The sequence below is a fragment of the Scleropages formosus genome, chromosome 23 (assembly GCF_900964775.1).
Source record: "Scleropages formosus chromosome 23, fSclFor1.1, whole genome shotgun sequence".
Classification (NCBI taxonomy): domain Eukaryota; kingdom Metazoa; phylum Chordata; class Actinopteri; order Osteoglossiformes; family Osteoglossidae; genus Scleropages; species Scleropages formosus.
The window spans coordinates 22,021,398-22,093,267 of record NC_041828.1 but is presented as its reverse complement, the minus strand read 5'-3'; the positions used below and the strand labels follow the sequence as shown (position 1 = coordinate 22,093,267).

General features: G+C 45.8%; 2 protein-coding genes across 5 annotated transcripts; one reads left to right on the top strand and one right to left on the bottom strand.

Annotated features, from left to right (window-relative positions):
- The first annotated feature begins 22,626 nt into the window (after nucleotides 1-22,626).
- Nucleotides 22,627-49,275, top strand: LOC108927866 (trafficking kinesin-binding protein 1-like). Of its 4 annotated transcripts, XM_018741469.1 has the most exons (18): nucleotides 22,627-22,968; nucleotides 28,249-28,454; nucleotides 29,620-29,814; nucleotides 34,798-34,940; nucleotides 36,696-36,812; nucleotides 36,936-37,036; nucleotides 37,568-37,676; nucleotides 37,790-37,868; nucleotides 38,911-39,041; nucleotides 39,242-39,316; nucleotides 39,466-39,603; nucleotides 39,903-39,979; nucleotides 40,265-40,426; nucleotides 40,649-40,917; nucleotides 45,742-46,014; nucleotides 47,247-47,349; nucleotides 47,959-48,173; nucleotides 48,255-49,275. In XM_018741469.1, exons 2-18 carry the CDS (start codon nucleotides 28,394-28,396, stop codon nucleotides 48,653-48,655), a joined length of 2,649 nt encoding a protein of 882 aa, XP_018596985.1. In that variant the 5' UTR covers nucleotides 22,627-22,968; nucleotides 28,249-28,393; the 3' UTR covers nucleotides 48,656-49,275. The 4 variants fall into 4 exon arrangements, with proteins under 4 accessions (XP_018596985.1, XP_018596984.1, XP_018596983.1 ...); XM_018741468.1 differs by having other exon boundaries at nucleotides 34,864-34,940; nucleotides 47,959-49,275; XM_018741467.1 differs by having other exon boundaries at nucleotides 47,959-49,275.
- A 10,661-nt stretch (nucleotides 49,276-59,936) lies between these two features.
- On the bottom strand, nucleotides 59,937-65,666 carry LOC108927860 (cholecystokinin-like). The gene is made up of 3 exons (XM_018741456.1): nucleotides 65,594-65,666; nucleotides 63,751-64,011; nucleotides 59,937-60,069 (listed from the first exon to the last, which is right to left on the bottom strand). Exons 2-3 carry the CDS (start codon nucleotides 64,004-64,006, stop codon nucleotides 59,948-59,950), a joined length of 378 nt encoding a protein of 125 aa, XP_018596972.1. The 5' UTR covers nucleotides 64,007-64,011; nucleotides 65,594-65,666; the 3' UTR covers nucleotides 59,937-59,947.
- Nucleotides 65,667-71,870: the final 6,204 nt, after the last annotated feature.

The window sequence follows — 71,870 nt, the reverse complement described above, 5'->3', positions numbered from 1 at the left end:
GGTGGTGAGCCCACCGAAGAGCGGCTCCATGTCTTGGATTCGGGCTGAGCCCAGCCAGGCCCCGTGGGCACAGACCTGGCCACCAGGCGCTATGTACAATGTACAACACCATTTTATCAGTGCAGTAAAACTATGTAAACAGAGCGTGAGAAAAAAATGGAGTTGACAAGTGACCACTGAGAGTCCCATAATGCACTGGGCTATGTGTGTTGGTGCTGCAGAGTTTTCACACTAATTATAGGTGGGGGAATACACCCAGGAGGCCAGGGATGCAGGGATGTGTGTGTAACCAAGCCCCAGAGAAGTTTCCTGTCCTCTCACCCATGGTTGTGCATCGGTGTAAAGTGCAATGGGGTAGCTTAACACAGTACTCCTACATACCATGGTACTAATATTGCTTCAAATACTGTATGGTTAGACTGTAAAATTGAGCGTTACTCATATATATTTTCCCAGACACGCCTTCTAAACGTCATGTAACATGGAGGTTAATTGAATGACACTGTTCCCTCTCTCTGGGTTCCACCTCTTCTCACATCAGCGCAGTCACTGTCCTGTTTCTGTGGTGGACAAACGGGCTGATGCTTCCATGTCTTTTCATCAGTTCAGTAGCTGCAACGTAACAATAACAATAATGCTACATGCTGCGGTTATAGCAACAATCCAGTAATAATAACAGGAACAGTAATTGTAATGGCAGCAGTAGCAGTGACAGTAATGGCAACTGTAAAAACAGCAGTAATTGTAACTACAACAGTAGCAGCAAAGTAACAGTAACAAAAATGGTTACAGTAATGATAACAGAAACAGTAATGATTGTGGTGATGGAAACAGTTATAGTAATGGTAATGACAGTAGTAGGAAAGTAACAGTAGTAATAATAGTTACAGTGATAACAGAAACAGCAATGTAAACAGCAATGGCAAATAGTAACAGTTACAGTAACAGCAATGGTTACAATAAATCTGACAGTAACAGTTCCAATAGTTGTTACAATGTTAGTAGCAGTGGTGGTCACAGCAACAGTGACAATAAAACTGACAGTAATGGTTATGATCACAGTAACACGATCAGTAATGTCACAATAACAGTAAGAGCTATGACAGGTTATAATAACAATAATCATGACAGTTACAGTAAACAGTAACAGTGATGGTTACTGTAACCGAAGGCTGCTCAAGAGTGGTGGTGCTTTGGCTTCACAGTGTTTGTGAGCGCTTTTTTGAAAACAGCTTGCAGGGTCGTTCATGGAACGTAAGATACCACCTTATATTTAGCTTTAAAAAGAACATGCGCTACAGTTTTTTGTTTGCTAAATAGATTTTCCTGCAACAGAATGATTTGGAACTGGCTTTTGTGAGCTGGAGGTCGTGTGAGGTCACGTGTGTGTGTGTGTGTGTGTGTGTGTGTGTGTGTGTGTGTGTGTGTGATTTCACATGACTGTGAGACTGGAAAACATGAAACCAAGGTGAGTGCGTAGCGCAGTGGAGTTTTTGGAAATTAATTTTGCCCGAGAGTTGCCTCCTGCACAGACTCAGTGGACTCAGCTGTACGAGCGCTGCGACTCCTTCTTGCCCAATTAGCCGGCTGCTTACCGGTTCGTTTAAATTGTAATTCTATGCAAGACAATGCATGAATAAACACACAGCTTGCAGGCCTGCTATTTGTCAAGGGAATTAAAAACAAACATGTTTAGCATTTTACTCCCCAGTACCATGGTGTAATTGGAACTGCCGTGATGGAGACAATTCTCCTTTTCCCAGGCAGAATTGTTTTCCATATCTAAACAAGAAATATAGATGGAAATTAATTCAGGTCAAGTAAATGAGTGAACTCAGCGTGAAGTAATCATACAGTGCCTTATGTACCACTCCATACCTTTTTAAATTAATTTTACAGGCACATATTCCATTGTATTTCAGCTGAGTACAAGGCATGACATTAAGCAACATTAAGAGCAATAGGACACACTACCTGACAAATCAGTTATTGTTTTTGCTTCTTCTCACACAGTTTACATTATTGTGATATGAAAGTGATAAAAATTAAATGGCACTGTAAAGAGCAGTCAGGGAGTTCAGCAAATGCAACATATTTTTGGAAAAGAATAACCTACATAGTTACAATAACTATAAACACAAGGCAAAAGAAACATTTGACAAATGGGGCATACTGAATCTTGCACTAAATGAACAGAACAATATAAACATGTAAAGTGTCTCTCATTCCACTGAATCCTATTTGCAGATGGCTGTGTGTTTTAATTAACAGGATTTAAAATGAGCCGAAATGTTCTGTTTCTGAGTGATTGGTTTCCATACCAGAGGTTCTCATGGTTGCCTTGTATGCGAAAGGTCCTTGGTTTAAAACCAAGTGGAAAGTAAGCCAACCTGATCACTTGCTCACACTGCACTACAGCTATGCTCCTTGGCCTGCTTGGTGGTCCCATGCAAAAGAGGTTCTAAATCAAAAGCACAAAGGTTCTCATTTTTGGCTCCAGTGTGGATGAATGACTTCCCTCTGTCACTCAGAACTGCTGAATCTCTATATTTAAGAAGACTCTTAAAACCTCTTTCACACTCCGTTATCCCCTCATCTCATAAGTGCTCTGTGAACATGTTTATTATCTTTAATAATTGTTAATCACAATTTGTTTATTAATGGAAAAGCCTATATGCAGCTATTCAAATAATTTATAATGGCTGATATGGTGGTATGTAACAAATTGACTGTACTCAAGACTGAATTGACTGTACTAAAGACTCTCTTTCTGTGGCTGTGATGCACTTTTGTATCATTCTCTGAGATGTAAGTCATCTTGAAGAAAAGTGTCTGTATAACGAATGTTAAACGGTATTGCATTAGCATAGTTAGCAAGGATGTACTGTATGCATGAATGTATCCGAGAGTCAAACAGGGCATCAGTGACTGCTGCTCCCACTGCTAAAACCATTTCACTGATCTCCGAGCACCTCTCAGCAGGTTCCCTTTGACCCTGAGGAGTTATACCCATGTAACACATGGGGGTCTAGTGAGTTTTGGATTTTTATAAACCATTTTAAAATGGCATTGAAGTATATTACAGTTATTAATTTCACCAACGCTTTTCTCCAAAGTGATATACAGTTAGCTGACATACAGTTCAGAGTAAATAAAAGTGCAATGAAATGAGACAAAAAGCTTTAGACACATAACTTGTCTGTCTGATACCACCATGCTGCCAATTGAAGTGACATTCAAATAGCAAATACATAGATAATCATAGCAGATGGTATTGGACTCATTCATGGAGCTGTCAGAAGATGAGGAGAGAAGTGGTTCTCAAAGAGATGAGTTTGAGATCCTTCTTTAATACTGGGAGAGATTCAACAGCTCCGAGGGACAGAGAGAGCTTACTCCGTTATATTGGATCCAAAACTGAGAACTTGCAGACTTTTATTTTGGACCACTATGAGTGGGACCACCAAGTGGCCAGAGGCGGAGGACCTCTGTGCTGTCGCTAGGCTGAAGGGAGTCATCAGGTATGAGGGAGCATATCCACTGATGGCCCTGTAAGCCATAACCACAGCATAGAACTTGACACAGGCAGCTGCTAGAAGCCAATGGAGAGAGATAAGGAAGGGAGATAGATGGGAATTCTTTAGGAGGTCAAGTACAACATGTGCCGCTGTACTCTCTTTCAGCTGGAAGGGTTTAATAGTGGAGACCAGAGACCTATTGGGCAAGGCAGAGCAAAACAAAGACTACTTGTCAACAGTGAAGAAGAACACATTGTGAAGGTCTGGAAGAAACATGAAGGATGTGAAATGGAGATCAATCGCACTTGAGTGTGACTGAACCATTGAGCTCACAGCCATATGCAACTGGAACACAGTGGGAGGACCACCACAGGCTTCAGCTGCTACCTGCTGTTGAATGATTTTATATTTACATCTGCATACAAATCCGCTCAAACATTTCTAGCTATTAAAGCTCATGTAATTTAATTAGATATAATTTAATCAATAAAGTATAGTCTCAAACACTTGTCTGGTATCCCTTACCTAGTTTAGCATCCTGTGCTTTCACGTGAGGCTCTGGACTGCCACCACCAAACCGCTGCATTGAATGAGCAGTGATTGAAAATGAGTGAGTGTATTTACATTTACATTTATTTATTAGCAAACGCTTTTCTCCAAAGCGACGTACATCTTACAGAAATACAATTTGTGCATTACATTAGGAGAAAGAGAAACATGGTTGCAGACATGTGATTCTTAAGTAAACTTAGTTTGTTTCTTTCCACTTTATTCACCGATGTTCATCGCACGAGTGGGTGCATAAAACTCAGAATAGATGATTCCTGATCACCTTCCTACAATTTTTATTTTTTTTTAAAGGTACACAAACATTTACATACAATACAGGAGTAGCTGTGTAAAGGCTTATCTGGGCATGAACATAAAGTATTGGTGCATGAATATTTACGCCATACATGAGCTTGAGAGATCATGGGCGAAGTGAGGCCAGAAGAGGTGAGTGTTCAGACCCTTCTTAAATGTAGACAGAGTTTCAGCAGTTCTGAGTGAGAGGGGGAGGTCATTCCACCACAACGGAACCAGAACTGAGAACCTCCGTGCTTTACCTTTCATGTGTGGGACCACCAAGCGGGCAGAAGTAGATAGGCGAAGCGGTCTGGTTGGGGTGTAGCAGTTGATCAAGTCTTGTAAATAGCTAGGAGCAGTTCTATTGATTCATTTGTAGGCAATAACCAGGGTCTTAAATTTGATCCGGGCAGCTATAGGAAGCCAGTGCAGAGAAACAAGTAGAGAAGATACATGGGAATGCTTTAGCAAGTCAAACACAACTCGTGCAGCAGCATTCTGTATCAGCTGTACAGGTTTGATGGCAGCAGTGGGAAGGCCACATGAGAGAGTTGCAGTAGTCCAGACGGGATGTCACCATGGCCTGGACAAGTAGTTGCGCAGAGTCGGTTGTGAGGTAAGGACGGATCCTGCTTATACTATGCAGGATGTACCTGCAGGTACGGGTTGTGGCTTCGATGTGCTGAGAGAAAGATAGACTTGAGTCAATCATCACTCCCAGACTCTTAGCCGAGGAGGTAGGCAAAATGAGTGAGTTGTCCAGTTTGATAGATAGATCGTGACAGGAGGACAGGCCAGCTGGGAGGTGAAGAATCTCTGGTTTGGAGAGGTTGAGTTGGAGGTGGTGATCAGACATCCATGCAGAGATGTCTGACAGGCAGGCAGCAATGTGTAAAGAAATGTCTGATGCTCCAGATGGAAAGGAGAGGAAGAGCTGGTATCATCAGCATAGCAGTGGTATTTGAACTCATGGAATGCTATGACTGGGCCGTGGGAGGAGGTATACATCGAGAAGAGAGGACCCAGTACCGAGTCTTGCAGGACACCGGTTGAGAGAGGCAGAGGAGAAGAATGGGAGCTCTGTCAGACCACTTGATCTGTTAGGTAGGTAGGACTCAAACCATCATAGTGCTGTTCCTTTGATCCCAAGCTTAATAAGAGAGGAGAGCAGAATCTGGTGGTTGATAGTATCAAATTCTGCAGGCAGATCGAGGAGGATGAAGACCGAGGAGGATGAGGACCGAGGAGAGGGAGGCCGCTGTATTCAACTGGAGAGCATCAGACACTGCCAAAAGCGCCATCTCCGTGGAGTGACCAACTTTGAAAGGAGACTGATATCCATTGAGGAGATGGTTCCGGGTGAGGAATTCAGATCGTTGATCACAGGCTGCCCGCTCTAGAGTTTTAGATGGGAAGGAGAAGATGGAGACTGGTCTGTAGCTTTGGACTGAATTGGGATCCAGAGAGGGTTTCTTTAACAGAGGTGAAATGAGACCAGTTTTAAAGGCAGGTGGGAAGCAGCCAGAGGAAAGTGAGGAGTTGATCATCTTAGAGATGAAAGTGGAGAGTTGCAGGGAGATGTTCTGTAGGAGTGACGATGGAATTGGATCAAGTGAGCAGGTGGTGGCTCTGGGTAATATCAGGAGGTCGGAGATTTCAGATTCGGCTTGAATTTGGAGAGCATGACTTTGCAGGGAGGTCTAGCATGAACCGGGCAGGGTGATGCTGAGAACTTGTCCATGACTGCATTGATTTTGTCTCTGAAAAACAAAGTAAAGTCATCAGCAGTGAGAGAAGAAGGAGGAGGGGGCGGCAGAGGACACAGAAGGGATGAGAAGGTGGCGAAGAGTCTATGTGGTTTTTTAGTTGCAGACTGTATTTTGTTTTGGTAGAAGGAGGTTTTAGCTGAAGAGACAGAAGAGTGAAAAGTAGCTAAGAACAGTTTATAGGCATCCAGGTCCATACGAGTTTTGGATTTTTGCCATCATCAGTCTGCAGCCTGGAGTTTGGTCCTGTTTACATGTAATGTATCAGTCAGCCATGGGGTGGCACTGGGGCGTGCTGGTCTGGAAGATAGTGGACAGACAGAGTCAAGAGAGGAAGACAGGGCAGAGAGGAAAATGTTAGTGACATCATCTGTTGATAGATCCGAGAACTGTGCAGCAGAAGGGAGTGGACAGCGTGGCAGAGGCAAAGCAGGAAGGTGAAAGAGATTTTAAGTTGCGACAGAAGGTTACAATGGGTGCAGAAAAAGGCGAGGAATTAGTGGTGAGGCAGGGTTGAAAGGAAATGAAGAAGTGATCAGAGACGTGCAGCAGAGTAACAGAGAGGACAGGACAGCCACATTTACTGGAAAATACAAGGTCAAGGTGATTGCCTGTTTTGTGAGTAGCAGAGTATTGGGACAGGGAGAGATCGAAGAACTGTAGGAGCAGCAGAAGGTTGCTTGCATGAATGTCGTTGACATACAGGTTGAAGTCATCCAGGAGAATCAACGGAGCATTGTCCCCTGGCAGAGAGCTCAACAAGATGTCAGGGTCATCCAAGAAGCAGCCGAGAGGGCAAGGCGAGCGATAAAGAACAACCACAACAAGAGTGATTGGGGCAGTGATAGATACAACATGCCATTGAAAGGAGGACAGATCACGCAGGTGGAGATGGAGAACAGAATATTTCCACAGGGGAGGGATGAACAGGCCTGTGCCTCCACCTCTGCCAGAGGGACAGGGGGTGTGGGAGAAAGAATAGTTAGTGGAGAGGGTTGCAGGTGTGGCTGAGTTGTCGGGGGTGATCTTTTCAGTTTCAGTTTCAGTTTCAGTTATGGACAGGAGGTCCAGTAAGAGATGGGAGGCGTAGGCTGGTATAAAGTCAGCCTTTCTCACTGCAGACTGGCAGTTCCAGAGTCCCATGAAGAAATGAAAGCAGGACAGAGTGTGTGACAGATGAGGATAAACCAGAGAGAAGCCTGTGACACGTACTGTGCAGCGCTGGACACCAGAAGCGGAGGACACCTACACCAAACGCTGCCTCAGGAAGACAGTGAAGATCATGAAAGATCACAGTCACCCCGCATGGGCACTTTTCTCTTTTCTGCCGTCTGCAAAGCGGCTCAGGTCTATTCGAACCCACACTGCTAAGTACCGGAACAGCTTTTACCCCACTGCTGTAAGAGTAACACTCACCAATGTGCCACCTTTTGTAACTAGAGTTGGACTGCTCCTTCCAAGCACATTGGTAGATTGCACTGTAACTTTAAACATTCTCATGTTCTGAGTTCTCTGGCTGTCTACTGTTATTTATTGTTATTATTGTTACCGTTATTTATTGTTATTGTTATGAACATTACTCATTGTCATTGCTATTGTTTTGTGCAGTATTCCCATTGTTTTTCTTCATAGTTTGTGGAGAAGCACTCAAGAAGAATTTTATGATACTTGTACACAGTACTTGTACCTATGACAATGAACTTGAAACTTGTCTTTGCACCCTGAGTCTTCATACCAAGAGGCTGCCGCAACCACTGTCGTTACGGGTTGCCAGCTGCTATTTAAACCAGGCTAATTCCTGTCAGCTGAGATTCCTAATCAAAATCAAAACCACTCCAACAATGGCAACCAAAACAAACAAACAGATGCGATTAATCGATTGACAGTCACGCCCACTTTACAGTACGGTACCCAGAATTGTTTCGCTTTACCTGCACCCTAACAAACTGCAAATATAATTAAACAGAAAATTAATAAAAAATACCACTGACAACCACACAAACACAGAACCAATTGCTTCTATCCACACAACTGCATAAGAAGAAAAAGCGGTTACAACAATAAACTTACCCGAAACACGACAAACTGCAACGACGGACCTCCAATGCAAAATATAATGCACAATAAGTATCATTTGCTCTGCATCACAGAATATTTGTCTGTGTGTGTATCATGATGACAGGAGGCCCTGTCCGGTTATTGCACTGTTCTGCAGCTACGGCCCATTAAACCATTAAAGGGCCGGCAAGCACTCAGAAGGTGTCAAACGGTGTCACTGTGGGAAGCCCTCTCATTGGGCCACACTGCTCATTGGACTAATTAATTATTCATGAGGCAAGTTGCGCAACAGGCCATGATGCCACAGTGATTAAAAAGGTGAAAAAGAGACTTGTGAAAAAAGGTCTGTTGCCAACCGTCTGCTTCAGGGAGACTGCCAGTGGAATCAGAGGCTGGAGCTTCACAGGGATGCACAATGCAGCGCAATCCTCTCCGTGCTCTCTCTCTCTTTTTTTTTTTTTGCTTCTTTAACTTGGTTTTGTAAACAGCACAGGGTCACAATGCTGAGAAAATGCAGATACAGTATGTCCACAGACATAGAGCAAGGGCCCAGGGTCAAAAAGTTATGATATATCACAGTTATGATCATGCAGCACTTTCTGATAACTTCCAGAAAGGTGTCCAGATATTCCAAATATTGCCATGCAAGTGAAATGTCAGTTTTTCAAGTGGGAGAAATTTAAACACTTCAGTCATCCACATGTTTACATTTCTTTGCCATCCATGTAAGAGCAGTTAGTCTACGTACCATGACATGGTCAGGAAAGGAGTTTGGGCTGTGATTTAATAAAAGGACAACTGGAAAGGAATCACATTTTTTTTGTGAATGGTTACTTATGGGGGGGGGGGTGCAGTGGGTTAGACTGGGTCCTGCTCTCCGGTGGGTCTGGGGTTCGAGTCCTGCTTGGGGTGCCTTACGGCAGGCTGGTGTCCCATCCTGGGTGTATCGCCTCCCTCTCAAGCCTTATGCCCTGTGGTGGCAGGTTAGGCTCTGGCTCCCTGCGACCCTGTATGGGACAAGCAGTTCAGACACTGTGTGTCTGGGTTACTTACATAGTTGCATGTAAGTTGGTATCTTGTTACATTAAAAGATTGAAGCTCCGAAGTGATTGATTTGAAAATAAACATGATAATATCCAACACCCTTTTAGAGAGCCATTTCTGGAGTGTTGCATCCCCACATGACTTGAGTTGCTGTGACATCTAAACACGGACGTAAAGTGTAATGAGCCCACGTGCAGAGTGTACTTATAAGGGCACGGTGCAAAAGGTAAAATACACTGTAGAGGTGAAACGATGAACATGGGATGAAGAGATACACAGGTATTCTCACAAAGGTGAAAAATGAACCACAAATCTGTGAAGGGGACCTGAACACGGAGGTGTGATGAAATACTGGACTGGAACCCTGGACCTGAATTGGAGCATAAAAGGCAGGTATACATGGGACTAGAGCATAAACACCTATGGGACAAGACTTGTAAATAACTAAGGTTCGCTAGGGAAATAACAACAGAATACTGATCAAGACTCCACAATCTTGCCTCTGTGTTTATTGCTTTCATGCAGTATGTGACTGATTATCAACTTGTGAACAGGTGCACGGATCTAGATTCGTGGAGCGGAGTGGTCCCTCCTTTGGTCACTAGGGGTATTGTCCCGGTGGGTTGTGACATGGAGCACAATTTGGCAAATGATTGCGTGGAGATCTGGATTGAGAGCAACAGGAGGCCATAATGATGAACTATTCAGGTGTGGAATACGGAAAATTTTTGATAAAGACGGGATCCTATGAAATATCTGAATGAAAGGTAAAGAACTTTACAGCCTTGAGTGGCATGAATCGAACTCCATACCAACCGACAGCGAATCTGATCTAGTCTGAAAGCAGTTAGTAATTTGTTTAATTTGGGCAGCACAACAGTAAAATCTCATGTTTGGTACAGAAACCCCACCTTTACCTTTTGGTTGATAAAGTTTGGGCCTAACTCTTGGCCTTTTATTGTTTCAGACAAACCAAGAAATTGAGATGTCTAGTTAAAAAAAATGTTTGGTAAGTAACAGGGAAGATTTTGGATTAGGTGTAACAACTGAGGTAAAGCATTCATTCAGTCAACAATAATTGTATGAAATACTGAAACAGGTAAAGCAGCTCATGAAGATAGGTCCATAAGTATTTTCTCCTAGCCCCATGAAAATTCTTCCTTTAATTGCTTTACAGGCGGCTCATATTCCCACGTGCCCAGTGATTCACATGCTACACCATCTCAAAACAGACCACTCGCTTTTCCTGAAAGTCCTGTAACCAGAGCCAAAGACAACAACCGAGAAGACCTTTCAGACCTAAACATTTCTGCCTCACACATGTTACACGCTGTTGCCTGTGAGTGTGAACACTGATGTTTGGGGTTTTACATCAGCTGGATGCTTGAACTCTGAATAATTTCCATTGATATTACTTTACGTAGTCACCACTATGGAGCGATATTACATATTTATGATGCATTTTTTTTTTTTTCTGAACCGCTTGTCCCATACGGGGTTGCGGGGAACCGGAGCCTACCCGGCAACACAGGGTGTAAGGCCAGAGGGGGAGGGGACACACCGAGGACGGGACATATTTATGATGCAGTAATATTTTATTCAACATAAAGTCGCAGCCTCCAGGTTCCATAAGTACACTTTGCCTCCTGGCACTCTGCCCCAGAAGATGGCAGTTCCAGTACCGAGGACCCCATCCTGGATTCAGCTCTTTAAATGGAAAACACCAGGTGAGGTGAGGTGATGTGAGGGGACGCGACTCACTGACTGCATGAAACCTTCAGAGGCATCCCTGAGAGCTGACGCTGAATGAAAACCAACCTGTCCTGAAAGTGGAGACCTGCTCAGTCAGAGCACAAGGCAAAGAGAGACATCTTTGTGGGCTACGTATCTTCCTTTCTTCAGATAACATGCAGTGCCTTTTTTTCCTTCTTCTCTGATAATATAAAGTAAAGTAAATTCTACATGACACCATCGTGTTGTATCCACATGGAAGATTTGAGAATGACCTAAAAATACAGATTATCCACGTGTGACCAAATACTGGAATGATCTCACAGTCCAGGGCATCACAATATCCTCCTTTTTAAAATTTACAGCGTATAAAATAAAAAATAAATCAGGGAAACTGCTTGTCAAAATCACTTTTAAGTATTTCATGTGATTTTCAGGCATATACCTCTCAGTAGATGATGTAAAATGGGCCAGCATGGTGGCATAGCAAGGGGCATTGCTGTCTCAGGGTTCAGTTCCCGCTCATTCTGTGTGGAGTTTGCATGTTCTCCCTATGCCTGTGTGGGTTTCCTCTGGGTGCTCTGGTTTCCTCCCACAGTCTAAAGACATACTGTTCAGGTTCACCCATAGTGTGTGAGTGACAGAGAGAGTGTGTCTGCTCCACTGATGTCTGGATGAGTGACCCATTGTAAGGAGTGTATCTAGGGGTGTAAATCACCTTGGTGAATAATGTGTGTGGGCTGATAACACTACACAGAGGTCATCGGAAGTTGCTTTGAAGAAAAGCGTCTGCTAAATAAAGTAACATAAAAATATTTTTATTATTATTAGAAGGAATTGTATGGAGTGCTCTTTCTCTTTCAGATCATAGGTAAAAAAATCACAACTGAGATACCTTGGAATGACCAGACCTCCCTAGCTCAACCTCACATGATAGGCGGAGTCAGGGCGAGGACTGTGAGCGCCACAACTCCTCTGCTTCTTAGCTGATCAAGGACCACTAAAGCTCCTATTGCTGCACTACCTGCTCCCCTCCATGTATGGCGCATCACACTAGTGAACACACAGGGTAGTCACAGACCCCACCCAGGTTGGAATCTGCATCCATAGAAGGATGTCAGCTGAGCATCCATGTGTTTATCAGAGCCATCATCTGTGCCCCATCCCCCCAGTTAACTCTACTAACCACTATCTAGGTGTTCACACTCAGCCCTGCAGGCCTCGCAGTTCCAAAAACATATACACACAACGCTGAATTTCTGGAAATATTTCTATATTGTTTGGTAAGAGGGGGGCACGGTGGCGCAGTGGATTGGACCGGGTCCTGCTCTCTGGTGGGTCTGGGGTTCGAGTCCCGCTTGGGGTGCCTTGCGGCGGACTGGCGTCCCGTCCTGGGTGTGTCCCCTCCCCCTCCGGCCTTACGCCCTGAGTTGCCGTGTGGGCTCCGGCTCCCCGCGACCCCGTATGGGACAAGTGGTTCAGAAAATGTGTGTGTGTCTGTGCGTGTGTGTGTGTGTGTGTGTGTGTGTGTGTGTGTGTGTGTGTTTGGTAAGATGAGGGTATGATTTCACAAGAACAAATTTAGTTGTGAAAATCAGAATTACTGCAAAGACCAAAATAATATCTGGAGAAGAAAGGAATGCATGAATAAGTGGCATGGCTGGCAGTTTGTCTGTGCAGAGACCCTGAAACTGGACAGGTTTTCCCTCATACCCGGCACCCTTACCCTCGTCTCTGAGTTTCTGTGCAAAACTACTTTAATGCCAAGTATAAATCCATCAATAACTGGAAACTCCGAAAAGTTGCAAGACTGCAGCCACTGAAGATCATTGCAGTAGTAACAGCTGAACTCCTTGCGGCTAGGATTATGATTATTATTACTGTTGCAGTCGCATACCAGGAGGATGCCGTTGGGCAGTGTGACACCCTGCAGCTGCACTACACCCAGCACTATTAATGTTTAATGTTGTGCTCAGTGATATCTGAGAGATGGAGGTTCATGGCTCACAGGTAGTCACTGGGCAGCACTTTTCATCATTGCAGCACTGTGAACAGCTCCTTTAGCACCCATGGCACTTCCCCACTCACTCACTCCCAGCCACCCACCCTACCCCACAGGCTTGATCAGAAACAGCTCACTATCAGACCACAGAGCTGATCAAACCCAGACTTCAAAGGGCAGCAGAGGAGCATTACACTCTACTCACTTCTTCCACACACTCACAGCTGTGTTCTGGAGCTCTCAGTACCCTAAGTAGGAAAGCTCTGCAGGGTCCAGATTGTCTCCCTTTCAAATTCTACACTGTATTTACATTTGTTCATTCAGCAGACACTTTTCTCCAAAGCAACTTACACTGTTATTCTACTTTACAGTTATCTACCATTTATACAGCAGGGTAATTTCACTGGAGTAATTTAGGGTAAGTACCTTGCTCAAGGGTACTATAGCTGGAGGTGAGATTCAAACCTGCAAGCTTTGGGTTTAAGGCAACCGCTCTGACCACTACGCTACCAACTGCCCTAGAGTAGCTAAGCTGTTACTCAACTGCTGTGATTATATGCAGTCATACAGATGATACTTGCTAACATCATCATATTTACATATACAATAATACATGTATCAGAGGCACAAGGCTGATTGAGATTTTCCCAGCTTATCTCCTGTGCACTGTTTTTAACTTATGGGAGCACTTCCCTCCTCCCTGTCGTTGCCATATGTTTTTATTTTATTGTTTTTATTTAATGATTCAGGAACATTAAAATTATGAATTTTCACTTTTGAAAATCTATTCAATTTATACATGTATAAAAGCTGTAAATATAGTACGGATACACACAGACAAATCAGGTACTATACGTAAGTACAGTACTGTATTTTACTACAGTATTTCTAACTGTTTAATAGCAGTTGCTGAGGATTTTTATAATTGTATTTTATGGTGAGATAGCTATATTATTTAATATATTTGTATTCTGGGGGCATTTTCAGGTGCATTTGGGTCCTGCTTGGAAGAAGTAAGAGATTAAGAGAGCAAATTTTCTCCCTGCAAAATAACGGTATTTGTCATTTCAGTTTCTGAATTTGTGCTCTCTGATCAAATTTCCAGGAATGAATAAGGTTCACAAAGTGAGGAATGGATGTACACGGTTTTGGATTCTATTTCCTCTAGCTGGTCCACTGTCCAGTCACATGGTGCAATCAGCTCTATTCTCCCAGCCAATGGAAACAGACCAGGCACCGACAACCACACGATCGATAACGCTCCACTCCCCATCAACCCATAAGGCCGGGGCCCCAGCATGTACTTGGCCAGCGAGGATCATTACCGTCCACCCCCCCCCCGCCATTCCAGAAGCACCTCATTAGCTGTGCCCACCCCTGTCAGCAGCAGCCACAGGTCTCTAGAGCTGGGGGTTCAGGAGCCTGGGAGGCAGAGGCTGCTGTCGCTGGGGGGCAATTAAAGAAATACAAACTGCTGTTATAACTGCAGGTAAATTACAGCGTCCTCCAGGGCTGTCATACGCAACACAAAATGAACAAGAAGAACACGATGTCACCAGAATTGGGTTGAGACAATGGGGTGGACTCAACCATGAACGTGAGCAGAAAGCATGAATTAGTAATGTGTGTGTGTAGTGGCGATGAAGCCACTGCAGTGATGTATGGCATACACACTCATACATTCATTGTAAACAGTAATGGTGCTTGGAAACAAGAGTCAAAATCATTACAATTCCTTTTTTTTTTTTCTTTTTTTTACATTTGCTACACTGAACACTTTGAAAGAAGACCGAACAAGTTAAGTTATTCATTTCTGCTCTTTGCCACTGAATATTTATAAAAGGTTTGAAAAACACATAAATGTACAGCATAAAGCATGTCTGGATGGACTGCTGTGTGGTCTCGCAGCATGTGAGCTAGAGCTACAACTTGGGGATGAACGCACCTATACACTCACACAGACACACACAGACACAGACACACACACACAAGTGCTACAAAGAAAGGCCAAGGTGTGTGAGAGCTCACCTGGAGAACCTCACTGTGCTCACCATCCTCCTGCAAGCCTCTCCTGCCATTCCTTTGCCTGCTGTTCTGAGCCACATCTTCAACTATGCTGATGAGTAGTCACAGCTATTGATGATGCTCAGGCTCTTTGTGTGAGCCTGCTGCCTCTGTACTCACCTTTATCAGCTGAGCTGAGAATTACAGGAAGCTGAGAGGGAGGAACAAACTTCCAGTGTAAGTGTATGTTGGACCCTTCTTTAGTCAAGGAGAGCATGCAAGATCTTAAGGAGGAGGGTATTGAGGAAGGTACAGAGTAGGATAAAAAGGAGGGTGAAAATTAGTATAGAAGAGGGTAAGGAGTACGATATGGAAGAAGGTAAAGAAAAGGATATAAAGGAGGTTATGAAGGTATGCGGAAATGTATGGAGGAGTGTAGGGAAGAGGGCATAGAGCAGGGTATGGAGGGGTGTATGGAGGACTATATAGAATATAGTTGTTGTAATTTAAGAAGAAAGAGGCCTTGTGAAGACCTGGCATCTCATCCATGGTGTATCCTGCTTCATGTGCTGTGCTTCCAGGATGGGCTCCACACAACTGTGGCCCTCTATATAATTCACACACACACACACACACACACACACACAGTCTACAGCTGCTTGTCAAGAGCGGGGTCGCAGCGAACTGGAGCCTAACATGGCAACACGGGGCGCAGCAGGAGGGGACACACCCAGGACGAAATGCCTGTCCGCCGCAAGGTACCACAAGCAAGGCTTGAACCCCAGACCCACCACAAAGCAGGCCCTGGCTAAACCCACTGCTCCACCGTGCCCCCCCTCTATACAATACAATTCAATTCAATTTGATTTATTTTTATAGAGCTCTTCTCACACAGTGACACAAAGCACTGAAAAAAGGCACCAGACAAAGAGACAAAACAGTTGACTATATACTAGAGTAATACATTATCCATGCAGTTATTAAAGCTATAAGTATGACTTCTGGCCACGAAAGAAAGGAACGAAAAACTCCCAATTAAAAATCAAGGGAGGAAAAAAACCTCTGAGGGTCCAAGTGCAAAGAAATTGTTAGTAATTGATGACTTAAAGAGATGTGAGAGGTTAATACAGAGGGGGAAAAACTGAAACACAGTCAAGTGGAATTACATTTTGAGGTGGAATGCCTGAGTAAACATGTAAGTCTTTAGTCTGGATTTGAAGACAGAAACAGATGGGGTATTTCTGACAGTAACTGGTAGACTATTCCACAGTTTAGGTGCTCTATAACTAAAGGCGCGACCTCCTACTGAGGTCTTATTGATCACAGGTACTTTAAGGTAACCTGCATCTAATGAACGGAGATATCGTCCTGGGATATAAAAATTAATGATCTCACAAAGGTAAGCCGGAGCAATGCCATGTATTGCCTTATAGGTCAAAAGTAGGATTTTATAATCAACTCTATAAGAGACCGGGAGCCAATGCAAGGATTTAAGTACCGGTGTTATATGGTCGTACTTCCTAGTTCTAGTGACAATTCTTGCAGTAGCATTCTGTACAAACCGTAGCCTAGATACAGTCTGGTATGGACAACCCCACAATAAAGCATTACAGTAGTCCAGCCTGCTTGAAACTTGAGCCAGTTTCTCAGCATCCCGTCTTCATTGGAATCGCCGTAATTTAACTAATTTTCAGCTGAAGGAAGCAGTCAATGTAGTAACATGAGACACACACTCTACTGTACAAGCAGTGATAATGCCAATGATAATGGACAGATAGAAGATTTGTTTTTAAAAGTTGATTAACTTATCCGCATATGCAATCAACAACATATTTAACCATGAGAAAACATTTCTAAAATATTTTAATCCTACAGCATTTGTTTACTCGTATACTTTTACACATCAGACCATTTTGTGTTTTGAAAATGTCTTCTTGGATCAAAATTTTGCTAAAGGTATTAGAGGAAAACAGGATAATTTTTATGCAGCAAAATGACAACAGTAACACCAGCGGTTGTATACAGTCCTCCGCCAATCTGCCACTAAATAGAGGCCCCTAATTAATATGGATCCATGAAAATGGTTTGATGTAGTTCTTTGGATCAATTGGGAGCTGCAACATTGATTTATTATAAGGAGTCTGGCAGACACGCACACACCAGCATTCGAATGCATCATATTACAGTATCCTGTTAAAATACAAACTGTTAGATCCCAGCTTTGCTGCCGTGTTGTGCTGTACAACAATGTCACTGTTTCCATGTATGTTGTGATGCTGCTCATGAACATCGCGGCCCTGAGCTCACCGTTCCGCACGGAAACATGGGTTGTGGGTATGTGTTAGGGGGCAAAGGGTGTTCTCCGGACACTGAAGACACCAAGGCCTTATAGGTCACCTGTGAGTGTCACTTCACTGTGTGCTGTGTTTTCCGCCTCATTTTGGGGCAAATCAGATGACAGGTTTTATTTGCCTGATTCCATCTCGTCCCTGAGCCAATTTGCTAGAGGAATATTTGCTTCTTTTTTGCGTTCACGTTTATTCAGTTTGTTTGTCTGTTAAAACATAGTACAGTTTTGGGGGCCTATTTTTTTTTTTTTTTTTGACAAAGCAGCGCTGTGGGAGTTGAAGAACTAAACCTGTGAGATACTCCGTTGTGATCCATCACCACCTAGACACACACACACACACACACACACACACAAACAAACATACAAAGATCCTTCCCCCCACTCTTGGCACCCTCCATCAGAAGAGCGGAAAGAAGCATCTGTGCCCCGGGTTTGACCGAAAGACAGTTGTGGGTGAAGACGCCAAGTAGCCACAGCTGATATCGCAGGGCGGGTGCAGCACTCTTCTGTACTGGAGCTCATTCCACGGAGCTCAGGGCAATAAATGGCCTGGTATCTCCAAGGAACACGGTGCGGCATTGGCGGGCCCTGCGGTGAAAGTCACTCTCCAAGCGCAGCTTCAGGGGTGAGGAAGGGGGGGACTGGAAGCGTTTGTCTGACACATCATTAGAGGAATATTTAAGTATTCATGGGCATCGCAGGGAGTGACACTCAAAGACGCTCACACAGAAGTGTGTCGAGGAGGAGACAGAAGCGTAAGAGAAGCCTTTTAACTGAGACTTATTACTGTACTTTTACTGCCAGGTTAGACTGCGGTATTTAGTCATTATTTTAACTGCTTGTCCTGCTGTTGAAATAAACAGCTGCTCAACAACGCAACACAGCCAAGGTCAGAGGGGAAGACTGAGAGGCGCTGTGCTGCTGTTCTAGGCCACTCTTTCTCCCTGGAAGTAGCTCAGGGTCCAGCAGAGACAGATGATACAGTGATGATACAGTGAATGTGAACCCCCTCACCTGCAGTCAGGTGTCTTTCACCTCTAGTAGGAAGAATGTGACTGCTGCTTTTTGCTCAGCTCACTAGGTGCCGTCTTGAAAGGACACACACAACTTGTTGTGCTGCATTCACTAAACTGAGATTGCGACAATTAATGGTCTTTGGGTTAATTAATGTACATTTACATGTATTCATTTAGCAGATGCTTTTCTCCAAAGCGACGTACGTCTCATAGAAAATACTACGTGTTCATTAGATTAGGAGAAAGAGAGACATAGTTGCGTGATTCTTAAGTACAGTATCTTTCACCATATGCACCAATGTTCATCACATGAGTAGCTGCACGAAGGTTTATTCATTGTTCAACAGTTAGGATCTCAACGTTAGAGAGTATGTACATTTACACATTACATGAATTTAAGAGATCATGGGAGAAGTGAGTCCGGAAGAGGAGTTTTAAGACCCTTTTTAAATGTAGACAGAGATTCAGCAGTTCTGAGTGAGAGGGAGAGGTCATTCCACCACATCGGAGCCAGAACCAAAAACCTTTGTGCTTTTGGACCTTTCCATTATTCCATTATTTTGATCCATTACTCTATCGCTTATTCGCTGTGGGTAAACACTTGTCTGAGTCAGAGTGGTGGTCTGGAGTCTATCCTGGATGCATGGGACACAAGGACACCGGGGAGACCCCTTTTGTATAGCTTGCACATTTTTAATGGAATAGACAGGATGAGTATGTTGCTCAATGCTATTTCCGTACATTACATTTACATTTATTCATTTAGCAGACACTTTTGCCCAAAGCGACATACATCTCAGCAAAAGTACAATTTATGCTATAACAGCTGTAACCTGAACTTGCAGTCTTTCAGTCACTCCCCAAAAGTTTTGTATAAATAAATGAAATGAACGTAGAATGTAGCTGTCAGTGCTGATATTAAAGCGACATCTCTCCACTATTAATAATCTCTTGTCCTATACTGAGACGTTGAGGTATGGAACCTATCCCGGGAAACACATGGTGTGAGGAAGGGTACTCTATTGATGGCACACTAGTTCATCTGAGGTCAGTCTCTCTCTCTCACACACACACACACACACACACACACACACACACACACACACACACACACACACACAGAGGAGGACAAGGGGCTTCTTTTCTTCATTTTATTTTCTGTGGAGCCCTCCAATATGTGTTCTGGTTAAGTTTTATGCAGCTACTTGTGTGATGAACATTGGCGCATATGGTGAAGGAAACTAACTGTACTTAAGAGTCCCACATCTGCAGCTATGTGTCTTTCTCCTGATGTAATGAACACACTGTATTTTCTATAAGATGTACACTGCTTTGGAGAGAAGCATCTGTTAAATGAATACATGTAAATGTAAATGTGTTGGTGACATGAAATCAGCAGTACGGCCTCTTTGTGAGCTGCAGATATTGCACAATACCAGAGCAGCACAACTCTAGGACGTCATGGCGGTATGGCAAGTCTGGCAAGGGCCACCTTCCCCACACAGGTGTGTGCAAAGCAAGCAAGACAAGGTCCCAAAATTTACATTTTATTACAACACTCATAATAATCATTAAATATTGACCTGCTCAACTGTTTTCTCCATTGACAAATACGGGTTCTATAATTTCAGCAAGATCTCCACAGAATGCTAAAGTTTAAATGTTAAAAGTCCATACCATTTGTACTTGTGAAATCAGACCTCGCTGCTTTAAGTCACGCGATAAACTAATACTGCATTTCGCATCCCCCACAGTGAACATTTCACACCTGTCCTGCAGTGACACCATGTGGCACCTTTAGGTATTGCAGACTCTCTCACACTCACTGCAGTACAGCGCTGTTTAACTGATAAAACGTGGTGGGAGGATACTCTCACATTGCTGTACTTATCCGGGTGGGCACAGTCTCCAAGGAGTCAGTACTTCTCATATCTGCTCAATCACACGTAATGCTCCACACAGGTGATGAGTCTCACAGAGGATGGGGACACTTGTTCCTGTCCTTGAGGGGCACAGTGTCACAGGGACATGTGTCCACCATCCACACGTGAGCCAGTGTCACTATCTCCTGAGAGCATGCTTGAAATTACACACTTTCCACACAAGCGCAGAAAATGGAAGTCATCTTATTTGTACATAAAATTTCATTTGTGTTGCTATCTGATAGATGTATCTTGATTAATGGGTTATTAACAAAACACCAGGAATGGAGGGTAGTTGGACTTGATCTTAATTGTGAGTGGAGCCCCAATTTACAGGATCATCATTTCCTGTGTTTTGCAGCTGCTCACAATATCAATGTTTTAATAACTGAGAAATTTTTAAAAGCAAACATCTTAATACTACATATGCTATACCCTCCCCATACAAACATAACTGGGACCAGGAGCTTGTTTGGAATTCCAGAATCACTTTTACCACTAGGATGCAATTAATAAATGCTGAATAATCCACTTATTGCCAGTTGTACTCAGTGGAGTTACAAACACATCAAGCCGATATGAACATCTACACTAGAGGCATTTAGCTGATGCTTTGTTCAAAGCACCACCCTACTTACTGTGATTTACCCATTTAAACACCTGGGTACTTTTTACTGGAGCCATTCAGGGTAAACAGTTTCTCAAGGGTACTATGGCAGGGGGTGGGTTTCAAACCAGTGACCTTACAGTCCAAAGGCAGCAGTTTGAAACAGTGCACCACTTGCTGCCACTTATTAATGGGTTTGATTCTGTAAAACCACCTCCAATGACAACAATTTAAAAAGTCTATCCCTGTGCTATACCTGTGGTGGCACAGCAGGCTTGGCTGGGTCCTGCTCTCTGGTGGGTCTGGGGTTTGAGTCCCACTTGGGGTTCCTTGCGACAGACAGGCATACCGTCCAGGTAGTGTCCTCTCCCTCTCCAGCTTTGCACCCTGTGTTGCTAGGTTAGGCTCTGGCTCGCCATGACCCTGCTCAGGACAAGTGGTTTCAGATGATGTGTGTGTGTGTGCTGTATCCCAGAAGCACAGGATGCAAGGCAGGATTAGTCATTTCCTTACATGTTATGAAATCAAAACTACATTAAAAAGAAAATTAAAAGAACCTCCTACCGAATGCCACTAACCCATCATGTCTGATCTTCATCACCTTCGGGCCACTTTCAACTTCATTCATGACCGATGCAGTAAATAAAGGCTTAATAAAACAGATATCTCTCCATTTATTCAGTGGTACGGTTAAGTAAAAACATTGTATGCACCAACACTGAATACAAATACTTTGTAAGGCTTCTTATTTTCACTGAAACACAGGTCAGAGGAAAAAGAAAAACTGAAAAATGTGTGTGTCTTTGAAAAGGTGTACAATCAATGTGCGTAGCCTGAAAAAGCAGTGCTCGGCCTTCAGGAAGTCACTCGGAGTGACACTTAGGGAGATGGACCATGGCTCATTTAGCCGAGGAGAACGTCCCTGAGCAGAGTGAAAGGAACTCCAAGAGAAGCGTCCAGCATTAATACACTTGTTCTCCATGAAGACTGTCCCTTATCGCCGCTGCTTCCTCCGGCTACACTGTACTACCTATTTGTGTGAAAACCATGAAACAGACATATACATGTACAGGATGTGGGTATATACAGTATGTATGCATTGATCTATTTGTTTGTCTTTTTAGAGTGCCTAAAGAAAACTATTCATTGTTTCCATAAGGACCAGAATACAGTGAAAATACCCCACACAGTCAGAGCTCCTGTGGACTGCAATCCAAGACATTTTACATTTCATTTAGAGTATTATTTAACATATTTCCTCAAAAACATGTTCATATTAATCAGAAACATCAGATACTTAAAGTCGCGAACAAGGGGCTGCCTGCAGCTTGATAACTCCACATGGTTCTTTAAATTACCGGAAATGATGAATGGAGAAATTTATTCCTGTCGAGACAGTGGAAGACACCTTTGGCTGGTAATCCATCCTAATCCATAAGAGAACGGGAGGGAGGAGAGAGGAGGAGTGAAGAGAGAAAGAAAAGAAAAGAAAAGAAAAGAATAACGGGGGGGGCGCTCGTCTCTGAAGGCGACCTTTTCAGCTTGTTCAGCTCTTCTCAAGCTTCCCTTCTCGCTACCCACCAGACACTCATCCCATTATATTCCCCTGTGAGTCCCCAAAGCGTTTAAACACTTAATTCGCATTTTACCCACAATTCTCAGCTATTTACAATCACCTCCTTTTCCCGCCCCCAAAAAAACAGGACACTCCCCAGCACCGCGGGTCGTTCCATTAGTTTCTGTGCTGTACAAGTGAGTATATCGCAGTACAGCTGATTATGTCACAGTCTCGGTAACCCTGACGAAGGTGCCGGCACTGCAGAGCGAAGAGCGAAAAACACTCACTGTGTGTCCGACACGGCACCGGTACACCGCAGGTGATGACGTCACACGGCGAGCAGCGGCGCTGTTGCGAAGCGAAGGGAGGAGCGGGGACACGGAGGCGGATGCGGGGATGGAGATGACGATGACGACCATGAGGATGCGCTGTGCGCTCCACGGCCTCGCGTGTGACGAGAGCGCATCATAATTTCTCTGACACGTCCATCTGCGGTACGGACACGGACACTGAACGGTTCAGCGCGTCTCCTGCGGCCGGTGTAAGGTAATACTGAGTGTTTCACTGCTTAATGTCACCTTGGCTTGAATGACACACACAGCTGCTGAGGAAGAGCAGGTGACGTGTGTGCGTTAATAGTATAATAATAATAATAATAATAATAATAATAATAATAATACACATCTTCTTGTTTACACGTAACACGGAGAAGTGAATGCAGTATATTTCATAAAATGTAATTTATTCACATACGAATGACACTTGCCTGCGGTGTAGTATTTTATCTGTCTCTGTCGTTGGTTTGGAAACGCGAGGGTGTGTGTGTGTGTGTGCTTTTGTTCAAGGTGGGGCCGCTTTATCACACACCCATGTGACTTTCTGTCCTGCTCACCACCGGCACCTTTTCGCTGTAACTTTTCCCTCCCTTCTACTTTGTTATGCTGCCACCGCCGCCGATCGTTTAAAACGCTACGCTTCGCTTCCGGTTCTTCAGTCACTCTGATCCCGCTGCGGTTCCAATCATGGACGCGTTCTGTCATATGAGCTCGTGGTACAGTACCAGCACGTCTGTGCGTGGAGGCATGTACAAGTAAGGTGTATCGTGTTTTATAACCCTGTGCTGGGGATTCCGTGGTAATGAATGAATTAATGAATGAATGAATGAACGCCACTGGTAATCCCAGAGGGAAACTCACTTGGCTGCTGCAGCACACAGTACAAGACAGAGAGGTGTGTACAGGATGTATTAGAGGCGTGGAGGGAACTGAGAGGAGTCGCCAGACTGAGAACGCTCAGGGTGTGGTGGGACACACAGAAAGTGAGCACTGGGACCACGGAGCTCTCAGTTCTTTAGGGACACTTCTGGGGTCACAGCAGGATTTGCCATGACTGAAGCCTTGATGGTCAGGACATGATGGAGAACTGCATGGACACATGTGCGCGCACACACACACACACACACACACACACACACACATGCGTACACACACTTGTTGAGTTGTCCATGCACTTCTGTCTGTGGCACAGTGTAGCCCAGGTGTCTGTCTCACTCTCAGCTCTTACTGGACTAGTCTCACCTGAATGTCAGCCACATATTCTCAAGCGCTTGACCACCTTCTCCATTGTTCTTCTGTGGTGGGACAGAAATCTCAGCAGCGATTATGTACTGTGACCAAGGGGCGTGTTGCTAATCTAGTGTTAAGTCACTTTCCACAGGTTTTGAGTGTTGGTGCTGATGGTCTGCTTTTTGTCAGGTGTTTCTGGGGCATCTGGGAAAGTGCTGAGCACAGAAGTTATGTCACACTTCCACACCCTGGGGCAGCATGGGCTGCTACTTTGCCAGAGGCTCTAAGATCTCATATGCTTGAAAGTTTGTGAACCCTTTAGAATTTTCTCTATATCTGCATAAATATGACCTAAAACATGATCAGATTTTCATGCAAGACCTAAAACTAGCTAAAGAGAACCCAACTAAACAAATGAGACAAAACATTATACTTGTCCATTTATTTATTGAGGAAAATTATCCAGTGTTACAGATTTGTGTGTGGCAAAAGTAGTGAAGCTTTGCTTTCAGTAAGTGGTGTAACCCCTTGTGCAGCTATAACTGCAGCTAAACATTTCTGGTAACTCTTAATCAGTCCTGCTCATCAGCTTGGAGGAATTTTAGCCCGTTCCTCATTACAGAACAGCTTCAATTCAGGGATGTTGGTGGGCTTCCTCACATGAACTGTCGTCTTCAAGTCCTTCCTCACATTTCTATTAAGGTCAGGACTTTGACTCAGCCATTCCAAAACATTAACTTTATTCTGCTTTAACCATTCTTTAGTAGAACGACTTGTGTATTTAGGGTTGTTGTCTTGCTGCATTTCAGTTCAGGATACCCTGACATTTTCCTGTAGAATTTGCTGGTACAGTTCAGAATTCATAGCTTTATGAATGATGACAAGCGATCCTGGTCCAAAGGCAGCAAAGCAGGCCCAACCATGATACTGTCACCGCCATGTTTCAGAGATGGGATAAGGTTCTTATGCTGAAATGGAGAATTTGCCTTTTGCCAAACATAATGCTTCTCATTTAAGCCAAAAATTTCTATTTTGGTCTCATCCATCTACAGAACATTCTTCCAGTAGCCTTCTGTCCTGTCCATGTGGTCTTTAGCAGACTGTAGACTGGAAGCAATGTTTTTTTTGGAGAGTAGTGGCTGTCTCCTTGCAACCCTGCCATCCACACCATTGTTGTTCAGTGTTCTCCTGATGGTGGGCTTATGAATACTGACATTAGCCAAGGCAAGTGTGGCCTTTAGTTCCTTAGACGTTAGCCTGGGTTTCTTTGTGACATTGCTCTTGGTGTGATCTTTGTTGGTCGACCACTCCTGGTGAGGGTAATAATGGTGGTAAATTTCCTCCATTTGTCCATGATCTGCCTGATTGGACTGGTGGAGGCCAAATTCTTTAGAAATGATTTTGTAACCTTTTCTAGTCTAGTGAGCATCAGCAACTCTTTTTCTGAGCCTCAGACTGAGGTCCTTAGAAATCTCCTTTATGACACACTTCCACAAACCAGTATTGTGAAGATCAGATTTTAACAGTGAAGCCCCAGTTTTCTTTTCTTTAAATAAGGTAGGGTCTCCCCCACTCATACTTGATTGTCATCTCATTAATTGAAACTCTTGACTCTAATTTCCTTTTCAGATAAAACTGATAATCGTAGAGGTTTGTGCCATTTTGCCACACACAGATCTGTAACTTTGGATAATTTTCCTCAATAAATAAGTGAACAAGTATATTTTTTTGTCTCCTTTGTTTAATTGGGTTCTCTTTATCTAGATTTAGGACTTGTGTGAAAAGCTGATCATGCTTTAGGTCATATTTATGCAGAAATAGAGAAAATTCTAAAGGATTCACAAACTTTCAAGCATCAGTGTATGACACACATCACACAATACCACTTGCTTACTTTCAATAACCACTTATCCTTGTCAGGGTTACGGCAGACTGGAGTCTGTCCCAGAATCACTGGGCACTAGGCCAGGAGGCATACACCCAGGTCAGGATGCCAGTCTATTACGGGGTACACACACACAGTCACACGCTATGAGCAATTTAGCATCTCCTAGCCACTTGACCTGGATGTCAGAGCATCTGGAGGAAGCACAAGTAGATAGGAGAACATGCAAACTGTACCCAGTCTGAGCTGGATTTAAAGCTGTCCCCAAACAGCAAAGGTGCTCTCAGATTGCAGTACTATCCACTGCACCACTGTGCTGCCCCTCATACAAAACCATCCATCCATCCATCGTCAAGAACCGCTTGTCCCGAGCGGGGTCGTGATGAGCTGAAGCCTAATCCGTCAACACAGGGCGCAAGGCCGAAGGGGACACACCCAGGATGGGGCACCAGTCTGTTGCAAGGCACCCCAAGCAGGGCTCAAACCCCAGACCCGACACACAGTGGACACCAGCTGAACCCACTGCACCACCATTCCCCAGACAAAACCAGCCTAATGTAATACTGTTGGTGTATTGTGATGTAAATGTCAGTGTTGGGAGTTATTCTTTTACAGAAGTGGCACACCTGGACATTCTATCTATGTGAGTAGAACTCTGATTTCAAAAAACATGGTTTATATCACATCATTTGAAACAAATAATCTGTGGCCTGGTAGTTGACGGTTAGCATTAGGGTTAGGACGATGGTAAGCAGTAGGGTCATGATTACGGAGTGGGATTATTATTAGGGTTCGTTGAGGTTAGAGGTAGGGTTAGGGCCATGGAATTGGTCCTTGGGAGTTATAATTTAAGGTCACACTGGAAGCTTGGCCTTTAGTGAGATACTTGATCAGTAGTGCAGAGAAGCTTCTGTCAAATGAAAAGATGTACATGTCCAAGAGCTCATGTGCACCACACTGCTGTTCATCCTGTTCTGAAAGTTAGTCTGGGGTAAACAGCATGCAATCAGAGCTGCAGCAATAAAGAGTAAAAGTGTTGCACTGCAGCTGCCAGGTCAGCCAAGGCGTCCTGTCCCAATTACACCTCAAAAGCTTTCACAGCAATGGCTACTGAACTCAATCATATTTCCATGTTCTTGCACCACGTGTTGTGTAATCTCATGGTCGAGCATTAACTCGAGGCTGGTGTGCTGCTCTAAGCTGTCCTCTTTGTTTCCCCGCAGTGGCGCGCGCGTGTGTGTGTGTTCGCACGCTGCGGTGGGGGCCAGTGCAGGCATACTGAGGACATACCACTGGCAGTCACAGGTCATCGCAGCTCTTGCTCTCCTTTGTGTCCGCTTACAACTCCACCACTTGCTCATTGGCTCCGCTCTTGTCTTTTCCTTCCAAGGTGTGAATGTGACACATTCATGAAGTTGTGTTCATAAAGTGCATCAGGATCTGATGGGAATGCTGGGATTCCAGATGAATCCCACACAGCCTTGGTAGATTCTCATACACCCGAAAGATGAATGGATAGTGACAGGGCACCACACCACTAGTTTTGTTTCTTTTGTTTTATTTTGTTGTTTGACTTCTGTTGTTGCTGTCTCAGGTAAGACAGCAGCTCCATCGATGAGTCATCAGGAGTCTAAGATTATTTGTAAAACCTCTGAATGAAAAAACATCTACGTTTACTGTGTTGAGCTGCAGAAGATGCAGGTCAGTAGTGTAATCTGCATGGAAAGCTGAAGGATGACGGTTTGACCATGTTTTACTGCAGGTGAGGCGAGTTGATGGTGGCAGAACTGTGATGCCAGAAAATGAGGTGTGATAATGGAAATTTAATGATGGACTAGCTCAGACTGTGAGGCAGCAGAGCACACTGTAGCAGTGCAGGGACCCACTGTGTTATCTCATGCTCCACTGAGCCACTATTATTATTATTATTATTATTATTATTATTATTATTCATTCTATTTAAAACACGGGACATGAGTCACATGACAAAATCGGATGAAGTGCTATGCTGTTGGTAACATCGTTAACTGACAAGATGAAGTATAATTTATGCGCAATTTAAGGTGTGGTTCCATCTGCAGAGTTCAGTCACCCTGACGAAGACCATGATGCCATGTGGCTGCATCCTAAAACACACACACGCACACACATTATGTGTTGTTAGGTGGTTACATCTGCGACAGACACACTTTCACACGAGCCTTTGGAGGTGCACGATTCCTGCCCAGGGACTCAGTGGTCCACTGGCTCACTGGACAGTGCGGTCGGAGCGCTGGGACTCCGGGGGACGATAGCTTCACTGCAGTCTGTCTCCTGTCGCTCCTTCACACCTGTCTATGATCCCGTCATCTCTCCCCACCTGGCTGCACTGACAAGAGCCCACCTGGCGCTGGTGCTGCCGCTGGCCCTGCTCATGGGCTCCCCGTGAATAGCTGCCAAGCTGGACGTCACCATCCCTCGGCCCCTGTCCTCAGCAGCCCTGCAGCTGGCGCCTGCCCACGAGGAGCAGTATGTGAGTGAGATGCCGGCGTCTGAGGCGGCGCCTCAGCACACCGTCTACAGAGATGCGGGGACCATCACAGGTGGGTACATACAGCCTCGGCACGTGACCTCAACTCGTGTTGCATGGCCAAGCAGCTTTGTTCCCTGAGCAGGTGGGCTGTGGATTGGAAGTGTTCACAGCATAAGCCGGGTATTACAGTCATGAGTTAGGAGTGAAGTAGCATATTGAGCAGCTTTGGAGCATGAAACAAAGTATTGAGAACCAAAAGGCTGGAAAGTCAAAGTAACGTGTGTGGTCCAGCCTCCTCCTCCTGTTCCCATTCCTGCTCTTCCCAGTCCTGCTGCAAGCCTCAGCGCTTTACTCTGTCACACATCAGTGCTGCTTGAAAGTATATGAGCCCTACAGGAATGGTTGTTATTTTTGTATAAAATATTAAAATAAACTTCACTATGTTATTATTTTTTTAGAAAATTAATAAATGATTATGATTTACACACCTGATTCTATTTACCTCCTTGGTTTAACCAAAGCAACTTGGTTCACTTATTTTTTACTTTACTTCATTTATTTTTTATACTTATTCAATTCACTTATTTTTACACCTGCACTATTTGTGTGTTTCTTCTTTCCTCTAAAGCAACACATGGAATTGGTCTTTACACACCTATTATATCACATGAGAAGCACCGATTCTCATTAAATAACCATTTCAAGGGAAAACTAAGGGGCACAAGGGGTTCACATACTTTCCAGCAGCACTGTACATATTAAATTGCTAGTTACCAGCAGGCACTACTCGTCCCACATCTGTGCACCTCAAGCTCACATGTGTTTAGCAGCGAAGCCAGTTTCTGTAGATGCTTTTATGATCATGGTGTGATGTAAACATACCTTTCCGCTGGCTACGTTAAAAGCCAAGAGGTCGTACGGGCTTAATTTACACCACCGAGTTTCCTCCGGCAAGGTGTTTGTGGCACGTGCAGGTACAGTACCACCTGCAGGAGCTATGTTGGAGCGACACCATCAGGAGATGGGGGGGGGGGGGGGGGAGGGAGGAAAGTGCAGGGAGCCGTGTGGTACCAGTGGTGTTTTACCCCGAAACCCCCGGTAATGGTGGTACCTCCTTGCTCAGGGAGATACTACCACACATTTATAGCTGTGAGACGTGGCTCTGTGCGACAGTGCAGACACCCTGTCCCCTCTTCACTGTTGCTGATGTCCACCTTGCTTTCTGTGTTGCTCAGATGTGTGTAACAGCACGGATCTTCCCGAAGTGGAGATCATCAGTCTGCTGGAGGAGCAGCTGCCCCACTATCGGCTGCGGGCCGACACCGTCTATGGCTACGACCATGATGACTGGCTCCACACTCCGCTCGTGTCGACCGACGTGAGCGTGGACCTCAGCACGGAGCAGATAGAAGAGACTCTGAAGTACTTCTGTGAGTCCCCTAGGCTGCCTCGTCTCTCGCAGCTGCAGTGGGCACCTTGATTGTTTCCCTGCACGACAGTCTATGGTACAGTACTGTGCAAAAGTTTTAGGGCACTTAAATGTTTCACAAAAATATTTGTTTTAGACGGTTATTTAATGTTTTCTGCATTAATGTCAATGGGAAAGAGCATATTTTAGATTTCCAAGCATTCCTTTTGCAAAAAGTTACAGTATTACAGTAAGCGTTTTGTATGTCGTTAAAGAAAGAACGTACACACACACACACACACACACACACACACTGTCTGAACCCACTTATCCTGAGTGGAGTTGCTGCGAACCGGAGCCTAACCCAGCATCACAGGGCACAAGGCTGGACGGGGGGGACACACCCAGGATGGGACGCCAGTCCATTGCAAGGCGCCCCAAGCAGGATTCGAACCCCAGTTCCACCAGGGAGCGGGACCCGGTCAAGCCTGTCGCGCCAAACTGTTGTTGACGATGGATGGTTACTAAGCTTCATACGAAGTGTATTAATTAAAAGCATTATTTTTCAAAGCCTTCTCACTTTACAACTTTTTCCCCAAGTGCCTAAAACTTTTGCACAGTACTGTTGTATGTCCATATGGAACCGTTATAGGTGCACATAGGTCCACATCTCCATTAATTATAATGCTTGATGTTGCCTTGGTGAACAAACATGGTGAATTCTGATATTACCGGTACCTGACATACACACTGGGGGTACTGTTAATGTACAGCTATTTGCTGTACCTATTAAAAGATTTGATAAAAACCCTTGTTAAATGAAACATGTAGTTTCAGTCCATGTTGTGCCGTACTGAACTTTCCTTAATAATATAACCTTAGATGTGCAGTGTATGGGTTTCACCTTGTTCCTCTTCTTGTCTGGGCTTCCAAAGCATTTGCAGAACCTTGTGGTAAAGTCAAAGTGGTTTTGTTGTTATTCCAACCATATACAGCTGGTATAGTACACAGTGAAACAAAATAATGTTCATCCAGGACCATGGTGCTACATAAAACTAGACAAAGCACAATACAGTACAGTAATTACTAAACACACACACACACACACACACACACACACATTTTCGGAACCGCTTGTCCCATACGGGGTCGCGGGGAACCGGAGCCTACCCGGCAACTCAGGGCGTAAGGCCAGAGGGGGAGGGGATACACCTAGGACAGGACGCCAGTCCGTCGCAAGGCACCCCAAGCGGGACTCGAACCCCAGACCCACTGGAAAGCAGGACCTGGTCCAACCCACTGCACCACCGTACCCCCCAATTACTAAACAGTACAGTAAAAACAGAAGATATTACAATATAATAATAAAAACAATGAATATAAACACACTTTTTAGCAGAAAAAAAACAGTGCAAAGAAATTGCAAAGGGATTGTGTGTGTGTGTGGTGTGTGAGTGTGTTGGGGGGGGTGGCGCAGCGCAGCTGATTTGGCCAGGGCCTGCTCTGTGCAAGGTCTGGGGCTCAAGTTCTGCTTGGGGTGCCTTGTGGCGGACTGGCGTCCCATTCCCTCCCCCTCTAGCCTTGCTCCCTGTTTTCCCAGGTTAGGCTCTGGTTCATCGCTACCCTTCTCAAGACAAGCGGTTGTACACATTGTGTGTGCATGTGTGTGGGTTTGTATTAGTTCATTTCCTGGGTATTGAGGAGTCTGATGGCTTAGGGGAAGAAACTGTTACACACTTTGATCATGAGGCCCGAATGCTTCGGTACCTTTTGCCAGACGGCAGGATGGTGAAGAGTTGATGTGAGGGGTGCGTGGGGTCATCCGCAATGCAGGTGGCTTTGCGGATGCAGCGTGTGATGTAAATATCTGTGATGGGAGCAGAGAGACCCCAATGATCTCCTCAGCTGTCCTCACTATCCGCTGCAGGATCTTGAGATCCGAAATGGTGCAGTTACCAAACCAGGCAGTGATACAGCTGCTAAGGATGCTCTCGATAGTCTCTCTGTAGAATGTGGTGAGGATGAGCGGTGGGAGATGGACTTTCCTCAACTTTCGCAGAAAGTAGAGATGCTACTGGGCTTTCTTGGCTCTGGAGCTGATGTTGAGGGACCAGGTGAGGTTCTCTGCCAGGTGAACACCTAGAAATTAGGTGCTCTTGATGATCTCCATGGAGGAGCTGTCGATGTTAAGTGGAGAGTGGTCGTTCCGTGCTCCCCTGATGTCAACAATCTTTAGTTGTTTTGTCCACTTTCAGTGACAGGTTGTTGGCTCTGCACCAGTCCATTAGCCGCTGCACCTCCTCTCTGTTAGCTGACTTGTCGTTCTTGCTGATGAGACCCGCCATAGTCATGTCGCCAGCAAACTTGATGGGGTTCAAGCTGTGCACTGCTGCACAGTCATGAGTCAGCAGAGTGAACAGCAGTGGACTGAACACACAGTCCTGGGGGGTCCCAGTACTCAGTGTGGGGGTGTTGGAGATGCTGCACCTAATCTGGACTGACTGACAGGTCTCCCAGTCAGGAAGTCTAAGATCCAGTTGCAGAAGGAGATGTTCAAGCCCAGCAGGCTAAGCTAGGTTAATGATTAATGCAAAAAAAGAGTTTAAACCAAGTGGACCTCTCCCCCCATCCTTGAGTCCAGAAACAAACAGAAGGTACAGTGAGCATGGTGGCTACCTGATTCCAGTGAGCCTGTATTCTGGAGTGCTTTGCTGTGGGCGATGTTCTCTGGTCCCTCTCTTGCTTTTTCAGTCCAGGGAAAAAAACAACACGTCTCGTCGTCAGAAAAGTTGCTTAGTTAGATGTGAAGACAAAGCCCTGAAATCTGTGACACCCTAGTACTGAAAGCTTTGCCTGTGTAATGCTTTGTCCCACAGTTATGAGCACAAAACAGTTATAGTTTTGTCATTTTATATCGTAACAGTGCTGAGGGGGGCTTATGTAAATAAATGTAAGTCCATGCCGTTAGTGTTAGTCCTTGCCTCCACGTAGTCCTCAGTGCATGCTCAGTGTTCTCTCTGCTCTCATTGGTTGTCCTGTTGCTGGTGCTGTGTTTGTCACTGGTGGATTCTGGGGAGTCTGATGAGTGTCCTCTAACCATTATGGGGAGTGGTGAGGCTCAGAGTGGTCTGGAGGTACTCATTGGTGTTCAGGGCTCTCTCTCCTACCAGATGTTGTGCCTCTGTCAAGCCTGTCACTAAGAACATATGTATGTTTGATAAAGCGTGAGTGTTCAGAAGCCTGAATCTGCACCCCCTGTAGTACAGCTGGGGGGTGCTGCAATATGAATTTGTTTTTAACAAGTGATCATGCTGTCCACATAAGTAGAACTTGTTAGCAAGAAAAATTGTCTGACTACAGTGGCTACCTGAGAAAAATGAATGAATAAATTAATGAATTGAAATGTCACGGTAGGGACATGGATTCCTGATGACTCCCACGATGACCAAAGCAGTTGTACCGTTATATGCAAAAGTGAAACTGTTTCCTGTTTCAGCTTTGATTTGCTTCATTCTGTAGCCCAGAAACTGAGCAAACCTCAGTCCTTAAACTCCAGCAAAGAAAGTGTGCAGTAAAAGTGATGAGAATCTCTTTGTACTCTGTTTCCAAGCTGAGTTAGAAGCCATTTCGCTGGCAGCCCGATTTAGAGGTGGACATGCTGCGTCCTCAGAGAGGATGGTTACGAAACGATGGGTCACGCAGCCCACACCTATGATTGGTTCCCAATACTTTCTCCATCAAAATGAAATGAGATTCTATCCAGTCATGTGGCGGGATGCATGCTGGAATGCCCCCCCCATCCTTTCCATTGCTGTGTGGGAAGCACAAGGCCAGTACAGCAGACATGACTACGGGCAAACGATACCCACTGGTAAGCACTGCACACGCGTCTGTGCACTGGACTCCACATGGCAGAAAGCCGTCTGTGCTGAGGGACATGGCAGATGCACGGTTTTGTGGAGGCTGATGGGCCCAGGATCCACTGGTGCTGTGAGGAGGGTGAAGCCACACTGTCTCTGTGCCCCTGTGGACCTCTTTATTAGGTATGTTTAGGTTAGAGAACATTTCCACGCACAGGGTCGTCAGCTGTTGTAATGAGACACTTTTTATTTAGACTCAGAGACTTAGTTCCATGTGCTTTATGAATTCCATTTTTTCTCTGTCTATTGCATAATACCGTCTAAAGCAGATATGTTTTTCAACTGTAAAACTGTTGTTAAACAAAATTTCTAGTGATCGATGCTGTTTCATGGTGAATGTTGATGTGCTTATTGATTGGCAGGCTGGATGTGGAGCCAATAGTGCACATGCTGCCGCTGTCACACGCTGCGTGTTCCCCACATCAGACTGTCTGCACATGTGACATATTTGGCCATTTTTCTTTTGTTTTTTCAAATTACACCGGCTGTTATTCAGCCAAAAAGATGCGTTTAATGTTGTTCAACATTAATGAACTGGAGAAAAATGAGTTGTGTCCAGAAAACAGTAAGAGTTGATGAGGCCCTGAGGACTCTGTGTGTTTCTGTATGTAACACAAGTTGCATTTTATTGACTTTGCTATGAACAACTACCTGGGTTTCTTCCACTGCTGGAAGACTGAGGGAAGCTCAAGTGTACTGTCACACATGTACTATATACTGTGTATGTGTTGCATACAGTACATAGAGTATAATGAACATGTTGATTCTTTTCAGTTTTCAGTCCAGGTGTGTCCATGTACTGCGTTCTGTCTTCCCACATGCTACACAAGTGAAAAGGCCACTTAATGATATGCCAAACTTTTAAAAAAAAAAAAAAAAAAGATGTATGATGTGTAAGTGTAGTTCTTTTGCATGTGATGTAGTTATGATAATGTCCTGGTGATAGAGTGGTTCTCCCTGCACTCAGGATAACAAGCATAAGAAGTAATTCTGCAATGGACACAGTCCACGAGCTCCTCAAGTGTCCTGCCATCAGTCACGTCTTATTTCACTTGTTTTGCCTGCACTGTTCCCTGTTCCCGTAGACAGACACCCTGAGCCCCCCCACTCCCTCTGTCTGCAGTCTCACCCACGTGGCTCCTCCCTTGCAGTGCTCTGCGCTGAGCGAGTGGGCCAGATGACCAAGACCTACAGTGACATAGACGCTGTCACTCGTCTCCTTGAAGAGGTGAGGTTGCGCTCAGACCGCTGTCTCACAGCTGGGCGCTGAACCCAGTCTGGGTTCTGTGTGCGTCGGACCCCCTCGCAGCCCGGAGGCCCCAGAGCGGTGCTGCCTCCCTAAAGGCTATTTCAGTCCACTTTTCAGATGCTTGCTGTACGACTCACGTGCTCTTCACTTTGTGTCTCACCTTTTTTTTTTTGCATGTGATTTTATGTGAAATACTATATTACGTACTCTATGTACCCAGAGATGCCAGAGGAATTAAAACACCTAAAATGTTGTGGCCAGGCCCATCTCAGGGATTATTGACTGCAGGTGTAAGCACAGTATTTCATGACCTGATAGAGGACTGAAGGTGGCACCCCACACAGCTCAGACCAGTGCTGATTCTCTTGTTGCTCTTGCTTCATGTTTTTTATATGCTTGTTGCACTATTTCTTTCTCCTATGCATTTTAATCATACACTTTTTATTTTAACAGTGCACTTTAAGTCCACACTGTGTCCCCTCTCATGTGGTCACACCCCAAACCCGACATGCCTACATTTACTCATTTAGCTGACACTTTTCTCCAAAGCGACTTACAATGTTAAGGTTGCAATTATTACATGCTTACAATCACTTATCCGTTTATAAAGCTAGGTAACTTTTATTGGAGCAATTTAGGGTAAGTACCTTGCTCAAGGGTACTACTGCCAGAGAGGGAGATCGAACTTGCGACCTTTGGGTCCAAGGGCAGCAACTCTAACCACTACACTACCTGCTGTCCACCGGAGTGCCTAAGTATGTTAAAGTAATAAATTCTTACCTATGTCCATTGGTGTCATATGATGCAGAAAGTACACAATAGACTTTAGCAAAAAACATAAGTAATACAATGTACATTTATATAATATTTATTTTGTGATTACTTTCACTGTACTTTTATATCTCCCAACCAGGAAAAGTGTAAATCCTTAATTTCTTTATTTGAATTAGGTATATGTTATATGTTTTAGGTTGTTATTGGCAAATAATTAATGGATATTGTGCGTTATATCCGTGTTGGAGGATCGCTGCTGCAGTTCATCGTCTCCATGTAAGTCTATTTGTTTGCTAAATCCCGACACGCATTTCCCTTGTGTAATTCCGCATATAGGGCTAAGTAATCTGTTGTGCTCCCATTGTTGTTTGTTTTTTTTGTTTATTTGTTTGCATTTTTGTCAGGGTGCTCCGAAATCCATGTCACGTACTGTAGACTGTGTGTCACTCGGGGATTTAAAGTAATAATAATTCCGCCCCATTTATTTTTGTTGTCATCGCATCATGGATTAGTTCCATTTATGACTCCCAGCTGATGTGAATTACCTATGGTGAAGTGCAGCAGCAGCCTTGTGGTGTAAAGACACTGGGGTCTTTCTGCGTGAAATATATACACAGACACGCAAATAAATGTATCCTACAAGTACGTGTCCATAAAACTGCTGTTGCCAGGTCGGTTGTTGGCACGTGTGGCACAGCAGCATTACGCAGTGGCCAGTCTTAGAACTTATTGACTGTGCCATGCGTTACTACACACAGTATAGTTACAGTGTAGTGTTTACTGGAACTGCAGGAGCACAAAATGAAATATGTCACCAGGCTATGTGATTTGAGTGCGACAGGAGTTGAATTGAGCCGGATGCACTCAGGGCCACGCTGACAGTCAGTCCGAGGAGAGTGTCCGATCAACACCTCTGATCAATAAGTGTGTGACTCTGACAGCGGCCTGTGCATCCTGCAGAGGGAGCAGGACCTGGAGCTGGCTGCCCGTATCGGACAGTCGCTGCTGAAGAGAAACCGGAGCCTCGTCGAGCACAACGAGTATCTACAGGAGCAAGTGGGCCGTGTCCAGGAGGAGGTGCGCCCTGCCCCAGCCTGCCTCTGCCGACGGGAGAGGAGGAGAGGAGGAGCCGAGCGCCGCGGCCAGTGGCTGCCTTTAACCAGGCGCTATCTTTAACTGCTCCCCTGTCCTCTTCCTCAGGTTTTCCAGCTGCACCACGAACTTGCCATGAAGGACGAGCTGCTGCGCTTCTACACGAGTGCCGCTGAGGACAGCGACGGGGACTCGTCCAGCTCCAGCCCGTGAGCTCTCGACACCTTTGTGCCACTTCTTTGTGGCGCGCTCACATTCCATGTCTGCTCTGCTCCATCTATATGCTCTCCCAGCTATTTCTGTAGCAGCTTTTTCTTCAGCTTCCGTTGTGTCAGACGTTCCCCTGACCATGACCTGACCATCTCCTCTGTGGGCCTCCAGCTCTGTCTTTGCCCTCCACAAAGTGCCAGAAGTCTCCAAAAGGATGAGAAGTCCCACCATATGAGCTCCCCATTACTTTCTGTTACTCTCGCACTTGTACAGGATACTTTGAACAGAGTTCCTCTTCCAAGCTCGGTGCCATCAGGCATTGCACCACCTTAGCGCGCTCTTGCCCTTGGCAGTGCTTGAGGAGAGTCCTCATAGTTCACCATGGCTCAGGCTTCCTTCAGCTGCACCGTGGCACCTTCTCTTGGACCGCGGTGCCCAAGTTAGGTCTTTTCCCCGCTGCTCCAGAGCAGCAGACCTTCTGAGGCCTCAGTGTCTCCAGCTCCGTTTTCCGTGCCCTCTTGTTTCCGTAGGCTGCGGCGGAACAGATCCACATGCTCAGAGCCCAGCTGTTTCCCTGTGGACTCCCTGCAGAAGAAACTGCAGGACCTTGAAAAGGAGAACATCCTCCTGAGATGCGAGGTCAGAGGTGAAGTTGTACGCTGGGTTTGCAGCACTACTTGGTGTGTTTGCCCTCAAAGGCCTGTGCTGTGCTGTGCTTTGCTTGCACTCACTTCACTGACCTGTCCCTGCAGGCCTCCCATCTCAAGAATGAGACCACATCGTACGAAGAGAAAGAGCACAAGCTGGTGAACGACTGTGTGCGGGAGCTCAGTGAGTGAGAGCAGCGCTGTCTGTCACAGGAGAAGCACTGAGGTTCGCTACCGTGGCAGCGGGTAGTTACAGCTGATACACTGCTATTAAAGGTCCCAGGTTCGAACACCAGCTCCTGCTGTAGTAGCCTTAAGCAAGGTACTTACCCATTTCACTCTGTCGGTTTAGGGTGAAGCAGTGTATCGGTTTAAGTGGGTTTGGAGAAAAGTGATCGTGAAAGGAAGAAATAACTTGTAGCCTTTTGTGAGTGTGACCCCCAGTGGAAGAGTAACATAGGACCCCCCCCCACAGACAGCACAGTCTTTGGTCGTGCCCCCATCACACACGATTCTGAGTTCGGTGTGTTTGGAGTCTCTTTATATTCCCTTTTCACTGTCTGTCGATTTTTCCCCCACATTGCAGGGTAAAACGTTAACTGCTGGCATTTGAATTTGAAGATCGCTTTACCACACAGTGGCGCTCTTTTCCAAATCATCCTGTAATTTTATTGGAGCAGTTTTTTTTTTCTTTTTTGAACTGGAATCAAGCCTGTGACCTTTGGGTGTAAAGGCAGTAGCACTAACCATTACACTGGCAGCTGTCTCTGCTGTTTAATCTTCTGAACTGCCCGCAATGCTGACAGCCACACTGCAAGTGTTTTTCTTTTATGTGTCCTTTCAGTACATTGATTGTGTTCTACCAATACCAGTAGAGACTATTAGTTAGACAAATGAAAGGAATAGAAAAGAAATGAGACCTCAGTCTGATTGGTATTATTAAATCTTATTTCAGACACCTCTGTCCTTTGTCCAACACAGCTTACACTGCGTTGTGTATCAGGCTGGTTACAATTACTGACCCATCTATGAGCAATTCTTACTAGAAAGAAAGAAGTAATAAATGCTTACTGTAAGAAATGTAACAAACAGTGAGTGTATGTTAGACGTGACCTTTAAATGGGACCGAACACCAAGCTGAACTTATTGACTGTACCAAGTGAAAGCATGTGGCGGCTGGTGAACTGCCCTTTCCCTCTGCTTCTGGCCACAACCTTGGCCTGAAGGGGAGTCCAACCTTCAGATCACCTCCATCGCGGAGGAACTGGCCAAGAAGAGTGAAGATGCATCCCGCCAGCAAGAGGAGATCACTCAGCTCCTCTCGCAGATCGTGGAGCTGCAGAAAAAGGCCAGATCTGTGCGTATCACTGCTCCATTGGCTGCCAGCTGGCACTTTGCTTGAGCGCAGTGGCTCAGTGGGTGTCAACTGCTCTTAAAGCATTCAAAATGTAATGCACCAAAGCCTCTTTGTACTCCTTTTATGTGACTGCCTTCCTTGCTGGGATGTTTCAGTGATGCAATGCAGCCTTTGCTGTGCTCTTCTCTTTCTGCTCGCAGTTTGCGGTTGAAAATGAAGAGCTCACCCAGCACCTGATGGCAGCCAAAGAAGCGCAGCACCAGCTCACGGCCGAGGTGGGCATCTCTCCTTTTCTCCTGCATTGGAGCCGTCCTGCTGGCCTGCTAGGTGCAGGCCCAGATACCTCTTGGAACCAGTGCCCGACCACTTTCCTCCCCTCTTTTTCTCTCCTGCTCCTCTGTGTCCCCCTTCCTTTGGTGTGCAGTTGCAGGAGCTGGGGGACAAGTATGCAGAATGCATAGAGATGCTCCACGAGGCCCAGGAGGAGCTCAAGAACCTGCGCAACAAGTCTCTGCCCAGCGGCACATCTCGGCGCTTCCACCCCATGGGCTTGTTCCCCATGGTGGGCACCCCGATCACTCACAACCAACACATGTCCCCTTGTATACCTTAACCATGCAGCAGTATCTCCTGGCAGCCCCTCCTCTGGTACACGGCACACAGAGCATTAGGTTAGGGCTGGGAAGCAGTGGCAGAACATTCAGGAAAGCAGTCGACGTCAGCCCCGAGACTCATGGGAAGGGTGGTACAGTCTTAGCGAGGACTCCTGTGGAACAGTTTAGGGCAGGAACACTCACTGTGTTAAGAGCAATACCTGCGTGTGCGTGCGTGCGTGCGTGTGTGCGTGCGCGCTGTTTCCAGGACTCCTTGGCAGCTGAGATCGAAGGCTCCATGAGGAAGGAGATGCTGATGGATGACTCAGAAACAGAGGAGCACAAGTGAGTTCAAAACTCAGCTTTCCGAGACAGCTCTCGCACACACGGCTTTCTTTCTTTTCCGTCTTTTCAGTGTCTTCGTGGCACTTGGAGACAATGGCTCAGTAGGCCGTGACCCTATTTCTGTCACACATTTAGGAAAGGCCGTTACGCAAACGGGCCCACATGGAGCTTTCGGTGTCACACACAAGTGGGACTCTTGTGGTTATTGTACCAGACAGTATTTGAGACACCTGTGCTACATGACCCTGTGGCCCTGCCTCGGGTTCCGTGTGCCTCTTTGAACAGAGACGGGCGTGTCGTCGAGACCGTCAAGAACATGGAGGAGCCGACAAGGCAGCACACCGTGGTGCTGCCGGCTGCCGGCAGAAACATCCCTGGCTCTAACTGGGCATCCCTCCCTGCAAAAGCACCGCTGCCCGGCAGCACGACAACAGCACACTCTGCCCAGTACGCTGGCGATGTCCGCAGTAGGGTCATCATGGGGTCAAGTGGGCCTAGGGAGGCCTTTCTTCTGCATCTTTTGTTTGCTTTAAAACAGCATTAGTTAATTTAAAACTCTTTTTTTTTTTTGGTACTGCCAAATTTTGCTATTGTCTTAATATTTCATCCATGTGAAGCATTTTTTGTTTTTTTTTCCTGCTTGTTTGTCTCTGGCCGTCCTGCCGTTAGGGTGGAGGGCTCCAATAAAACACCAAGGACCCCTAGCAGTCCTGACAGTCACAACCTGGAAGTGGCACTGCGGAGACTGTCACTGCGGAGAGAGAACTACTTGAGTGAGCGTCGCTTCTCCAAGGAAGATAGGGACTCGCCGGTCTCCAACAAGGGCTGTCCGAGGGCTCCCGACACCATCATGTCCCTAGGGACGCACTTGTCAGGACTGTCTTTCTCCAGCCGCTCCTACCTGCCAGACAAACTGCAGATTGTCAAGCCCTTGGAAGGTAACCGCCGTGGGCCCCCGCTTTGGGACCCAAGCTCTCTGTAGTGTTATCAGCCCATACACCTTATTCACCAAGGTGCTGCTAAATACACTACTTACAATGGGTCACTCATCCATACATCAGTGAAACACACTCTGTGTCACTCACACACTATGGGTGAACCTGAACAGCATGTCCTTGGACTGTGGAAGGAAATCCATGCAGACTCAGGGAGAACATGCAAACTCCACACAGACTGAGCAGGGATTAAACCCACATCCTCTCACACCACCCAGAGGCTGTGAGACAGTAGCACTACTCGCTGTGCCACTGTGCTGATGAGCCATCATTCCCAGGTGTTTACCAGCATGTGTAGGGAGATGCTCACAGTCCCCATGGGGTCGACATTCATAGAGACAATCAGATCTCACTCGCAAAGTTCCACAACTTTTACCTTTCCTTTCATTTCATTTGTTTACTTCTAAAGTGTTCTAATTTATCATGTTTTTCCAATTTTTCTCTAATCCTATCATTTGCTTACTCTACCATATATTCCCAAAGAAAAGCACCACATTTTCACACAGTTGTTTCTCTGTACCTCTTTAGTTCTGACCACCGCTACCTCCACGCTTGTGACATTGACACCCAGGCAGCTCTTCAGCTGCACTCAGATTCTCACTCCTCTGACTTAAGAGAATTATTATTTTGGATAATTTTTGCTTGCAGAATTTATCTTAAAATATTAATGTAATATCTGCATTGTTCCTCTTCAATCCGAGGTCCAACTGTCGGCCGGAGCCTCCTCTTCAGCACCCTGGAATAGACTTTCCCAGGGAGGCTGCGAAGTGTAATACCCCGATAGTTGGCACACACTCTCTGGTTCCCTTTCTTAAAGATAGGGACCACCACCCCAGTTTGCCAGTCCAAAGGCACTGTCCCTGAGGTCCATGCAACATTGCAGAGGCAGGTCAGCCATGACAGCCCTACAACATCCAGGGCCTTAAGCAGTTCCGGGCAGATCTCATCTACCCCCGGTGCTTCGCCACCGTGGAGCTTACCGACTACCTCAGTGACTTCCACCAGGGAAATGGACTCTGACAGCCCAGAAGCCTCTGGCCCTGACTCCTGTAAGGGAGGCATATCTGTCAGGTTTAAGAGTTCCTCAAAGTGCTCCTTCCACCTTCCAACAATGTCCTCATCAGAGGTCAGAGTTTCTCCACTCTTGCTGAGCGCAGCCTGAGCATAGCTCCTCCGACCTCTCCTGAGCTGCCGGATGGTTCTCCAGAACCTCTTTGAAGCCAACCGATAGTCATTTTCCGTAGCCTCTCCAAACTCCTCCCATGCTCTGGATTTTGCTTCTGCAACTTCAGCCGCTGCTGCCTTTTTTGCCTGCCGGTACCTGTCTGCTGAGTCAGGAGTCCTCAGAGCCAGCCAGGCCCTAAAGGCCTCCTTCTTCAGCTTGACGACTTCCCTCACCACCGGTGTCCACCAGCAGATTCTCAGGTTGCCACCTTGGCTGGCACCAACAAGCTTTTGGCGACAGCTGTGCCTGGCTGCTTCCATAATGGAGGTTTTGAACAGGGTCCATTCAGACTCCATGTCCCCTACGTCCTCCGGGACATGGGAGAAGTTCTTCCAGAGGTGCGAGTTAAAATCATTCCGGACAGTGTCCTCCGACAGTCATTCCCAGTACACCCTTACTAAACGCCTGGGCCTACCGGGTCTGTCCATCAGTTTTCCCTGCCGCCTGATCCAACTCGCCACCAGATGGTGATCGGTTGACAGCTCAACACCTCTCTTCACCGGAGTGTCCAGAACGTGGCATCAAGTCGGATGAAACGACTACAAAGTCGATCATTGACCTTTGGCCCAAGGAGCTCTGGTACCAAGTGCACTTATGAGCCTCCTTGTTTTCGAACATCGTGTTTGTTATGGACAAACCATGACTAGCACAAAAGTCCAGTAACATTTCACCATTCCGGTTCAGATTGGGCAAGCCATTCTTCCCAATCGCTCCCCACCAGATTTCCCAGTCATTGCCTACGTGAGCATTGAAGTCCCCCAGCAGGAATATTGAGTCTGTAGGTGGAGCCCTGTCCAGAACTCCACCCACCCTCTTCAAGAAGGTCAAATAGTCTGAACTGCTGTTTGGTGCGTAATCACACACAACAGTCAAAGTTTTCCTCTCTGCGACCCTAAGTCACATTGAAGTGACCCTCTCGTCCACAGGGATAAACTCCAACTGTATGGCAGCCAGCCAGCCAGGGGCTTGTGAGTATCACCACACCCACCCGGTGCCTCTCACCCTGTGCAACTCCTGAGTAGGAGAGGGACCACTGCCTATCGAGGAGTTTGGTTCCAGAGCCAACACTGTGAGTGGAAGTGAGCCCAACTGTATCTAGTTGGTATCTCTCAACCTCCCGCACCAGTTCCGGCTCCTTCCCCCGAAGCGAGGTTACATTCCACATTCTAAGAGCCAGTTTCTGTTGTGAGGGGCCGCGATGCCATGCGCCACCCCGCCCTCTCCTGCCGCCTGGTACACATCACACCCAACCCCCATGTTGGACCTTGCAGGTGGTGGGCCCACGTGGCCCTCCCACGTTGCCTTTTCAGGCTGAGCCTGGCCGGGTTACGTGGGCTGCCTAGCCACCAGGCGCTCGCCTGGGAACACTACTCCCAGGCCTGGCTCCAGGGGTAGGTCCCAGTGACCCTATTCCAGGCAGGGTAAACGTCCTCCTGTTTACTTTTTCCATGGAGGTTTTTGGATCTTGTTAGTCTGGATCTTCACTCCAGACCTGTTTGCCTTGGGAGACCCTACTAGGAGTATACTGCTCCAGACAACATAGCTCTGGAGATCCCTAGATCACACACAAGCCCTTCTGCCCCGCCAAGGCCCCGATCCTGGCCGTGGAACAGTGGACCAGCTTTTTATCCTCTCACAGATAATTGAAGGGGCATGGGAGTTCACTAATCCAGTCTACATGTGTTTTGTGGACTTGGAGAGGGCCTATGACCATGTTCCCTGGGAAATTCTGTGGGAAGTGCTTAGGGAGTATGAGGTACTGGGGTCACTACTGTGGGCCATTCAGTCTCTGTACACATGGAGCGAAAGCTGTGTCTGCATACTCAGCATTAAGTCAAGCCCGTTCAATGTGGGTGTTGGACTCCGCCAAGGTTGTGCCTTGTCTCCACTCCTGTTTGTGGTCTTCATGGACAGGATGTCAAGGCGCAGTCGAGGCCAGGAGGGCATTCTGTGTGAGAGTCGGAAGGTAACGTCTCTGCTTTTTGCGGATGATGTTGTCCTTTTGGTACCGTTACATGGCTGCCTTCAATACGCACTGGAACGATTTGCAGCCGAGTGTGACATGGTTGGGATAAGGATCAGCACCTCAAAATCTGAGTCCATGGTTCTCTCACGGTAAAAGTTGGCATGCCCCCCTCCAGGTAAGGGGAGAGAATTTGCCCCAGGTGGAGCAGTTTAAGTATCTTGGGGTCTTGTTCATGAGTGTGAGATCGGCCGTAGACTTGGAGCAACGGCAGCAATAATGCGGTTGCTGTACCGGACTGTAGTGGTTAAGAGGGAGCTGAGCTATAAGGCAAAGCTCTCCATTGATCATGAACTTTGGGTAATAACCGAAAGAATAAGATCGCGGATACAAGCGGCTGAAATGAGTTTTCTCCTCAGGGTGTTGGGACTTACTCTCCGTGACAGGGTGAGGAGTTCGGACATCTGGGAGGAACTCAGAGTAGAGCCGCTACTGCTCCACATTGAGAGGAGCCAGTTGAGGCGGTTAGGCCATCTGATAAGGATGCCCCCTGGGCATCTCCCTTTGGAGGTATACCAGGCACGGCCAAATGGAATGAGGCCCCAAGGTCGGCCCGGGACCCACTGAGGGATTATACCTCACAGTTGGCCTGGGAACGGCTGGGGATCCCCCAGGCTGAGCTGGAGGAAGTTGCAGAGAACAGGGGCAGCTGGGCTTCTTTACTCTCGCTGTTTCCGCCGCAACCCTACCTAGGACAAGCAGGAAAGAAAATGGATGGATGGATTAATGCAATATTTATGTTCTTTTATTTATTTGTGTCAACCAGTCTTGTTAAGAGAGTTAAACAGTAACCCCAGAAATGTGTGAAACTGCCGGTGCCATTCAAAGTGTGGCTCCTTGAAGGTTCTTCACAAGTTGACTCCACTGTGCTCTTCTGCATAATCATGAATATTGAAATTAGTCTGTGGTCTTAAGTTGTTAGATATGATGAGAGAGACTGACACATGTGAGAGGTTTATCTGTGGGCCACTGAGACCTCTGGGACAGAGCAGACCTTTCTTTTCAAATCACAGATTTACGTAACACACAAAAAACATCTTGGCGAAAAGCTCGCTTTGTTGCAGTGTAAAAAATTAATTTAATTATTGAATTATGAATGCCATTATAACTCATTTATGTATATGAACGTCTTAATGAGTCTTTCTGCAACCTATTGTGTCATAAAAGGTTTAAGATATTAAAGATAGTATGTAATGAATAATCTAATCTGTAGTCTGTTTGATCACTCACATACGCACAGAGTCTTTGGTACACATGCTGTAGGTTTTCAGTTGATTATTATGACAATTATTTATGATTCATGGGTGTAAAAGGCCTTTAAAAAAACAGCTGTCATTAACTTTCATGTTTCTGTGTTGCTTTAACTGCTACCCATACACTTGTGTGTGTGTGTGTGTGTGTGTGTGTGTGCGCGCGCGCGCGCGCGCCCGCACGTGTTTGGAGCTCTGTCACCACCTGCAGTGCTCACGGATCCAAGATGCCCATGGATGTGTTTTGACTCTCGATCTGTCCTTGTCAGGCTCGCTCACCTTGCACCACTGGCAGCAGCTGGCACAGCCCAACCTGGGGGGCATCCTTGACTCACGCCCCGGCGTGGTGCCCAAGGGCTTCCGTCCCCTGGAGCTGGAGGATGTGTACCGCTTCTCTGAATTTGAAGAGGACGAACCACAGGACCTCTTCTTCCAGAGCTTTCCATGTTCCAGCACAGCCCAGCACCAGTCTGGAAGTCACGTCTCCTGTAGCTCGACCTTCAGCAGCCTCAGCAGTCACATCCACATGCCGGAAGCCCCAGGTGACCATAAGCAGAGGTGCTGCAGAGGAGGACGGAGCAGCAGCAGCGATAAACTGTCCAGCCTGCAGTTATACGTTACATTTTTTTTTTAAATGTTTTAATGCAGTGCTTAATACTGAGTTGACTTTTTCAAAAGTGTACGCAGTTCTCTTTACCAACACGCAACTTGGCACACAGTTAATGTCACATGCAGAATGCACAAAAACTGCCAGAGCACTTTATGCATGTCTGAGTGGACCTATTCCACCGTGACACTATCAAGTGTTCTCTCCCAGCAAGGACATCCCTTGGGATATCTCTCACAGTGCAATGCGGTGACATGAAACTCTAGATACACACATCACGTGCCATTGCAAGTGTCAGACTTTATTTACATAAACCAAAATTCCTTAACAAAACATGAATGATACTGTCTGGACTGTACTATACTTATGGGAATGAATTAAATGGAATGCTGCAATATGCTGCAATACCCTATTTTTGCTTTTTTGCACAGAATCATGCTGAAACACACAAAAGAAACTGCAGTCCCAGTCCTGTAACACAAAAATGCCTCTACTCCCTATAAATGTACACACGCAGCGCATGGACTGTGAATGTATAGATATGTGTCAATGCCAGTGAACCCCATCACTCTTCCACATTTGGCCACCAGTTCTCCACATAACACCTCATGTCATCTTTCCCAGTACACCTGGGAAAGAATCTCCCGTGATGCTTGATCCAGTCCTGGCAATTTTCTGCATGTACGTCCAGGCTGCCAGCATTCATTGCACCCAAGAGGGACATTCGGTCATGTGGGTTTGACGATCATAAACTTTTGCTAGAAAGTTTGAAAAGAAGTTAGACAAGAGTGGAGGAATGTTGAGAGATGTGCTTATTGAAAGCTTTTTGTGTCACAGCAATGAAACATTTAGCGGACAGTTTAGTCCATGTACACTGACGTTGTGCTGTGGGAAGAGTTCTGACAAAGTGAACTCAGTATTGAGCAATGCATGTAACCAACTGGTAAACACTGTAAGGGCTGCAGGAGCTTTTCTTGTTCCACTAATACTTTCATATGCAGCACCTTTTCGCTCTTATTGCTCATACTTGAGGAGACAAACATAGAATTATTAACGTGTTTGGGGACATTCATGTCACGCTTGGAAACTTGTTGTTTCTGCTTTTAGTAGTTTTTTCAAGGTTTGCTGTGACATGCAGATGTCTCTGCTGTGCTCTGCCCCGTACAGTGTTTTACCCTGGGAAGTGTATGTCCCACACAAGCTCCACGTACACCTTCACCACCTGCCGCATCCTCCATCCTTCGGATGAGCTGACCCGAGTCACCCCCAGGTGAGTATGTGGAGTGTCCACCCCATGGCCTCAATGCTGCAGGACACAGGTCCAGGTGGGTTGTGCTCAGACCACTGCTGTCCTTCCCTTTTTCGGAACCCAGATCTGCAGCTCTAAGGTCAAACATCTTGTGTTGGACTGCTGGGGGGCAGCAGCTTTGGTTGTGTGTGCGTGTGTGTGTTTCTGTGTGCATCTGGATGTCTAATTGTACATTAGGAAAAATCGGAAGAAGCAATTTTCATCCCTCTGTATCTGTCATACATAGACTTCTCAATGGAATCATATACAGTCAATAAACAGAGGGGTGGCAGTTACTAGTTTCCTTGTAACAGGTCCTGCTGTGGAAATCCATTCCAGGCCACTGTGTATAGTATGTAAATACTTTAAGAAGGAACAACATAGAAATGAAAGAGGTACAAATGAGCCTTTTACTCTTATCCTAACCCTGTTATTACTATTACTCATGTAATGGTATAGCTTATTATCATTACTAGTCTCTTGGTTGAGTTGAAACTGCAACCGAAGCGGTGTTGGCTTCACATTGAGGTATAATGCTGTAAAATGATTATGCAAAGCAGACCCTGTTGCTCCTCCCTCTGCCTCCTGCAGCCTTAATGCTGCCGGCTCTACGGCTTCCTGTGTGGTGATGAGCAGCCTCAAGTTGACACCCACAACCACGCCCTGCACCCCTCGGCGCCTCAGCCTGGCCGAGTCTTTCACCAACCTGCGTGACTCCACCAAGACCACAAGCACCTCACTGGGTCTGGTGCATCTCCTCCGGGAGCACGGGATCTCTGCAGCCGTGTACAACCCCCCAACCAGGGGTAAGGTGAACCACGGAGCCCCGCTTTCTGCCTCTTGGATCCAGGACCTCCCACTACTTACCTTGCCCAGCTCTCCACCAGGCCGGGCCCCTGCTGCCAGTGCTGAAGCCGACACCGCCTTCAACTTCCAGAGCTGTGGCCTTCCGTACGACAACTTCCTGGCATCCCGACCGGCCCGCTTCATCTTGAACGAGGTGGCAGCAGAGGCCAGGAACCACTCTGACCGCGGGAGCCAGACGGACGTCAGCATCTACAACCTGAACCTGGTGGACAAGCTGAAGCGCTTCAGTGTGGCGAGGCCCGAGACCACTCTGGGTGCCTTGACCCGTCCAGGGCCTCCATTCACCCTGAGCACAGAGCTGCAGCGCAACCGCAGCTACCCTGCTCTAGTGGGCGCTAGCATGGCTATGAAGGGCCCGGGGCCCCCCAGCTCTGAGGTTCTCCTGGACTCCAAGCTGCCCAAACAGAGGAGCCTCAGGTAATGTGCAGAGGGTGCCCCTCACCCTGTGCATTCAGTAGAGCCACAACGCCACACCTGCTGCGTTTGAAACCTTGCACAGGCCTAGGGTGCAAGTAGTAGCACACAAACAAATATGGAAACAGTGCAGCAGAGGGACACGGACCCAGTTCAAAGAGGCACAAAAGATGGAAACATAGCAGTGGCCCTAAAGGTGGCCCTGTAGGTGCAACCTCTTCCTCTGCGCACCAGGTGGGGGGAGGTCCGATCCCGCTGTTTACTTTTCCCTATTGTTTTCCAAGATTGTTCCGGGGTACAGTTTACCCATGAGCATGCCTGAATACTCACTATCTTTCTGATAATAAGATTAAAAAATTCATTTCAAATGTTAGCTGCCCCAGTAGATGTTTTATAGGTTCATAAACACAAGATTGTGAAGCTCTTTCTGCAATCTTGTTTAAACAAGGCAAATATTAACTGTTATAACCCAAAGACAGGATGAAATGAATTGAACATGAGTTTTGGCAGCTTTTCGAAGAAATAACATGAAACATACAAATGTTAAGCAAAATGATCATCACTGATATCTGTAGTTGTGCATTGATCTGAATGACCTTTAACCACAGGTCACATAGAAGACGTGTTGACGGCTTGTGTAAATATCTTAAGTGGATCAGAATGCAATAATTTATTCAGTTGAATAAAAAAGTATTTAAAAAATTGACTGCTGTTCAGACTTTCCTCTTTCACTGCAGTTCATTTCTACACAAGCAGTTTCCTCAGCAGAAAGCCCAGCTAAAGCAAAGTCCCACTGGTAAATGACTGATGATGCTGTTTTTATCATTTTAAAAATATATTTAATTTTCAAGAATTACAGTGAAATGACACAAGGTATTGCCATCTCCTTTTAAAGCATGCATAGAAAATTTACTCTGTTTCTCTGTTTTACCCCTCAATACAGGCAGTCCCCGGGTTACGAACGCCCGACTTGCGTACAATTTGTAGTTATGAACCACCCCTGTAAAGCCTATTATATTAAAAATCTGAGTTGCATACAATAATCCTTAATAACAAATGGGCACTACTTTGCGACGGGCATCAAAACATTGCGCGTCTACAGCGGTTTGTCGGCTCGTAGGTGCATGAGCCCCACGTAGGATAAAGACTCGTGTGTTACTGTATTTGAGTTTAATTTTTCAGTTTTTACCCTCCTAACCATGGCACCAAAGCAAATGTGATTGTAAGTAAAGTGGAAATAATAAAGCGATTGGAAAAGGTGAAAGGCCAATGAACACTGGAAAAGCAAAAATTAAGTTATTTTAATGCTTTTCACATGTGCGTGCGTGCGCACACACACACACACACACACACACACACACACAGAGACAGTCAGTCTCTCTCTCTCTCTCTCTCTCTCTCTCTCTCTCTCTGAAAGAGCACACGGCTATAAAAGGCACTTCTTCCCAGTTGCGGAATCTCACTCGACAGGACTGTCCCCTCTGAGTTGTCAAATTTACTTCGCTTTGCTCTAAGTCCTGTCCCTCATCATTGCCCAGTCCTGTTCCATGTCTCTTTGATAACGAATGCTCGCGTCATCCCTTCACCACAATTTTGGATCCTCGCCTCTGTTCAGTTCGCCAATCAACCGTCCGACCATTCGCCCATCCTTAACCACGAGAACACATCTAGTTCTTTGATTCTGAATAAATGATCCTTGGGTCCAGGCTCCTCCGTGTCCTCTGTTCATCATGACAGTAGTAACATTTATCAATATCTCTCTATCATTCTATGTCTCTTTCCATTATAAATAGTGTAGTTACAATTATTATTACTGTATTGTTATATTAAAGATGTTTTAGTGTATCCAAAGTGTTTCTTTAATGTTTTGTTATGCATAGAAAGGTGCACAATATACTATATACTAAGACAAACAGCTGCCAAACTGACGTTAGATCCCAGCATACCTAACTGTTCCAACTTAAGTCAAAATCCAACTTAAAGATAAACTGAGGAACAGAACTCATTCGTAATCCGGGGACTGCCTGTAGTCAACTTGAGAATATATGAGCCTGAGTAGTTATAGTTACCTTGTTATACCTGGTAAACAAATGACATAATAGGAGCACATAACGAGGACAGCTGGTGGTGTAGTAGTTAGAGCTTCTGCCTTTAGACCCAAAATTGGAGTGTTGTGTGGAAGACTGACCCAGTGTAAGTAGTGTATCTAGCAGTGTAAGTCACCTTGGTGATTAAGGTATGCGGGCTGATAACACTACATAGAGTTCATTAGAAGTCCCTTTGGAGAAAAGCATCTGCTAAATAAATAAATATAATGGAAAATGTAAAAGTCACAGGTTTGAATCCCACCTCCAGCTGCAGTACCCTTGAGCAAGGTACTTAACCTAAATTGCTCCAGTAAAATTACCCAGCGGTACAAATGGGTAAATAACTAGATAGTTAAACACTATGAGTTACTCTGGAGAAAACATCAGCTAAATAAATGTAAAAATTAGTAACACTTGAATTATTGTAACCTGTTGTGAAGAACAGCTTGTGAGAAACATTTCTACACGTTAACCACTAGGTGGAACGTTGGAACCACAACCGACCGCTCGATGCCTGCCTGCATGAGGCCAGCTGAGCCCCGGAACGCTGTTCAGGTGGTTCCCAGTGGCGGTGGGTGCACAGTAGCTCTCATGGATGACGCAACGTGCCTTTCGACTGCATCTTTACATGCTGCTGCAGTAATGATTTTTTTCTCCTCTTATGACATACAGTATGTGGATGACCTTTCGTTCGTTCTCTTCTCTGGGAAGTGTTTGTGAACTCAACATAGTCACAGCTCAAAGATTAGTCTTCAAAAAATGCAGAAGTGAAAAATATAGCTGGTGTACTCTTCATAACCACTCATCCCACTGCAGTAATATGGAGAAAATCATGGTAACCACGGACTTTACCAGGTCCATGGTGTTCGCACACAGTTAATCAGCAGGGACTACGTTCACACCGACACACACACACACATTTTCAGAACCGCTTGTCCCACATGGGGTCACGGGGAACCGGAGCCTACCCGGTAACACAGGGCGTAAGGCCGGAAGGGGAGGGGGACACACCCAGGACGGGATGCCAGTCCGCCGCAAGGCACCCCAAGCAGGACTCAAACCCCAGACCCACCGGAGAGCAGGACTGCGGCCCAACCCACTGCGCCACCGTGCCCCCGTGCCCCCGCGCCCCCTCTCACACCGACACCTTCAGGTAAATAACACTCATACTATAACACATACTATAAAAACTTTGTTTTTTCACAATTGTTGAAAATGCAGTTCTGTGCAATTTCCTGTAACTGTGTGGTGTGTTCCTGCATTGAATACTTTCTGTGGCGCACTCATGGCCTAGAGGGAGGACAGGCCCCCTAATCACAGCTACCGACTGCCAGCTGAGAGTGGACTTGTGCAAGCAGCTGAGGTTCCTAGAAAACGTGGTATTCTGGTATTCGTGGTATCTCTTCGCCCGGATACTATCATCTTTTTTGAGACGACCAAGCAAAAGGTCATGTTGGAGCTCACATCACATGGAAGGCCACTGGATCAGTTACCGAAGCCGCAGATCGCACCACTAGGAGGTTCTGAATTAAGAGAGCAGCACGGTGACACAGTGAGTAGTGCTGCTATCTCACAGGGCCTGGGTGGTGCGAGAGGACGTGGGTTGGATCACTGCTCAGTCTGTATGGAGTTTGCATGTTCTCCCCATTCTGCATGGGTTTTCTCCCACAGTCCAAAGACATGCGGTTCAGGTTCACCCATGGTGTGTATGTGACAGAGAGAGAGAGAGTGTGTGTTCCGCTGATGTATGGATAAGTGACCAATTGTAAGTAGTTTATCTAGCAGTGTAAGTCACCTTGGTGAATAAGGTGTGTGCTGATAACATTACATAGAGTTCACTGGAATTTTCTTTGGAGAAAAGTGTCTGCTAAATAAGTAAATGTAAGACAGAGGATCCTTGGTCAGTTGCTGCTGGGATACAAGTCAGGGCTTGATCAACCCTTGCTGCATTGCCTGGGTCAGGATGTCTGATGTTAAAAGATCCAATGACCCCAGGTTACATCACTGATGTTGTTTCCCAGTGCATCCGAAGAATGTATCTGTCTATTTATTTGTAATTATCAAATTTATATTGCGATATTTTTGCAGCTGAAACTGTTGGGCAGGTCAGCAAGTCGTTTGTGCAATTTGGTACCACAGTTGGTACCAAAGTCTGGCTTCCGAGTTCACACACTCAAGTCATGTGCATCAAGCATCAGTGAGAAAGTACTGAGACCGTCTCTATCTATCTATCTATCTATCTATCTATCTATCTGTAGCCCCTACTCAATCTGTTCCCATGTTGTATTTGTGTATTTGGGGTGTAAAGTTTATTGGTGTAAAATTGTTGTATAAATATGGGGTGGGTTATTGTTTTGTAACGATGTTTTTTTTGTTCCTATATTGTAAGTTGTTTTTTGGTGTTTATTGGCAGGAAAAATGCCATTTAGGGACTGTCCAATCAGTGCTGGTTGGGAAAGTGCTCGCGACCTTGCGGGGCGGGAAGTTCTGGGGGAAGAGGTGGAAAAAGAGGGAGTAGGAAGGAGAGGCTGGAAAACTGCATGGGGAGAAAGGAAGTTTATTTTTGAGACCAGGCTAGGAGAACGAGCTGGTTTGGGTTCGTTTTCACTCGAATGTTTCGATAAGCTACGCGAGCCCAACAGCCAGCAGGAGTGCGGGGGAGGTTAGTTGGTTTTGATTAGTTTAAGGGAAAGAGGGGAACTCAGCCCTGGGCCTCTCCTCACCCTAGCGAGAGTCATACCCCGCAGTTGAGGAAGCAACGGTAGAAGCATCCCTAAAGTTGTGTTGTTGTAGACACCACCGATTCACCTCTCATGTTAATGCTAAAAAAACACCAGAATTGAGTGGGTGGACTATCTATCTATCTATCTATCTATCTATCTATCTATCTATCTATCTGTCTATCTATCTATCTATCTATCTATCTGTCCATCCATCCGCCCGCCATTGTCAACCGCCAGACCTATTTTCACGCTGCACAAAATGAGCAATACAAAGGCCTATTTCAATCCATCGTCACTCACCATCTTAAAACAATAAATTAGTAATAATTGAACCTTCATTAACAATTGATAAATATTAATAGCAGTAACAGACTTTTAGTCAATTAAAAATTAATTGACTGTAATTAGCAATTTATTAAAATCAATGCATGTCTGAAAAAATATAATGCCATCCATCCATCCATCTTCCTCCGCTTTTATCCGGGGCCGGGTCGCGGGGGCAGCAGTCCGAGCAGAGTACTCCAGACCTCCCTCTCCCCGCACACCTCCTCCAGTTCCTCTGGGGGAACCCCAAGGCGTTCCCAGGCCAGCCGGGAGACATAGTCTCTCCAACGTGTCCTGGGTCTGCCCCGAGGCCTCCTCCCAGTGGGACAAGCCCGGAGCACCTCCCCAGGGAGGCGTCCAGGAGGCATCCGGAACAGATGCCCGAGCCACCTCAACTGGCTCCTCTCGATGCGGAGGAGCAGCGGCTCTACTCCGAGCTCCTCCCGGGTGACTGAGCTCCTCACCCTATCCCTAAGGGTGCGCCCAGCCACTCTGCGGAGGAAACTCATTTCTGCTGCTTGTATCCGCGATCTCATTCTTTCGGTCATGATCCAGAGTTCATGACCATAGGTGAGGGTAGGAACGTAGATCGACCGGTAAATTGAGAGCTTCGCCTTACGACTCAGCTCCCTCTTCACCACAACAGACCGGTACAATGACCGCATTACTGCAGACGCCGCACCGATCCGTCTGTCGACCTGCCGCTCCATTTTTCCCTCACTCGTGAACAAGACCCCAAGATACTTAAACTCCTCCACTTGAGGGAGCAACTCCCCCCTAACCCGGAGGGAGCAATCCACCTTTTTCCGACTGAGAACCATGGCCTCGGATTTGGAGGTGCTGATTCTCATCCCCGCCGCTTCGCACTCGGCTGCAAACCTCCCCAGTGCACGCTGCAAGTCTTGACTTGATGAAGCCAACAGGACCACATCGTCCGCAAAAAGCAGAGACGAGATCTCGCGGCCACCAAAACAGACACCCTCCGTTCCCTGACTGCGCCTAGAAATTCTGTCCATAAAAATAATGAACAGAATCGGTGACAAAGGGCAGCCCTGGCGGAGTCCAACATGCACCGGGAACAGGTCTGACTTACTGCCGGCAATGCGAACCAAGCTCCTGCTCCGGTCATACAGGGAACGAACAGCCCGTAGCAACGAGCCCCGAACCCCATAATCCCGAAGCACCCCCCACAGGATGCCACGAGGGACACGGTCGAATGCCTTCTCCAGGTCCACAAAACACATATGGACTGGTTGGGCAAACTCCCACGAACCCTCCAACACCCTAGTGAGGGTATAGAGCTGGTCCAGTGTTCCACGGCCAGGGCGAAAACCGCATTGCTCCTCCTGAATCCGAGGTTCGACTATCGGTCGGATTCTCCTTTCCAGTACCCTGGCATAGACTTTCCCAGGGAGGCTAAGGAGTGTGATCCCCCTGTAGTTGGAACACAATCTCCGGTCCCCCTTCTTAAAAAGAGGGACCACCACCCCGGTCTGCCAGTCCAGAGGCACCGTTCCCGAACTCCACGCGATGCTGCAGAGGCGTGTCAGCCAAGACAGCCCCACAACATCCAGAGACTTGAGAAACTCGGGGCGGATCTCATCCACCCCCGGAGCCTTGCCACCGAGGAGTTTTTTGACTACCTCAGCAACTTCAGCCAGGGTAATGGACGAGTCCCCCTCCGAGTCCCCAGCCTCAGCTTCCTCTACGGAAGGCGTGTCGGAGGGATTGAGGAGATCCTCAAAGTACTCCTTCCACCGCCCGAGAACATCCTCAGCTGAGGTCAGCAGCGCACCACTTCCACTGTGAACAGTGTTCGTGGAACACCGCTTCCCCCCTCTGAGTCGCCGGACGGTTTGCCAGAATCTCTTTGAGGCCGACCGAAAGTCTTCCTCCATGGCCTCACCGAACTCCTCCCAAGCCCGAGTTTTTGCCGCGGCGACTGCCAGAGCCGCGCTCCGTTTGGCCCGTCGGTACCCGTCAGCTGCTTCAGGAGTCCCATGAGCCAGCCAGGCCCGATAGAACTCCTTCTTCAGCTTGACGGCATCCCTTACTTCCGGTGTCCACCACCGTGTTCGGGGATTGCCGCCGCGACAGGCACCGGAGACCTTATGGCCGCAGCTCCGAACAGCCGCACCGACAATGGAGGAGCGGAACATAGTCCATTCAGACTCAATGTCCCCCACCTCCCTCGGGACCTGGTTGAAGCTCTGTCGGAGGTGGGAGTTGAAGACCTCTCTGACAGGGGCCTCCGCCAAACGTTCCCAACAGACCCTCACTACGCGTTTGGGCCTGCCAGGTCTGTCCAGCTTTTTCCCCCGCCATCGAATCCAACTCACCACCAGGTGGTGATCAGTTGACAGCTCAGCCCCTCTCTTCACCCGAGTGTCCAAGACATATGGCCGAAGGTCAGAAGAAACGACTACAAAGTCGATCATCGACCTCCGACCTAGGGTGTCCTGGTGCCAAGTGCACTGGTGGACACCCTTATGCATGAACATGGTGTTCGTTATGGATAAACCGCGACTAGCACAGAAATCCAATAACAACTCACCGCTCGGGTTCAGATCAGGGAGGCCGTTCCTCCCAATCACGCCCCTCCAGGTATCACTGTCGCTGCCCACGTGGGCGTTAAAGTCCCCCAGTAGAACGACAGAGTCCCCAGTGGGAGCGCTTTCCAGCACGCCCCCCAGGGACTCTAAAAAGGCCGGGTACTCTACACTGCCGCTAGGCGCATAAGCACAAACGACAGTGAGAGACCGTTCCCTGACCCGAAGGCGTAGGGAGATGACCCTCTCATTCACCGGGGTAGACTCCAACACATGGCGGCTGAACTGGGGGGCTATTAATAAGCCCACACCAGCCCGCCGCCTCTCACCTTGGGCAACGCCAGAATAGTGGAGAGTCCACCCTCGGTCGAGTAGAGTGGTTCCAGAACCCAAGCTGTGAGTGGAAGTGAGCCCGACTATATCTAGACGGTATCTCTCAACTTCCCGCACCAGCTCAGGCTCCTTCCCCGCCAGTGAGGTGACATTCCAAGTCCCAAAAACCAGAGTTGGCGCCCGAGGTTTGGGTCGGCCGGGCACTCGGCCCCGACCACCGCCCAAATCACAACGCACCGGCCCCTTATGGTTTCTCCGGCAGGTGGTGAGCCCACCGAAGAGCGGCTCCACGTTGTGGCTTCGGGCTGAGCCCGGCCAGGCCCCGTGGGCATAAACCTGGCCACCAGGCGCTCGCATGCGAGCCCCCCCCCCAGGCCTGGCTCCAGGGTGGGGCCCCGGTGACCCCATACCGGGCGGGGTAAACGGACGCCTTGATTTTTTTGTCATAAGGGGTTTTTGAAAAATATAATGTTCTTTACATATATATGTCATGGGTGTTCTCTTCAAATTTTGTAAAGCGTCTTCAGGCAGCACTTTATGTAGCGCATTATCTGAATTGTGCTGTATCTTCAGTTTCTACAATAGATCTTTTTTATTAATCAATTTATTCTATTCATTTACATAAATGCATTTCTTATCTACATGCTGCTGACAGAAGCTGAAATATGACACCCAAAAGGTTTGTGCAGCGTTGCTGTTATTTAGGATGCGCATACTGTTTTTTCCAAGGGCTGCAAGATGTGTGTTAAGCTTGTACTTATAACTGCTTGGAGTCATTAACGAACAGCTGAAATTGTCATTTTACTGAGAAGTAAAAACAAAAAAAACACTAATATCTGATCAAGTATGGTAATGAAAAATTGATTTTCCCATGTATACCTTGTAAACATGACAGAGTACATGGTATGTGAGCTGAAATTAGATTTGAATTTAGATTTGTGTGTGTGTGTGTGTGTGTGTGTGTGTGTGTGTGGATTCATTAAAAAGTCACTGGACTGTTATTTGTATTGAGCCAAAAGCTGAGGAGATTACTGCAATATTATTAGGAAATTACATTCTGAAACAGGGAGGGAAAATGCAATTTACATTTAATCCAAAGTGGAAGACTGCAATTCACCTGACTCATATTTCACATGTTATTACTCCCAGGTATCATACAGCACAGGGAGACATTTTTTACCTGCCAGTGATGCAAAATCACACCTGTGTTCCTGCATTTGTCCATGAGCCATAATAGCAATGTAAGGACCCCACAAACGGATGGGTATCCAAGCAATGGTGTGTGCATGTGTGTGTGAGAGAGTGAGAGAGAGAGAGATGATCTGGAATTTCATAAGTAAATCATCAACTGGCCATGTCTTTATCTCCTCCCTCTCTCCTGTTGGCCTGGGCTTGACCTCCTTGACCTCCCTCATTTCCACCACTGCTGCCCTCCAGCAAGGACTCATTGCTCACGGTTCAGAATTAATCACACAGTGTTAGCAAAGTGCTTTATTGCACATTATCTCTTGGCACTCTGTGTGCTTGTATATGTTGTGTTTCTGAATGTACGTAGGTGTGTGACTGTGTGTTCATGAGTGCATTAGAACTGTGTCTCAACATATTTAGTTAATTCTCATGGATTTGCGGCCCCTCGATTTCTGATTACCGCATATTAGACCAAGACACAGGTTTAGTGCGAAATGGTTTGAATGAAAGCTGCTCTTGAGTTTCCCATGACGCCCTGGTGGCTCCTGTTCCGTCTAATGTGAATTAATGAATTTTAAAACATGGATGCTGTCCAACAATGCCCCTGAGATCCAGTCCAGTGCAATCCATCCATCCATCTTCTGTCCAGCTTGTCCTAAAAGGGTCACTGTGGCAGCAGGGAGAGCAGAGAGGCCCAGCCGCCCCTGTCCCCCACAACTTCCTCCAGCTCAAGAGCCAGTTTTTGTCGCGAGGGGCCGTGACGCCATGCGCCACCCCACCTCCTCCCACCGCCAGGTATACATAGCACCGGACCCACATGGCCCACCCACGATGCCTTTTCAGGCTGAGCCCGGCCAGGCTACATGGGCTGCCCGGCCACCAGGCGCTTGCCTAGGAACACTACCCCCAGGCCTGGCTCCAGGGGTAGGTCCCGGTGACCCTATTCCAGGCAGGGTAAACGTTCTCTTGTTTCCATTTTTCATGGAGGTTTTTGGATCGTGTTAGTCTGGATCTTCACTCCAGACCTGTTCGCCTTGGGAGACCCTACCAGGAGCATAATGCTCCCGACGACGTAGCTCTGGAGATCCCTAGATCACGCAAGCCCTTCCGCCCCGCCAAGGCCCCAATCCAGGAAGAGCAGTGCAGTGCAATGGTTTAGAAATAATAAAATAAAACAAAATAAAATAAAATAAAATAAAATACTGTATTACGGGTAACATGGCACCAGGCCATCTTTTTACAGAACTCCAAAATCATAATTAATGTAATGTCTTCATTGCTTATAAGGATCCAGTGGATTAAGTGCTTGAATGCTGCAGTGATGCAGTTGGTTTGCTGGGGTCCTCCTCTCTGGTGAGTCTGGGGTTCAAGCCCTGCTTGGGATGCCTTGAGACAGACTGGTGTCCTGTCTTTAGTGTGTTCTCTTCCCCTCCAGCCCTGTGCCCTGTGTTGCTGGGTTAGGCTCCGGTTCACCACGACCCCGCTTGGGACAAGCAGTTTTAGCCACTGTGTGATTTTGGAATTTTAACAATCGTATAGATATCATTTCTGAAGTCAGTGGTCCATACTGTTTATATGGCAATCACTTGGGTCTGAATGATCGTTTCATGTCTCTGTGGATGATCAGTTCATATTTCTGGTCACTACTGTGAAGATCATTGGAGGAAGAAGCTGTGCAGCCCCTCCACACATCCTCCCCATGACCCAAAGTGGACTCCTGTGCACACGTCTGGATATATGAATGAGTTTCCTTCACCCAAGAGGCAGGAGGCCATGGTATGTAATGCAAGTCTTGAATGTTGACCTAATTTACTCTGCAACATGTCAGCACCTTTCCGGCAATAGGACATGTTTTGGATTTGCGGGTATTTATACATTCGTTTTTGTATGTTTGGTCACTTTGACAGTTCTGAATGAATATTAATTCGTGAGGGAACAAGAAGCACTTCACTCTCCTTTTCTGCAAAATTTGGCATATGTATATATTGCATCATATAGTTTTACAAACAATGTACAACAAATACGTAATAAATATAGTGTTTCTCCACACAGATTGTTTTCAGGTACAGCTACCACAGGGCGACTGCTGGTGCCTTTAGGAGGTGTATTCGTATTCCTCAGCACTGCGGCGCCCAAAGTCCATCCAGCCCTGGTAATCTTTTATCCTGTGGTTGCTGGCAGCCCGGCTGTTCACCGTCGAGTTCCTGCGAATGGTTCCTGGAGAGGGCAGCGCACAAAAGCACACACTGAAACCACAGTCGGAGAAACACTGTCACTCTTGTCTTGGAATCACACATATTAAATGCATTGTCTGAACCGCTCGTCCCATACAGGGTCACGGGGAGCCGGAGCCGAACCTGGCAACACAGGGCACGAAAAGGTATTCATTTTATGCCAAATAAAAAGTATAGAAAAATGTAACAGACTAGAAAACAGTGTAGTTTCTCAGGTAAAATACACAGTATCAATGCATTGAAATATACCGTATAATGCAGTTAGCATTCTGATACATTTTTTCATAATTATGAATCTTTTCATGTTACAGGTACAGTGTATGTATGGATCGAATGTGCTCTCTTGTTAGCCATGGTGCCCAGTGTGTCGTCCCTCTTTCCATGAGCCTTCATCACTTTTCCTGCCTCCTCGTTCGCTCTTTGCTTTTCTCCTCTGTCTTGCCTGGGCAGCCTCGTCGTGCCACCGGTGCTCTTGCCTCTTTCTAGAGATTTCCACATATCACTCAGGTGAGTCCCCAGAGGCTACAGTTGTTCATTTTTGTTTCTCTGAACTTTCTCTCTTTTACTGTGGCTTCTTACTGCACCAATGAAGCAGCAGTTAAGAGCCAGGTTTTATACGCTTTTCTTTTCTACACAGCTGTCAGTATGAACTGGTCTGTATTGAACATGTGTATTTAGGAGGCTAGGCATCCTTCATTCTCACTAATGGTATTCCTGTGATCCTGATCCATACAAGAGGAGTGGAAGGGCATCGCACTCACTGCATTGTCTCTAGTGTGTTTTGTAGTGCTTCACATGTTGCTCTCGAAACACAGGTACACATTTACACGTATAAATAGGTATGGGCGCTGCTCCAGTTTCTGCAAAATGAACAGCAAAGCATTAAGTCGCTCAAAGTGCTACTGTAAAATTGGTTCTTTTGTTATTATTCATTCCTTATTTAGCTCTACAATGCTTTAGAATATAAAGTAAACACTGATGTACCTGTTCAGACAGCAGGGTATGTATTTCAGCGTAAGTGCATTCATCACTTACATTCATCACTGCAGCAAGACGTGGGATTTGAACCTTTGCCCTTCAGACTAATTGGATGCAATCACGTGTCACCAGTAAATGTGTTCGGGAAGCTAACATGGACCATTTTCCCAGTAATTCCATCTGAGCAGTGGATTTGCGTGCCCAGCATTGCTCCGAATCATGGTTTGTGTTTGTCTTACTGGGCCTTGTGATTGTTGCCGTGGTTGTGAGTGACTCCTGTGGAGCGCTGCACCCTTGTTAGTGTTCACTGCGCGACGCACCATCGCATTGCACACAATAGATTCCACTGTAGATACAGAAGGGCTTTTGTGTGGTTACAGCCCTCCTCATGGGAGGCATCGGAGTGCTCCGCCGTTGACGCCACTTGCTATATCATCTATGCAGAGGGTCTCGTCATCAGCTGTGTTTTCATGTTCCAAGAAAGAGAGTACACATTTAAAGCTCTCCAAATGAAAGGAAACACTTGTAAAGCTTGTTTAACATCGGCACTCGATGAAAGAGCTCAAACTCCCACAGTAAAACCAAACAATGCTGTATAACCTTTACTGCCTCCCCTTTTTCTACTGAGGGGCCTGTGATTCATGTTTTTATTCACACACCATGAGGAACAAGAGACGGCACTCTTCTTAAAGAGGATTTACAACGAAAGAGTAAAACGTAGTCCCGATGTTTCTGTGACTGATGGCAACTCAGAAATTCATAATACAATAAGGCAGCCCTGGCAGTCTTCCTCTTCTAATGTTGTCATTGCAGTGGCAGCACTGCCCAAGGCTCTGTACTGGAAGGAAAATTCTGGAACTTGACTAAAGCTTCCCGGCAAATGGCAACTCCATTCATGTGCCAAAAATTAACATGAATTTTCAGCTGAGGAGCATGGTGAATGACAGGTATAAGTGCTGGGATGCCTTTATAGATAATACTAGTAAATCTGAGTGGAAAGTGAGCACCGAGCACATTTGTCAACTTGGCGGGCAGGTTTTTAATGTAAATTAATAATTCAAAGTGACAATTGTTCCTATGTGACATAATGGGTTGAATGTTCAGATATTGTAAAAGTAACATAGCGTGTAGAAGTGTTCCCTCATCTGTCATGTCAGCATCAGCCTCACAGCCTTATATGTTATAATGGATGATTCTGAATCATACCTGGAGTTGTGGAAGGTCAGTAAGGCTGAGAAACATAACGAGTCCATCAATTTACTGTGCATGGATAGTTCAAGTTCGCCGCCTCGATGTGCCAAACACCTTCTCAGAAATGCTTGCCAGTGGCGTTCTTACACACACTAGAGATTCATTCCAGCCTTTGAGCTGAATTCAGGCAAACCCAAATTTGCTTGTTTGTCTCTGGTGTACATGAAATGCTTAGTTTTTCCATTTGAATATTTTGGCTTATTAAAAATGCATGGCAGCAGGGTCCCCTTGCTCATTTGCATGCCATTTAGAACAGCAACGTTGATGAACAAGCCCTGTATCACTCAGGAGGGAAGCAAACAGAAGAAGACTTCACCCCAGCCTGATGGCCAGGTGACCATAGTGGCCACACAGATATTCTACAGTGGCTGACCTGTCACACCAGCTTTGCTCATTTGAAAAGGTTCAAGTCTTGAGCACTAAGAAATTGCACAAACAATGACATTTTGCACACAGCTGTAGAAGCTGTTGCTATCACATGACTTTCTGCCAGTCACCTCTTTCAAAGCAACACTTCCCAGCATTGGAATTTCGAAATAATGCTCTGTTGCAGATGTTTATGTCACAAGTTTCCAAGTGTAGTTCGAGTGACGTATTGAGGTCAGAGACACAGTAATGCAGCACAGTGGCACCGCAGAGCAGCAATCATGCCTTTCTAAGCATCATCAAAAGCTGGCCCTCACGTATCTGACAAACAGTGAGCAGTGTACAGAAAAGTCAAGGCCAGGTGGAAGTGATGTGGCTTGACAGGTGAGAATACAGGTGTCACACAGCAAAACTGGCAGTGTTCAGAACTCCGACTGAGATAAATCCGCTCCAAAGGGAACACAAAGGCACAGGCATCCTCAGTCTCAATTTGGCAAGATTTTGTGCGCACTAAACTAGAACCTTCTGGATCTTTTATTATTCAACATGTAAGTGTTCAGCACTTCGCTCTCTTGCACAGATGGTATGTCTGGGTTCCTGAATATTGCAGTCAGCTGCCAACGCCCATTGACAATGGTGCCACAGCTTAGATCAATACTTGAGTTCAGCAGGCCTTTCATAATACGTCTCAGAAGCTGGAGAACCTGCAGTAAACAGTGATGCAGTGGTCAGCCAATGCAAACTGGGGACCTACATGTTACACCATCTCTGGAACACGGGTTTCTGTCATAGCAAGTCTGTTGGGGAGAGCAAGTGGACAACTGAGGGCCGAGATCAACAGACAGAGATACGTTTTCAGCTAGACTTTCTCACAAAGGCTTGGGAGTTGACAGTGCTTTATAGGTTCTCCTAATTCTAGCCTTTCACAGAACATAGGACACCTTTAATGTGCATAAGATGTGGAATAAAATTCCGATAACCTGGCAACTACTGAGCAACAATTAAAGTGTTTTGGTTAACTGGGCAGTGAATGTCCATGAACTCTCACCTTTTCCAGAAGACTACTCACCTTTTCTCGACATCAGCCTGGACAGCAGCTCATTGAGGCTGACAGCAGAGTCTACAGCCACCTCTGGCTGGGAGAAGTCCTTCTGTTCGTTGAGGGACACGGAGCGGGCATGGCGTATGTGCTTAGCTATGCCTGCATCCTCCTGAGGGGAGGGGCTGGGCATGTTCTCATTCTGGGGCGAAGCGTAATGTGGACGTCCCAGGCAGGTGCTGGACAGGGCAGCCAGCAGGACACACAAACAGATACCGCTGTTCATAGCTTCTGGAGGGGCAAATGGGGTACAGAGGATAAAGAGGACATGTCCACATCACTGATCTCCTTTAAGTGGAGTTGAGATGCTTCTCTGGGACAGTCAAAATGAATTGTACAATACTGTACATGATGAAACTGAACGCAGTCATTTTTCCTCTTCCTGGTACTGTTCTCCGACCACTGAAACTCAAATGTGCATGAAAAGATATTCATCTAGTGGTCACACCACAAATGCCATGTGCAAATAGAATTCAGAAATGAACTGAAAACTGTGAATTATTGTGTTTTGTATTTGCAGAAGTGTAGTCTGATTTTGTTTGATGTTCTAAATGAAAAGTGTCCGAGGTATTGATGGAAGTCCAAATGGTGACACACTGAAATGAATGTTCCCTGAATTTCGGATCCTGGAGGCAACTGCAATGCAACAGTACTTGTTTCTTGGTAACACTACATGGAAAATATAAGAAACATATTCAGGATTTTTTTTCACCAAAGAAATCCAAGAAATTATAAAGCAATGCCTTTTAAGCATTATATTAAAATCCTTACGGTGTTCACTGTCCAAAGGGGAACTTCACCATATTAGCAATGCAGTCTTTTAGACTGTCGTCCCATAGCAATAATGTGAGTCCATTGAAAGCTCAGCCTTCTCATTATTCTCACATTATTGTCTAACAGCACAGACGCATAATGTGCCTTTGCCTGCCAGAAGTTTTACATACAGGTATACTTAAGTTAATCTAAAATGACACTGTCACACAGTCACAGCTACTAGTTCAAATACCATAAAGGAGATGAGCATACAAGTGCTCCGAATACCATATTGTCAGGATTTCACAGTTCACTTTTATCTGAAACCTGAACCGCTGTATCGAGGAAAGGTTGGACACCAGTTTTCATAGATGAAGCCAGATGAAGCTTTGGTCAAAGTTATAAAACACTTCAACAAAAATTCTGTTTCAGAATTTGCCTTTCACGCAGATTACACCTATGGTTTTTGGCAGCAGTCATTAATTTTGTCACATTAACGGTTACTCATATGTTCAGTGCCTGTTTCTTTTTCACATTCTGTAAAATGTTTGGAAGAAAAGTTACCTTTACTGACAGGTAACTTATTTAAATCAAAATGCAGGAATAGACACAATGGAAATTGATGGATTTTGATAACGCAGCATGAAAAATGTTATGAGAAACATTCACAAATATGTTGACTGGAAAATGTAAGAAATAAAAAGACATTTTGTCCACTAAACACTATAATGAAATCTTTTTAACGTTCATTATAAAGTTCATTAGCCATAAAACAAATTTAAAGCAAGACAGTTCATTTAATTTTGTTGCACAGTGCATGATCACCTAAATTCAGTGTTTCTCCACATTGTGAAGAACTGAAGCAAGCAGGAGCCCTGGCTGCGCAGACATAAACAATGAGTTACATCTGAACATATGATCATGGGAATGACATTATTGTGTGTCAGTGAAGAAAGAGTGGGCTCAACAGCTGCTCCAATTCATGGTTCTTGTGACGGAGACACATGAAGCACAGTCACCAGAGCACAAGGACAGATACAGATCACACATGCTTGCTTACCTTTGGGATGTCTGTGCGAGATGCTGAGAAGAGAGAGTGAGTATGTGAGTGAGTGTGAGAGTGAGTGAGTGAGTAAGTGAAGACAACTTGTGGATGAGCATCAGGGGTGGCCCCTTATATAGCCCTGGCAGAGCGTTTCGCGTGCTCTGCGTGCACAGCGCTGACGCAGCCAGGGGAGAGCATCACACACGCCAACGCAGGGTGGGAGACAGAGGCACGCTCATCACATAGCACGCAGATACACACACACACACACACACACAGACACACAAGCACATTCACCGAGAGACTCATGTCTCACATATGTACAAACAATGCACACACACTCTGGCACACAGTTACTCACAAAGAACCGTACCCACTCTGCTGACACACTCTCCAATGTTGACACTCACATTGACACACATTATATAAACAAACATGTATATGAAATTAATTCAGTTTGAATTCAGTTCAGTTTGGGTTATTTTTCAGAAGCAAATCTCCAAAATTCTCATCCATCATGCGCTCACTGAGAACTGGAGAGGTATACAGACTTGTGTGTAGATGTGATTGGATCATTCGAGGTCAATAAGGTTAATTCCAAAGAGCAGACAATATACTGAAAAACGAAATGTGCTTTAAAATGCTTCTGTGTGTGTGTGTGTGTGCACTATAGTTATGTGAGTGATGTATGTACCATACAGATGTGTCACACCCCTGGCACATTTTGGGCACCAGAGGGCAGTGCCTATGAGCCACAACAGCCCTCTCTTACTGAGTCAACGAGAGTTTTCCTTCATTTACCTTCCTCTTACCTTTGAACTTGTTCACACTACTGGAAAACAAGGCATGCAGAGGACACTCAAAGCAGGATCACTGGGAAAGTTTCTCAATTGGCAGTAAATACCCCTTTTATTGGCTATATTTACACATATACTCCGTTCATTAGATGCAGGTTACCTTAAAGTACCTGTGATCAATAAGACCTCAGTAGGAGGTCGCGCCTTTAGTTATAGAGCACCTAAACTGTGGAATAATCTACCAGTTACTGTCAGAAATGCCCTGTCTGTTTCTGTATTAAAATCCAGACTGAAGACTTGCATGTTTACTCAGGCATTCCACCTCAAAATATAATTCCACTTGGTTGTTTTTACCACCTTTATACAAATGCATATTAAATTGACTTAAGTTACAAATTACTAACTCTGTTCTTTCTTCTTGTCGAGCACTGCCTTGCTACATAAGACCTGAGGAAGCCGGCCAGTGGTGACAGACAAATCCCATGCTGACAGAGGGTGATGTCCATCTGCTGCGACGATCGAGACAATCCATGCCGAGCTGGGGATCCAAGATGCCATTTACCAACATTATAATTACTTGTTAAACACTGGCTTACAAATTGTTATTTTCTAGAATGCCCAGGAGGGGTGGGCTACCACTGGCCCTTGGACTCCCAGAGGTTTTTTCTCCCTCAACTTTCAGTTGGGAGTTTTTGTTCCTTTCCCCGGTGGCCAGTAGGTATACTTATAGCTCTATAATAAGTTCTTCATTATGGTAGCCATTAGTTGACCATCTTATTTGTTTGTATCTGTTTCTCTTGCCTTATGTCTGTGTTAAAGCGCTCTGTGTCACTGCGTGAGAAGAGCGCTCTATAAAAAATAAAATAACATAACTGGCAAAGCTCAGTTATTGAAGAATAATAAAAAGGCACATTTTCCACCTTCAAACCCTTCATTTTTAAATGAGTGGTCTGTGATAAATCTCGCCAGATGAATTGCCGCGGAAGGGCGTTTTTCCATCTTTTCTTTAGGATCTACTTTTATCATTGATTTTCATGAAAATGAAATAAGTGGTAGTCGGAGAACAAGCTGCTGTCAAAGATGCTTTCTGAGCAGATCTGAATGTCACATGGCTGTTCTTCTGACTTACCGAGCCCATTCGATCGCTCACAGCTGCTCTGCCCATTATCTGGAAATAACATTTGCTGAAACAACACAGGGACACTTATGTCAAGGATGTGGCTTGAAGTGCAGCATGTTGTGCAGTGACTCCTCTGTCCTTCCCTGTCCTCCTCTGCCCTGCATTGTCCTGCTCTGTTCTGCTCGGAGGGCTATGCACAGGTCACTGTCACATTAATACAAGGGTCATATCCAGTGACACATGGCAATCTGAAATCATATCTGCTCCGCACTTCACAGGTCATAGCATAGCTGCTGTATCATACCACACCAGAGTTTACCTGGGCACATGACAAGTGCACTGTGGTATATCACAATAGCACAAGGTTCAAACACATGCACTTTCAGCACAGTACTGGACACTACATATTTTTCAGTGCGTTTTCATTGTCTTTTTATTTGTCTCGTGCCTTTGTTCAGTGTTCTGTATCAGTGTGTGAGAAAACCCTCGATAGAAATAAATTGAATTGTTTTTCAAGTTAAATATTTCATTTATAATATTGTGGGAAAGACTTTTACTGTGGCAATGTCCATATTGGAAAGCAATATATCTTTCATTGCGATTCTTTTCAAGTTACATTTACATTTACATTTACTCATTTAGCAGACGCTTATCTCCAAAGCGACATACATCTCATAGAAAACACAATTTGTGCATTACAATAGTTCAGCAATAATGACACCATTCACAGAGGATATTTTTATTAATGTCTTAAATGCATTCGCTAATGAAACATCTTTAAAGTTCCATATTTGCCTAGGTTTTAATGGAAGGTTAACAAAAACTGAATCAGTTTGTAATTTAAAATGTATTTAGCTCAATAGCTCCATTGCAGTAAAATACAGTGGTTTCTGAGTTTTCCAGAAAAATAACAAGCTCTCACACTATGTATTTGCATTGAAGAGTTTTTTTTTTTTCCTTTATCCAGGGATCACGATGGCATTAGTTTGCATCTTGCTCTTAACAACGGGTCTTAAGAAATGTGCGACTGAATAAAAAACTTAATTAGGTTGTATAGTCAGATATTTTTACCCAACCACTTTTCGTTAGTATCAATCTGATGTGAGTCCCTCAGGTCCCTCCTGGGAGCTGAATGTGTAGTCTTGTTAAATATTTCATTACATCAAGTGCTGCAGCGTGTTGAATTGTGTTAAATGTTAAATGTCTCACTTGCAAAGAAAGGTTAAAATTTTTCATTTTGGCAGCACCATAATGGTGATATGGCGGTGATAGCATCATGTCCTAGGAATGTACTGAGGATGTTTACTGGATCAAAACACAAAGCAGAATCTTTTCCTCAATACTATGAACAAGTGTCATGACATTCCACAAAAGCTGTTTTCATATCATTAATTTGAGTTAATTTATTAATGTACTGGTGACTGCATGGCCGTTTTATAACAATAGATGGTACGAATAACCTGCTGCAGAAAAATATTTCTTAAAAATTCTTATCCCTTATTTTTAGAGAAGATATCAGTGGGGTCAGGCCGCTTTTTGTAAATGTGCAAGTGCGTCAGCTGAGCATCTCTTTAAATGTTGGGGAGTCGCTTTCATCTGATTTGCCTCAAATGACACTTGAGAAAAATGAATTTCCTTTGCTGTGATGAGTTTCTTTCATCCCTCAGGTCTCTGCCCTCCCAAGCACATGCTGCTTTTCATGGGTGTGTCTTGGCAACCCTGTTTCTGTGACCACACATGGCTGGTAAAAGAACATGGTAAAAGTCAACTGAAACAGTGTAAACCAGTTAACATGGTCACATGGACTTGCTTGTACTCATTTATAGTGCACCACTCTGATGTCTTTGTTAGACACACTGGCCATACAGGTTGCTCTAGAAAAGACTGTTTGCTAAAAACATAATTTTATAATTGAAATACCACTGCACTACACACATACAATAAGAAACAACATTTTCAAATGAAAAAAGGACAATATTGCCCAGAAACCATTACTCCTCAAGCCTGTTTCATGTTGGGTTCTGTGTGGGTCCTGCCTTTTTTCCATTGTTCCACAGGTGCTTTTGGAAATGTGTGCAAAAACTCTTGTAAATCATATGAATTATGCATCAGCTTATTTAATGAGCTGGGGAGTGTGGTGGCGCATTGGGTTTGGCCAATCCCTGCTCTCTGGTGGGTCTGGGGCTTGAGTCCTGCTGGGGGTGCCTTGTGATGGCCTGGTGTGTCCTCTCCCACTCCAGCCTTGCACGCTGTAGTGCTGGGTTAGGCTCTGGCTTGCTGTGACCCTGCTTGGAGCAAGTGGTGGATGTGTGCATGGTTATTTAACGAAAAGATGACAGCTGTAAGTTTTCTGGTTTAAACCAACAAAGTGGGGTCAAAGTGGACCGTGGTCTATTAAATGTGTGGTTTGTCCATGATAAACTTCTCAGCACCGTTCATGCTTCTTTCAGTCTTTCAACATACTTGTACATGTACCGTGTGGAGACTGACGCCCACAAAGATCTTAGTACTTCCTCTCAGCTCCTGGTAAATTTTCACACACACACATTTTCTAAACCACTTGTCCCATATGGGGTCACAGGGAACCAGAGCCTACCCGGCAAAACAGGGCATAAGGCCAGAGGGGAAGGGGACACACCCAGGACAGGATGCCAGTCTGCCACAAGACACCCCAAGCAGGACTCAAACCCCAGACCCACCAGAGAGCAGGACCTGGTCCAACCCACTGCACCACTGCACCACTGCGCCCCTGGCGAATCTTCATTTGGCTCTTATTATTTAGTTGAGGCAGATGTGGTGGCACAGCAGGTTTGGCTGGTCCTGCTCTCTGCCAGATCTGGGGTTCAAGTCTTGCTTGGGGTGCCCTGTGATGGACAGGCATCCCATCCTGGGTGTGTCCCTATGCTGTCGGGCTGGGATCCAGCTTGCCATGACCCTACTCAGGACAAGCAGCTTCAGCCAGTGCGCGTGTGTGCGCGCGTGTGTGTGTGTCTTATTGTTCATTTTATAAAATACCAAAGAATTTGTTGTTAGATGATCACATCTGCAGCTGTTTATCAAACTGTCATAACTTTTGAAAAACAAACTGCAGTCATTCCTACTATGACACACATTTTAATGATGCGATTTGGGTATAATAGCATGCAATGGTGGAGGAACACAGTTTACATATCAGGAACTATTGCCATTAGGTAGCAAGGGCAGCCAGTAGTGTAGTAGTTAGTGCTACTGCCTTTGGCTCCAAAGGTTGTAGGTTCAATCCCCCTACAGCTGTAGTACTCTTGAACAAGGTGTTTACCCTAGGTTGCTCCTGTAAAATTGCCCAGCTGTATAAATGGGTGAGTAATGGTATCTTCAACATTGTAAGCTACTTTAGAGAAAAGTGTCAGCTAAATGAACTGTTTAATGATTGTATTTACTGGAAATAGGCCATGTAAACTAAAAAATGTAAGTATCAAATTTCTAATAATTAAAGTGGCTATTTTTTGAAATCCATGAAATGAGAAAACCTTTCATTTTGATCATGAGCAGAGTTTCAGTCCATCAGTTACACTTAGCAGTTTCTGCTCTCAGGCCTGGGGCACTGGGAGGTATGAGGCTCATCATTCAACACCTTTATGAGGATTACCAAACCCTGGGAGACGACCCCAAGCACTAGTCGCTGACCTAATAAGCTCTGTCCTGCAGTCAGGCCAGACTCATTACAGCAGGAGTGACTGCCTGCTGAAGATTCCTCAGTGCTGTACAAATGGGTTCGGCAGGGATCTGCTCGTAGGGGTGAGAGTGGGGAACCGGATGGGCAATGACCCTTAGAGGGTTGAAATGACATGTGACCCCACCCTGTCTGTATTTTGTCAGCTAGTAGAGAGCAAAGGAGCTCCATCACTCTCTACAATGATGAATTTTCAGGAGTGATATTGTGCGTGAAAAGCAGAGCCATGCAGGATGGGCCGCAGAGGGCCACGCTTAAATAAGGCTCCATAATTCTGCACGCTTGTTGTTCTTAACAGCAGGCCTTGTGAAAACAATCACTCAACACACAACAGCAGATTGCCAGGACTGCAGATGCTGCCATTCTTTACACTGCGTGCATTTGTGTCAGTGTTATTTTTTTTTGGGGGGGCTGTTCCTTTTCTGATTAAATAAAGGAAGGTTAATTATGATGTTTGTCAAAACAGTCTAATTAAAAGCCCATTATTGGAAACACAAAAGAGCAACTAGGAAGTACAGCAAAACGCTAAAGAATGCTGCTTTGATGGCAGAATTGGCAAACTGTGGATGAAGAATTACCCATTAGAAAAAGAGTTCTCTTGTGTAATATACTGTAACAGGAACAACCCCCAGCAGGTCAACTTCCATGAGCCTCGAGCTAAGA

What these genes read in the sequence shown, in the direction of transcription:
- LOC108927866 (XM_018741467.1), top strand. Translation starts at nt 28,394, where the DNA reads ATGCCGGCGTCTGAGGCGGCGCCTCAGCACACCGTCTACAGAGATGCG. An exon ending in TCACTCGTCTCCTTGAAGAG is followed by an intron (nt 34,941 to 36,695) that starts GTGAGGTTGCGC and finishes TGCATCCTGCAG; the next exon opens with AGGGAGCAGGACCTGGAGCT. An exon ending in GACTCGTCCAGCTCCAGCCC is followed by an intron (nt 37,037 to 37,567) that starts GTGAGCTCTCGA and finishes TTGTTTCCGTAG; the next exon opens with GCTGCGGCGGAACAGATCCA.
- LOC108927860 (XM_018741456.1), bottom strand. Translation starts at nt 64,006, where the DNA reads ATGAACAGCGGTATCTGTTTGTGTGTCCTGCTGGCTGCCCTGTCCAGC. An exon ending in CAGGCTGATGTCGAGAAAAG is followed by an intron (nt 60,070 to 63,750) that starts GTGAGTAGTCTT and finishes TGCCCTCTCCAG; the next exon opens with GAACCATTCGCAGGAACTCG.